Genomic DNA, 65,759 nt, shown 5'->3' with positions numbered 1-65,759 from the left:
TCCCTATCCTTCCAGGGCTTAATTAAGTTAACATGGTAGAGCTGCTCTTTTTTCCGCTTGTTTGGTTGGGACACCTTATAATTAACGTCCCCTACGCGTTCTATAATCTCGTAGGGGCCTTGCCATTTGGCCAGGAACTTACTTTCCACCGTAGGAACCAGGACTAACACCCTGTCCCCAGGATGGAAAGTTCGGACACGAGCCGATCTATTATATATGCGGCTTTGAGCTTGCTGGGCCTGAAGCATATGTTCTCTCACAAGGGGCATTACTTTTGCAAGACGGTCCTGCATGTCTGCAACATGCTCTATGACACTTTTGTGTGGGGTGGCTTCAGACTCCCATGTCTCCTTTGCCACGTCCAACAGCCCTCGTGGGTGGCGGCCATACAACAACTCAAAGGGTGAAAACCCTGTAGAGGCCTGTGGGACTTCTCTAATGGCAAACATGAGATATGGAAGTAAACAATCCCAATTCCTCCCATCTTTATCCACCACTTTTTTTAACATCCCCTTAAGGGTCTTGTTGAACCTTTCCACCAACCCGTCAGTTTGGGGATGATAGACAGATGTGCGTAACTGTTTGATTTGGAGAAACCTGCACAATTCCTTCATCACCCTAGACATGAAGGGAGTCCCCTGATCTGTAAGGATCTCTTTTGGAATTCCTGTGCGGGTGAACATGTGGAACAGCTCTCGAGCTATGGTCTTTGAAGAGGTGTTCCTTAAGGGGACAGCCTCTGGATACCGAGTGGCGTAGTCCATGACTACCAAAATATACTGATGCCCCCTAGCAGATTTTATTAGTGGCCCTACCAAGTCCATGGCAATACGATCAAATGGAATTTCGATTACGGGTAAGGGAACTAATGGGCTGCGAAAATGGGGCATTGGGGCCGATTTCTGACACTCGGGGCATGATTCACAATAGTTCTTTACATCTGCATGTACCCCCGGCCAAAAGAACCTCTGTAGCATTCGGTCTTTGGTTTTCTCATACGCTAGGTGGCCACCTAGTGGATGAGAATGGGCCAGATTGAGAACTGTTCTCCTATATGGCTGTGGGACCACTAGCTGTTCCACAATCTCTCCTCGAACCTTATCCACATGGTAAAGCAAGTCATTTTGTACAGCAAGGTGGGGAAATACACATTCTACCCCAGGATTTTCGGGGTTCCCATTTTTAACCTTGACATTTTCCCAAGCTTTAGTGAGTGTCGGGTCCCTTAGCTGGGCAGTTCCGAAGTTATCCCGGGAGACCTCTAGCTCAGGCATGCTAGGTTCCTCAATGGTCTCCGCAGTTACCTCAGATTCACCAGCTAATACAGCTAAGGGAAACAACTCACTATCTTCCAACCCATCCTCGGTACCACTTACAATAACACCTGACATGGGTGGTTCTGTTTTCTCTCCCCCAGATACTCTATTGTCCTTAACAGTTTCTATAGAAGTATCCAGTTCAATAGGGTGGGGTCTCACCTCACCATGCTCAAAACTTTTCTCAGTCTCTGGAGCTTGCTCCTGGCACAGTTCACGAAATAAGGGAAAGTCTCTGCCCAAAATTACACTGTGCAAGAGTATGGGAGACACTGCCACTTCATGGCACACAGTCCCTGCGGGGGTCACAAAAGTCACTAAGGCTGTGGGGTATTTCTTACAGTCCCCATGTACACACACCACTCCTACTTGACGCTGTGTTAAAGGACAGTCCTTCAGGAGCTGTGTGTTTACCAGTGTGACTAAGCTACCTGTGTCTAATAGTGCATTCACAGTGCGCTTACCAATCTGGACGACACAAGTTGGTACATCAGGATCCGCAACGAGACCTGGTCGAGCGAACAGAGACAACTTCCCCTCCGTTCCACACTCCATGGGTTCTGGATCAGCTGGGCAGTTGGCGGCAATATGTCCCCACTCTCTGCACCTCCAGCACTGGGGAGCTCCTCGGGTCTGGCGGGGGCTGTCTCCACGGGGTCTTCCTCTTGTTGAGTCTAGACCTGGATTACCGGGGTCCTCTGGGCTGAGCCTTTCCACTGTAGCCGACTTCTTGGATCGGTCCACTGCAGGAGTCCTCTTCGAGGTGGGCACCGCCCGCATAGTGAAGTCCTCAGCGGCAAGGTATCGCTCCACCAGTTTCCACCAACTGGTCTGCTGTATTTGGGTCGCCTTGGCTTACCCACCGGCGTAATTCAGGTGGAAGCGCTCTCAGGTATCGGTCCATTGTGACCCTTTCCACTATCTGAGGCGCGGAAAGCAAGTCCGCCTGTAGCCAGCGTTTCACAAGGTTAATGAGATCATACATCTGGGAGCGGGGTGATCCCTTAACCTTAAATTCCCAACTGTGGACCCGCTGTGCCCTCACAGAGGTGGTTACTCCCAGTCTCCGCAGGATTTCAGACTTCAGCTTGTCATAGTCCCTTGCGTCCTCGGAGGACAGGTCATAAAAAGCTTTCTGGGAATCCCCCACTAGTAGTGGTGCAACAATCATCGCCCATTGCTCCCTCGACCAGGCTTGCTGCTCCGCCGTCCTCTCAAAGGTACAGAGGAAGGCCTCCACATCATCCTGCCCAGTCATTCTCCGCAGGAGGTGGCTGCCTGGGATGGAGCGTGGCACTCCGGGGACTAGGGCAGCATCCCCAGAGACCCTGGCTGTCAGTTGTTTTAGCACCTCAACTTGCAGCTGCCGATCTTTCTCTGCAGCCTGCGCCAGTGCAGTGATCTGGGCCTCCAACAGACGATTTGCCTCCTGCTGGGTGGCGTTACACTGCTGCTGTAGCAACTGGCTCTCCTGGTGGGCCTTCTGTAAAGTTGCAGTGCACTGCAGCAAAGCCTTGAGGACATCCTCCATTTCACAACTTTTAAGTGCACTGTCTCTTTAAATCCCACTTATAAGCTATACAGTCCGCACAATACCCACAGGAGACTTACTGTGGTTTGGCAACTTCCGCGTGTGGCAATCGCTGCCCGCATCCTCCACCAATTGTGGGGGTTCACTCGCTGGTAGGCTGCAAAAGAGGCGACTTCACACACCAGGAACGGTTTAAGGGCTTCCTGCCCGCGTTTATTTTCCAGTGGCAGCAGAAGTTTCCCCTCGCAGGGGGAAGGTAACCAAAAAACAGCAGTTTAACAGAAATATCCAGCCTCCTGGCTAACACAAAAGAAATGCTTTGCTTTCTCTCCTGAAGCTGAGCAATACCAGCAGTTTGTCTCACACACATTCAGCACTGCTGCTCAGCATCAGGTGTACTAAATAGGCCTAAGGCCTCTTGAAAACCTGGCCTACGGATTTGGGAATCCGCCCCACCCTACTCTTGCGGGTTCCCAGTAAGACCAGTCCCGGATCAGCAATTACAAAAACCTTGCAGAGAGACATAGTGTTTCTCTGCTAACAGCACTACTGGTCTCACCTCAGCAACAATATCTGAGAATCCGTGGCCCAACATACATTCCATCAATCACTTTTCCCCAGGAAACTGGGGACCTTTTTGTCACCATACCACAATATATATATATATATATATATATATATATATATATATATATATATATATATATATATATATAATGAACTAAAGCCTAGCAAGGAATTAGGCAAATAACGATGTACAGGTTATTTATCAATGGTTGAGTTTTTTTCGACCTCGAGTAAACTCACAACTTGAATGTTTACTTATTTATGAAAAAACCCAAAATTAAAAAACTCGAGGTCTTTTCAACTATGTATTGTGAGCATCTGAGCACAGAAGTGGAAAATACAGGTGGAATGGTGGATGGGAATATCATGTATGGTAGAGAGAACCATAAGTTATATGTACATAATATACCTACTGTTACCAGTATTAAATGTTTACTAATGCAATAAGCTTGAGCTTGAAATGGGAGAGCAGGAGTTAAAGGACATCAAGTGTTATTCACTGGGGGTGCCAATTTGTCAGGCATTTACCATTGAAAATAATGGATAACCTCAGGTCAGTGCTCCTGTTTTCATGGGTTTTTCCAAAGCTCTTAACAGACTTCCCCATAAACATTTGATTTCTAAACAAAGGTATGTTGGTCATAGTAATGTTGTTTGTAAATGAATAGAAAACAGACTGATGAAGGGTGGTTGTCAATGGTGTATTATCATCTCTAAGTAGGGTTCTTTATTGGCTGCTGCAGAGTTCTGTATTGGGTCTACACCTATCCAACTGGGTAATTAATAATGGCAATAGTTAATGCCAGTCAGCAGCAAAAAAGCCAGCATGATATTGTCTTGTTTTAAAAGGGGTGTAGACTCAGGAGGAGAGGGTCAGGCTTCCCCTTTACAAAGCACTGATAAGGACCCATCTACACTATGCTGTGCAGTTTTGGTCTCCAGTGTTTAGACATTATATTAATTAAAACAAAGAAGAGCAACTAAGCTGATAAAGGGTATGGAAGGCCTAATTTATACCAAGCTGATAATTTTTAAGCTGGAGAAGAGGTGCTTAAGGGTAGGTATGACAACTATATAAAAATATATAAGGGCACCATATGATAAACTCTCATATAATTTATTCACCATTAAGTCTTTCCAGCAGACACCAGGGCATTCATTGAGATAAGCTTCAACAATGGACTGCATGCCTTCTTAAAATTGGGGAAAAACAATGTTTCTGAAACAGGGTCAGACTAGGGGGGCCCAAGGCAGCATGGTGGGTGCGGGGCAGAACTATATATGAATAATACTTTCATTGTCTGTGAATCTTACTAATATGGAGATGTAAATTATTATGAGTGTGCTCTGTATCCCTCAATGTGTTCAGTGTACTGTTTTCACAATGATAGAATCTGCAGCATCCTATATAGAAAAGCTGCCCTATCTGTGTCTACACCCCTTAGTGTTCTACACGTTCATCCTTTGTAAAAAAAAAAAAAAAAAAAAAAAAACAACATAATTTATTTGCTAAACAAAATGACTTCAGTCTAAAATATAACTGAAAGGATAACTCCTGCGGATTTCCTGGGTAGCCCTTTATATATACTGTGCAGTATGCAGTGGAAATAACTACCTGTCTAATCTTTTTTTCTATTATTTTATTAAGATTTGCTGTTGATTTGGGAACAGATAGCAGGAATTTGATCTGTCACTGCAACCCTCGATTTGAATATTCCGTGGATAAAAACACCATCGTTTTAAACTCAAAGCAAAACGATGTCTGGGACATTGAAAAAAAGGAAACTGCTTTTCCATTCAAGTCGGGTTCAGAAACCATGGTAAGTTAATTTTCCAGATAAAGTATTAGTTAACTCCCTACTAATGCATTCATTTTGATGGATACAAACAGGAGAAATTGAATTGGTGGAGAGAATACAAATAAAACCATATGTGTAACTATGTAAGTACAATGGCCAATCAAGCATGTCATTCTCAAACCAAGGTTATTAATATGAAGGTTGTCCTCTCTTTGCTGCTATAACAGCCCCTACTCTTCTAGGAAGGTCTGGGAATGCTGTTGGTGGGATATACTTCCATTCAGGAGCAACAGACTAAAAGAGGTTGGGCATTGAGGTCAGGGCACAATGGGGCTCATTTATCAACAATGGGCAAATTTGCCCATGGGCTGTTACCTATAGCAACCTATCAGTGATTAGCTTTTTAAAGCCAGCTGTAAGAAGAACAATGAATGCAGCAATCTGATTGGTTGCTATAGATAACAGCCCATGGGCAAATTTGCCCAGTGTTGATAAATGAGCCCCAGTATCTTCTGCCTTGAGGGCATTAAAGGCATTATTTACCTTTCCCATACTTTTGTTGGAACAAAGTTGGAAAGCATATAGCTTCTGGACAGAATTGTCCAGAATATCATTATATGCTGTAGCTCTCAGAGGAACAAGGGGTTCTAACTCATATCATGGAAAACTCCAGACCATTATTCTTCCCCCACCAAATTTTACTATAAGCATTAAGCATTCAGAAAGGTTGTTTTCTCCTGGCATCTACCAAACCCAGACTTCTCCCAAATCACTGCCAGATGAAATATCATGTATCTCTCTTGAAAACGTGTTTCCACTGTTCCAAAATCTAATGCCGGGGATCTTTGCACCACTCCAGGTGAACTTTTCATTACATGTGGTGATGTCAGGATTGTTTGCCTCATCACCCATTAAAAATCCTACATTCCTTTGTGCTGAGATTGCTTTTGGGGTGGTCCAATTGAGCACATTGACATTTAGGCAGGTAATTTTGGCTAGACCATATATAACATGGTTTGGATGTTTTTTTAAATGCTCTGTCTCTTAACCCTGGTTCTAGAGATGTTGCTGGAATATGACTACCAGCTAGGGATTGGTGAATTTGACCCATTTCGCTTCGCCAAAACTTTGCCGTCAGGGAAATCTCGCCAACACCCATTCAATTTTTTGCAGCTCGGCGAATTTTTTTTTAACGTACGACGCCATACAAGTCTATGGGCGTAATTTCCAAGGCGAAACAAGGCGAAAAAATTCGCCCATCCCACCAGCATTCATCAACATATATTTAAGGATTCATGCATCTTTTTGGGTATCCAACAATGTCTTTGGACCCATAGTTACATTTCAGTAGATGTTCAGGAGGTATGTACGTCATCTGAAGCTTAAAATACTATATAGAACCGGGAAAAATGTAGTAACTTTTATTTCATGTGGGGATAAGTCTCCTATGGTTCAAACAGAAACTTAGAGATTCAGTTATGAAAAATAGCATTTTTGAGGTTTTACTCCAATGTGTGCTTATTCATTAAATACCACTAAACTGAAAAACCTGATTGTGTAGAACCTGAAAAACAATGCAGTGAAATCATATCCTACCAATTATTTTTATAAGTTTTCATAATCTCAAAAATGTCTCTAAAACGCAAATTATATTTTTTTGGAATTTTGAAAACTAGAATTCAAATTTGCTATTTTTACCACAGTGTGACCCTGATTCTACTACTTAAAATAATATTGTAATAGAAATGTATCCCTTTAATTGAACTGTAACTGGTGATGGGGATGGGTTAAGACCTGGGTACACTTTTTGAGAGCGGCGCTGCGCCAGTGGCGGCATTGCAAAATGCAAATTTGGCTCTTCTAGAGCAGAGAGCGCAATTATACTCTCTGTGCTAGTGTTCTGGCCCTTTCTGCTACCCTTGTGGACCCCCTCCAGGGCAAAAAAGGTGATCACATGGGGTAGGGGGGCGGCAGCAACAGCAAGTTGCCTCAGGTGGCGGATAGGGCCAGGATAGCCCCTGCTTTTGGATAATAAATCAACACTTGACCTTGGCTGCATACAGGACAGGACATGAGCAGCATATAGGCAACCTCCGAGATGGAGAACTTTGTGGACTTCTAAGCCAATGTTTTAAGAGGGTTGGGTGGTGTATACTTAGTCAGGACAGCCATCTGTGTGTACAAGGTGTAGAACAACAGGACTTCTATGGACGGGGGTCCATATGTTATACTTTACATATGGAGTCCCGGAAAAAGAAGTTCCCTTATGTAAACCCTGTGGGGCTGCCACCATGGAGGACAGGGGGTTGTCCAGTTAGGGGTACCATAGCAGAGGAGGGGCCATGAGATGGAAAAGGGAACAATTTTTTGTATGTAAATATTCTATATATGATAAGGTACCTGTTTGTATCAGATGTGACCCTATTACTACGTGCTGTATTACTATTGCAGTGCAGCATTACTCCAATTATATTGTGTTGGTTGCCTGTTCAAATTAGTGTCTCCTCTTTTACAGCTGATCTTTGATTTTGAAGACTGCATAACGGTGCATTTACCTGATGGCAAAGAAATCCCATTCACCTGTCGGTTTCCCATAGAAGTGATTAATTACCTGGCTCTCAATAACATCGAGCTCATTTCAATCTCAGTTCATTAACTGATCTGTAAAGATACGGCGGCATCTCGAAAAATACGACTTTGGCCAATGACACAGATACATAATGATCCTGTTATAGATTAACATTATATTTCACAAAGTGTAGAAAGAGTAGCCTGCACCTCTTCATCTGCTGTTATGCTATTGGCTGCTGAAAAGTGTATTACTTCATGATTCTATTCATTGTTCAGCCTCTAAAAAATTTATGTTACCTAATATTTTAGAATTAATGCAGTGTCTGATCACAGTTACTAATGCGTCATTCACAATATATTAAGTGAGGGTTTGCTATGTGTGTATATGCTTTTATTAACACTGGATCCTTTGCTAGCTGAATATTCAACTGCACTCACAATAAAGTCTTATTGCATCACTTGTGTCTCCTGTAGTCAGTAGTTAGGTAGCACAATGGCCCCGGGCCTGATCTATAAAGATGTTTTCTCACTGATTGAGAATTCAGACAATTAACATGTGTTTCTGTGTCTTTGTTTATTCAGCCGTATCAGCATATGCTGATCTGTATAATTTGTACTACATTAACAGGACAGGGGAAGGGAAAAACTGTACAATATATAATGAATATAGTATGCCCTGTTGTAAAAGGTAGGGTAAGTCGCCAAGGAGTTCCATGACTATATAAAAGGTCAATAAAAGGTATATGCAAGTCAAGGAACTATGACTTCTAATAACATAACGATAAATGTGACTTCCTCCAAAAAAATAGGACAGCAAGTAAAAAAACACTAAATATTTATTAGGACATATTCGGCAAGGGCCTAACGCGTTTCATGCCTGTTGGGGCACTTACTCATAGGCTAAATGGCACACCCCTGTACACAGGTTATATAGGGGCTGGGGCCCATCAAAAAGAGCAACACATGTTTCCACCTATCAGTGGAAGCAAATCGCTAGTTTGGATGCTTATTTACATACAGGTTCATTAGACTACAGTATACTTCTACAAGGGTTACAAAAGAGGAGCATGCAGTTATACTTAGAATAGATTCGGTTTTCCATTCAGTTCTAGATTAAAGCTACATACACCCTTCCCTACAGGCGCGCATGCTAGCCTGAACCGGAGCGCTCGGGAGCTGCGCTCCCCAGTGCTTCACAGACAGTGGCTGGACGGCCCTAATTTTTTGCCGCCCTAGGCCCGGCCTATGTGGCCTCCCCACAAATCCGGGCCTGACAACACAGTGACTCGCCACACACGAACAATAGACAATCAGTTGGCTCCCAGCTTAGTTCAAACGCCTATTACCAATTCAGGCTGGCTCAGCACCAAAGGTATGTACAAATATGGGACAGCTAGATGTCTCACTTGTGGACATATCAAGAAAAGAAAAGTGTTCACTTCTAATGTCACTGGACGCGAGTACACCATTAGGTCGTATCATTTTTAACACTGCATTTGTGGTCTATTTATTGGAATGCAGTGCTTGCCACATTCAGTATGTGGGTCAAACTTCCAGTCCATTAAAAAATCGTGTTAGAGAACACATTTTGGACATAAAAAAAGGACATCAGGATTCTCATGTAGCCAAACATTTTCAGGAATGTAATGGGAGGGATGTCACTAGTCACTAGTCGTTCTAGGTATAGACAAAGCAGTTAGTGGAAAATGGGGTGTGGATATCATACCCAGACAACTACGTTTGGAAACCAAGTGGATCTTCCATCTAAAAAGTAGAAGACCACTTGGCCTAAATAGTGACTTTGATGTCACATGTTTCTTTAAATAATCATGTGTATTTGGATATTACATTGTTGTAACAAAGCGTAAAGCACACTATATTGTCAGACTATACTACATTGTTATAACAAAAACCGTAAAGTACACCATTTTGTCTTATTATAATAACTTTTTAGAGCTTCTTTAACCATTAGGATGAGCATTCCAAACTAAAGGTCCATGGTCTGGTATAAGAATACATGTACTAGTATTCTGTGCTCAAATTTAAAGATTTATGTCTATATCATGTTCCTTGACTATTTTCTATTAAGTAAGAAACTGGAGAAACCTTCTATTAAGTAAGAAACTGGAGAAACTTTTCTATGTTACTGTCCTACTAATTTTTATTTATACATTATTTTATACTTATTTTTCAACATATTTTTTCAATTTTTTTTTCACATATTTTTTCACCTACTTTTTCACTTGAGTTTTGTGATTACTAAATATTTTGAGTAGTTCTGTTTTTATCAAGCATGTTCCTCTTTTGTAACCCTTGTAAGAATTATACTGCAGTCTAATGAACCTGTATGTAAAAAGCATCCAAACTAGCAATTTGCTTCCACTGATTGTGATAGGTGGAAACATGTGTTGCTCTTTTTGATTGGTCACAGCTCCTATATAACCTGTGTACAGGGGTGTGCCATTTAGCCTATGAGTAAGTGCCCCAACAGGCATGAAACTCGTTAGGCCCTTGCCAAACATGTCACATGACTGGGGGCAGCTGGGAAATTGACAAAATGTCTAGCCCCATGTCAGATTTCAAAATTGAATATAAAAAAATCTGTTTGCTCTTTTGACAAATGGATTTCAGTGCAGAATTCTGCTGGAGTCGCACTATTAACTGATTCATTTTGAAAAAAAACATGTTTTCCATGACAGTATCTACAACGTTTCAGACCAGCATCGGTCTTTTATCAAGCCACTTCAGCAGCACCTGTGCACAGTATTTCTACATTGTAACACAGTGACCCCTAATGGTGTATTCTCACATTTACAACAAACAATGTATCACATATATAATTCACCACAATTGTATCCAATCAAGTCCAAAATGAATTTATCTACTTTGTCTACCTTGGTGAAAGATCCTGTTTGATCACTTTTTTTATTATTAATAGCGGATTAATGTTCTCTTATGTGCTCTTTAGCGCTCCTTGAGGTTTGTCCAACATAAGCTAGCCCACATTGGCATTTTATGACATATATAACATAAGTTTTTTTACATGTGTTAAAACCATTAATTTAAATCGCTGTCCGTTTCCTTGGGTGATATAACACCTCACCTTTTTGACAGTTTGAACAGCAACTACACCCCAAGCATGGGTATGTCCCGTTTCTTCTTGGCCGTAATAGTCGAACTCTTGGGAATTGGAACCACCCATGTCTTAATAAAGGCATTTTAAGAAAATACATCTGCGAATGGTGCTGTCTGTGATGTACAATTTGATCTAAAAAAATCCATTACACAACAATATGTTTTAGGAAGATCTGTTAGATCGGAAGAAGAGAGAAGGCATAAAGGACTGTCAAGATCTGCCAAGTAAAATTCTCCATTCCCTTTGAAATGATTTCCTTGAAACATATTGGCTAGCTTTGGATGATATTGTTAAGACAACTAGATTTATTCTCCTGAAGCCTAAGAAATCCTCTGAAATAGATGTTTGTGGAGGGACTACATATAATGATAAACTTAGACAAAATAGCCTGTCTTCTATTCCTTTTTGTGTTTATTGAATGTTTTCTATGAGTAGCAATATGTTTTCTTTGTGCCGGTCTGTAAAGCAAAACTGCTTCTTGATACAGAAGTGATACAGCTGTTCTTTTGGCCGTCTGAAAAGTACTCTTGCTGGTTATGGAGAAGTGCAATTGGTTGAATTGCTAATTTGACAGGCAGGATCTATAGTAAATGAATGTGGTATTGTGTCTCTGTTGGAGACCAGCGCCTTATTACTGCTCTGCTGTTGTGAAACATTTAGCAATGGCAAAGTTACACAGTCTAGAATGTTTGTGCAAGGGATGAAATACAGACAACTGTACAATAAATATCTTTAAAGGAAGGGAAAGCTCTTTTTTACTACCTTCAGTACTCTGGGAATTGATGTTATGTTTAACCAACGCACGACCTGATATTGTCTTGGAGAAGATACCTATGAAATGAGAGGACAGTTTGTTGAGTTTAGTAGAAGTAGTAGCCCTGTTTAGCATGAGACACATTCTAGGCTCTTTTGTACATCCATTTTTACTAAAGGGCTTTGTAAAGTGAGGCTTAAAGGAGAAACAAACCCTTTCACACTTGAAAAAGGATCCTTATAGGTCCAAAACATGTTGTGTTAATAAATATTTTGCAGTAAAATCTGCTGAATTGTGTGCTCCATCCTATCCCTCTTTTTACATATTATATTGGTCGGACTGGTGTGGCCTAATCAGGAAAGAGAGCAGCAACAGATGGTGGATTTCGTTAGAACAAACCTGCCTTGTTACCAAAAAAAACCCTACCCCCCACCCCACGTAGACCCCCCTCCCTCTTCCCCCCCATCCTAGCTGCCCTCCCGGGAAATGGCCCTAACTTTTTACTTACCCCTCAGTGCAGAGTCACAGCATCAGAGTTCACCACAGCCATCTTCCAGGTCTTCAGTAAGCTGAGACGGAGAGCGGCGAAGCGGTGCATGTGCAGTTGGAGATATTTACCAGTCTGCAACAACTGCTCATGCGACAAAATGGACGAAAATTGTCGAATCGATGGAAGAAGACATGGAAGATGGCTGCGGTCAAATCCGATGCTGTGACTCTGCACCAAGGGGTAAGTAAAAAGTTAGGATCGGATGGGGGGAAGGAGGGAGGTCATCTACGTGGGGTGGGGGTAGTGTTTTTTGGGTAAAGGGTTTGTTTCTCCTTTAATGATAATGTCTGTAGGAAATGTATTGGCCTTATAAGGTCTTAAAGGGCACCTATAATGAAAAAAAAATGTTAGAGTTAATAGTTGTTTTTTTTGCCCCTGTGAGCACTATGTTGCACTCGCCAGGAGGGAGTTTCTGCCACAGCTACACATGCATGTGTGACAGAACATAAGTTGCCTTAGTTGGCATCCAATTATCCTACTGTTACTTCCCTCCATCCATATAGTCCAAGTTCATCCAGGAAGTTAAAGGCCACCTATAGTCAAAACCTGCACTAGTGGTGCACTCTGGTTAAGAAACTATCTTTTTTATTGCACCCTAACATCTCTATGCCGCCCAAACTGGTTCAGGATTAAGGTGCCCTGTATAAGGGAGTAGACTTATTTGACTGTTGATAATGAATGATGTCAAGGGCCTGAGGACATTTAACAACTAGCATTAAAGCAAGTCAAATAAACAACAAACATCAGATGCATTATAAGATCATCCAACAAAGTTCATCTGTTTGCACAGAAGCTTCTGTGCAGAATGCCAAGGTTTATCTTGCTGTCAGGGGTGCAACATATGCAGTTTACCTGGGAGAAGCAAATAGACGCCAAAGCTGAATATTAAGTGATATCCATTACCTAACTCATTACCCTCTGCAGACTGTCTCAGATTAAAATATTTAAAGGTTGTGTTCACCTTTAAATTATCATTTACTTTGTTATAGATGGATCTGTTCAAATCAATTTTTCAACTGGTCTTCATTATTTGTGTGATTTTTTTTTCCTATTTTACCTAATTCTAGCCTTACAAATGAAAATGCTATCTGATTTCCCTGGAAAAGAAAGAAAAACACTTTCGGGCTTGGGTGCCTCTAGGCCACGGGTCTTTGCATGCACCTGAGACCTGCAGCGCCGGATTTCATTGACGGCCGCCCCTAGGCTGCGCGGTCCAACCAGGCGGCCGCGCGGTCCTAGCGCTCACCTACACCTCCCCTTCCCAGCGCGCCGGCGAAAAAACGCTGGCGCAGCTGCTGTAATTGAATGGGGACGCAGACGTCCCCATAATGCGGCTGGGCGGCATGCCGCCCCTATATTTTTGCTGCCCTAGGCCCGGCCTATGCGGCCTTGCAGCAAATCCGGGCCTGGAGACCTGGGGATTTTGTGTTCCCAGTGCTCCTTGGATTGCGGCTGGGCAGCATGCAGCCCCTAGGCCTAGTCCTTTGTACATTGATTTATAATACTGCTACTAAGTATTAGTAGCAGTACTAAATGTCTATTTTAAAGTGACCTATTCAATAGTTTGCTCACACCTTTGCATGAGACATAATTAGATAGAAGATTTCCAGAATAAACACTGTAGTCCTAAAGTATAAAATAAATCAATTAAATTCACAATTTTTAACATTTTTAGTTTTTTTAACAGAAAAGAATTTCAAGTTATCCAACTCCTTTATAAGGATGGCATGGCTATGGTCCATTGTGGTAAACATCAAGCATACTTCAGTTTCACGTGAGCTAAGTGATGCAGTGTTGAGCACCTATAAGTACAACACATTAAGGGAAACAGTACTCACACCCTGGTCAAAGCAAGTGTATAGTATAAAGCTCCTGCACACTGTACCTTCCTCCTCCAAATGAGGTGTAACTGTAAAATACATGGAGCTAATATAGTTGGGCACAAAAAGGTAGAAGCACATTATGCATAGCATAATATGGGACCAATTCTGCCTCCAGTTCGTGGCTAGGAAAAGAGAATGTATGTGTTTTAATTGTAATTGTATCCAGTTCTTGGTAGCCTACAGAGGGTCTCAATGAGAGATCTTTAATTTCAAGAAAGTTTCTGCCCCAGCAGGAAAGGTGGATGGACAGATGACAACAAGTAAGTCAGGGTCAGAGACAGGATAAATGTATTCCAAATGAATTTGAGCACCTAGGAGAAGGTCAATAGGACAATCATAAATGCGATGAGAAGGTAAACTGTCTGCATCCTTCTTGTTGAACACATCAGTAAATTCGCAATGAACTACAGGTAGATGATTTGATATCTCTGTAGAACACAAGGGAGAGCACAGTCCAGTAGATGGCTTGGAAGACTCAGGGCAGCAGGTAAAAAAGCAGAAAATAGAGAGTTCAACACTCCAGTGACCCGTTAAAGGAACAGTAACGTCAAAAAATGAAAGTGTAATAAAGTAATGAAAATATAATGCAGTGTTGCCCTGCACTGGTAAAACTGATGTGTTTGCTTCAGAAGCACTGCTATTGTTTATATAAATAAGCTGCTGTGTAGCAATGGGGGCAGCCATTCAAAGGAGAAAAGGCTCAGGTTGCACAGCAGATAGCAAATAAGCCTTGTCTGTCTAATGGTGTTATTTTTTATCCATTAGTTAACCTGTGCCATGTAGCCGTTTTTCAATTTCCACCATTGCTACACAGCAGCTTGTTTATATGAACTATAGTAGTGTTTCTGAAGCAAACAGATCAGTTTTACTAGTGCAGGGCAACACTACATGATATTTTCATTACTTTAAAACACTTTCATTTTTTAGTGTTACTGTTCCTTTAACGGGTCACTGGAGTGTTGAACTCTCAGCACAGGATGCTGAGAAGATAACAGATAAGCTCTGTTGTATACAATAGGATTCTACAGAATTTATCTGCTATCTACTGTGTACCCTGTGCTTGAATGACTGCCCCCATGGCTACACAGCAGCTTGTTTATATAAACTATAGTAGTCTTTCTGAAGCAAACACACCAGTTTTACCAGTGCAGAGCAACAGTAAATTATATAGTCGTTCCTTAAAAACACATACATTTTTTGGTGTTACTGTTCATTTAATTGATTACGGAAGAGACTGGTGTATAATTTTCTGTCATAGGGTGGTGCCCCAGCACATAAGTGACTATGGAGAATTGATATACCAGCAATTATCTACTAGTATTAAGAGGTCTTAAGGGCCAACGTGTAAATAAAGCAGTAGAGAGATTATTTGATCATATAACAATCTCTCTAATGCTTTATTTACCAGTAGGTCCTTCCAGCTGACACGTGGGCACCAATTCGTATTAGAAGAAAGGCGTTCGGAAGGGTTTTTTTTAACAGTGAGAGCTGTGAAGATGTGGAATTCTCTCCCTGAATCAGTTGTACAGGCTGATACATTAGATAGCTTTAAGAAGGGGTTGGATGGTGTTTAGCAAGTGAGGGAATACAGGGTTATGGGAGATAGCTCATAGTAAAAGTTGATCCAGGGACTAGTCCGATTGCCATTTTGGAGTCAGGAAGAAATTTTTTTTTCTTCTGAGGTGAATTGGAGAGGCTTCAGATGGGTTTTTTTGCCTTCCTCTGGATCAAATAGCAGTTAGGCAGGTTATATATAGACGGATAAGGTTGAACTTGATGGACATGTGTCTTTTTTCAGCCTAATTTTCTATATTACCATGTCTGCACATTTTTCCATGTGAATGTACAGGCTCCAAAAAAAGCAAAATCAAACTCTGTTAATAAACTGGCTTCATCAACTGATATAAAGACCAAGGACTAAATGAATATACAGTTGTTACATACACTTGGAATTACTAAAGGGCTATTGCTTTTAAGTTTATTGATTTATGTTTTTTGCATATAGTATGTGTAGTGGCCAGCCACATAATCATTTTTAATAATTCCATTAAACTATTAATAGTTTAAAATATACTGTAAAAAAAAAACTTTCAGTCTAAGGTAAATGTTAGACAGAAATGTATTTGCACAAACAAAGAAACTGTTCATGTGAAGAATCACATGGATAACCTCTCGTCCCTGCTATGTTTGGTTTGTAATGGTGGAGCTTAGGTGAGCATACACCTTTTCTATTCGCTTATTGGTCTAATAAGTAAAGGTATTTATTCTGCTTCAAGATACAAGGCCTGAGCCCAGCAACAGAACCAACAAGGCAGAAATCTTCAGCTTGCAAAAATGGACGGGCAACCAGTAAGTAGGGGAAACACAACGATTTGTGACAAGACATGGCAAGGATATTAGAAACAAGGTTGGGAGAACAAAATTTAATGTGATGAAATAAATCACTCACGACCAGTTAATTGTATTCACTATGAAGTAAAACCTATTGATATAGTGCTGAGATGCTTGCTATTAATGTCTTCTCCTTTAGTTTTTGAGACAACTTTTATTATGCCTTTTGAGACACACACACACATATATATATATAACTTCCAGGTGAGTATCCGCACTCCAAAATCAATCTTAATAAAGGCAGGGGTGCACGGTAAATCTTGTATACGCCAATGTTTTTTAGACCAGCACTCCCTTTGATGTAAAACAAATAATCTTTTATTGCATCATTATCCAACGTTTCGGTCCCTGTTGGGACCTTGAAAAATGTATTGAACTCAGTTCGCTATTCTTATACATACTCACTTTTTGCAAGGCATGCAGGTATTTTTTCCAGTATACGGAGTGCACCCTGAGTATCGGATATATATATATATATATATATATATATATATATATATATATACTGTCTATTTTTTACAGATTGTGTTAGCCGTGCTGGCAATACTTAACCTCAACCTTCTTTATAGGAATACCTCAAATGATTCTCATAGTCAACACCAGTTGGCAGCCATTTGATGCATCATCATAACCACAAACATTGTATGTATATATATATATATATATATATATATATATATATACATATATATATATATATATATATAATAAAATGCACTGACCCTGGACCCCGCCACGCCGCTCCTCTTCAGCCGCCATCATTGATTCTCAGGGCGTGTGCGCCCGCGTCTCATTGTAGATATGGACGCGCTGACGTAATGACACAGGTGCACAAATGCGCGCAAGGGCGCAAAATTTGAAAAGTATAAATAGCTCATTCCGATTACTGGACCTTGCCCGTTATAGGTTTTGTTACCTCGTGGTGTTTAGAGCTGGTTTGAATCCTGATCTGTATCCTGTTTTGACCCCTGCCTGGCTATCGACAATTCAGAACTCTTGTATCCTGACCCTTGCCTCAATACTGACTACCTCTTCCGCTAAATCCCTTCTGATCGATCACCCGGTTTGACCCTATGCCTGCCTGACTACGTTTGTACTCCGCCTGCCCCGACCCGGCCTGTTCTGACTATGATTCTGTCTCACGCCTTGTACTGCAACCCTCTGCCCAGAGACTTTTGCTTACAGTTGTGCCCCTTTGTCTGTCCAGAACCCCTCGCCTTGCACCTCTCGTTATTAAGACCTGGCGGCATCTGAGTAGTTGAGAGCTCCTCCCGAAGCCAAAGGCGGCTGCTACAGGCAGAAGCACAAGCCGAGACCAGGGTGCTTGGCATCAGTTCTGGTTTTAGGGTGCCAACCGTTACAATATATATATATATATCTCATTATAGCTATGAAGGCACACTCCACGGAATCTGTAACCTGGGTACCTAGTAATAAGGATATAACTCAGGATTTGTAATTCATGCAAGAACTTTATTTTCCCATGAAGGAACTGGACAACTGGCCCACTAAAGGTCCCCATACATGGAGAGATCCGCTCGTTTGGCGATGTCGCCAAACGAGCGGATCTCCCTCCGATATGCCCACCTTGAGGTGGGCAATATCGGGCTGATCCGATCGTGGGCCCTAGGGCCCAACGATCGGATCCTAGCGTTCGCAAACGGGCGGTCGGATCGCGGGACCGCATCAACGAACAGATGCGGCCGCGATCCGACGGGATTTTTAATCCCATCCGATCGAGATCTGGCCGACTTTCGGGCAGATCTCGATCAGGGAAGCCCGTCGGAGGCCCCCATACACGGGCCAATAAGCTGCCGACTCGGTCTGTCAGCAGCTTTTATCGGCCCGTGTATGGCCACCTTAAGAAAAAGTCTTAAGATCAACCTTTCTTACTCTCTTTTTTTCCTCTTATTTTAAACCTTCATCTGCCTTGTTTTTCTTTCATTTTTTTATTATCCTTTTCACGGTTGTATTTCATTACTGACCTTACTGTCTTACTATGTCCCTTTCCTGTCCTGCTTTTGTGTCTCTTATTACCTCTCCTTACTCCCTTTCTCCTTTCTTCTATTTGTTTTTATTCTTCTTTACAGGTGCTGATATATAATGTTGGTGACTAATGGCAGAGGTGCAAAAAGAAAGAAACACTTTAAAATGAGCAGACTGAAATTCAACATTCATCTGAATTGCTCTTAAATAAGTGTATACTCATAAAAGTATTAGCTTATGTATTCCATGGCCAAACCCATTAATCTTATTCTCCATTTCTAACACAGGATGTTAGGATAACCAACCTCAACCTGCATAAAGGCCACCGTGTGGAAGTGAGAGGACGTATTACAAAAGGCAGTAACGGGTATGTTACAGATTAGAAACATTCAGTTGTGCTAAAAGCTTTCAAAAACTGTTTATGTGACTCTTGCTGTACTGCAAAAAATAAGAAACAAAGAGAGTAACTTTGTGGCTAGAGATATGCAAATACCTCAATGTCCTTTCAGCTAAGAGTTAGTCATGTTAGTTACATGAAGAAGTAAAGCCCAGAAAGGAATTACGTAAGTAATAATGTACATTATATAGTGAGAGAATCTGATTATAGTATTGGAAAAAGGGGGTGGAATGGCGGATGGGGATAACATGTATGGCACAGAAGACCATTAGTTATACATACACAATATAAAAACTGGTACCGGTATTTCATGTACAATATGTTTACTAATGCAATAAGTTTGGCCACTAAAATGGGAGAGCAAGAGTTAATGGGCAAATCAAGTGTTATTCACTGGGGGGATGCCAATTTCTTAGGCACTCCCCAATAAATATAATCACTAACCTTAGATGCTGGGCCCTCCTCTTTGCTTAGGTGTTAACAAAGCTTTTTTTTACAATGCAGCATAAAAATTTCATTTTTAAACTAAAGTATTGTATGTTGTTTATCATATGACTGCTGTTTGTACAGTAATAGAAAACTGGCCAAAGGATCATATACACAGGGTGGATGTCAGTGGTGGATAATATCACTAATATGGATGAGAAAAGAATTCACATACTCATTTATAGCGCGATGCAATGTTTCAGGGAGAACCCCTTTGACAAACATACAGATCAAACGTGCACAAAACATTTAAAAGAGTAGCAATTAACTCAGTGGGAGTGAACGCAAGTACATGTCATAGGTCAAAGTAAGAAAAACCAATAGGAATCCACAGATCTTTTCGAGTCCACATAGTATATGTCCAAAATGTGAAAAAATTCACTGAAGTATCCAGTTTCAAATGCGAAAAGAAATTAAGTGGAAATGTAAGTGTCCAAAATTGTCCAAGTAACCACCTAAAAGTTAAACTACAAGAGTTGCTATCTAACCCTATACAGGGGGAGGGAGGGTATCTGTCCATGAAGCAATTTCAACAAGCAGATTATCTTGAAAAAAGGAAGAATTTACACAGTAAACAGATTATATTATTACAGAAAACATGTCATGTTAAATTCTTCGTTTAACCCTTTTGGGTGTGGTGACTGTAAAAGCCAAATCCAGTAACATTATCTCTGCAATAATGTTTTTTTTAATTCAACACCAGGTTTAAAAGACACCTTTAAAAGGATCTGCCATCTGAGTTGTGATAAATGATGCCCATGGATAAGTGTTCAGCTAATAAAGATTCATCTTTTACTTTGTTACTTTTTTCCACTTTTTGCCTGAGTGGTTGGAAGCAGGGGATGATAATTGCAAAAAATAGACTTAAGGTGGCCATAGACTCAAAGATCCGCTCGTTTGGCGACATCTTTCCCCGATATGCCACTAACCAATTGCAAAAATTGTCTCAGAATATCACTCGCTACATCATACTAAAAGTTAATATAAAGTAAAACAACTTAATGATCTAATAACCAATGCCATTCGGCAGCAAGAAGAGCCGGTATGTAATTGTCTTGTATTTAAAGGGATATAGACTCACAGGAGCAGTCATTCTTTCCTTTTGCAAAACACTACTAAGGCTCAATCTAGAATACGCATTTTTGGTCGGTGCTGAAATGGGATATTAAATAAACCAAAAAAAAAAGAGTGATTATGCTTATGAAGGGCATGAACGATCTCAGTTCTGAAGAAAGATTTGCCAGGTTGGGATTGAGTTCACTAGAGAAAATGTGCTTAAGGAGCATGATAACTATAGAGTACTTCCATGTAGTTGTACTTGGTGCTGCTTAGTCCGTCCCGCTTTCCATTTGAATCGGTTGCTGCTGCACCTATTGATGCAGGGGAAGACCAGAACTACCACCACCTCCTGATTCCCTTCTTGTATGAATAGGCACAGCACACTTGTACCTAAAAAACTGGGAGCAGATGTTACTAACATGCAAAACATAGTAAATAACAGCAAACACCCAAATTGACACCGAGCAGAATATAAATATTTAGCATAACAGTGCCTGATTTTTGACAAAGCAAACTTCCAGTTGCATACATTTTTACAAATCTGACACAACTGTGGTAGTCATAGTGCAGCTGAATCAAGTGAATCACCCTGTTTTGTTTTTTTTAGCAGGACACGATTGACCCCACGATTGGCACCAACCTTACTGATATTGAGATGTCACCGTGTTTTTTGTTCTTGCAAAGTTTACTGTGAACTTCTCAATTTGTTCTGTGCACTGTTTTCACTGTTTGGACACTGATTAATTTGCAGCATCTTGTGTAGAAAATCAGCCTTATCAATGCCGACATAACCAGTGTTCTGTACTTCCATTGTTTGTCATATATTTGAAAAACCAAATGACTCCAATCTAAAATAGAACCGAATAATAACCCCAGCAGGCAATAACTTTGTTAGGTACTCCTTTGTAAATATGCAGTGGGAAAAAATTGTGTTTACACTTTTTTTCAATTATTTTATTAAGGTTTGCTATTAATTTGGGAAAAGATGCCAAGAATTTGATCTGTCACTTAAACCCTCGATTTGAATATTCTGTGGATAAAAACACTATCATTCTTAACTCACGGCAAAATGATGTTTGGGAGACTGAACAGAAGGAAGCAGCATTTCCATTCAAGGCAGGTTCAGAAACCATGGTAAGTAAATTTATACAGCCATTTCGTAACAATGACAACGTACCTACATTGGGCAGAAGGAATCCAGAGTTTCTAACTCTAAGCAATGACATAGAATTTTTGAGGGAAGAGTGGTGTGCCCTTGAATATGTGAAGACCTCCCATTGTTGGTGCGGTGTAACCTTGAGGAGGCAGTCAAAGTGGGCCCTACTCACCTCAGTCCAACACTGGAAATGGAAACAATGACAAAACGTTCTAGTGATGGCATTTGAGTCTCACAGACATGGGTTTTCATAGGTCCCATTGGGCAAGGTTTTCATCTAAGTCAAGTTTTCTGGTTACAGTAAGTAGCTTGGGCACTCCTCGAAGTCAGACACTCCCACACAATCAGGCTCACTTTCGCTGTGTAAAAAATTATTACCAGGGTATAAGGTACAACAAGTCCACCAGTGGGCATAGGATAAGAAGGGGTGGCCACAAATATAAGGGAACCCCTGAAAAAAATTTTTTTTAACCTTTCCTAACACATAAGAGAGAACCCACCAATAAAAAACGTACCCCCACGAAAAATGACAAAGGGTTGTCCCCACTCAGTCACTCATTCAGATTCATTTGAGGGTCTGCAGGATATGCATAAATATGTCCATTTGTTTAAAACTAAGGACTGATTTTATATTCTCCACTGAAATGTCACCCTCTTTGTTTTGACCTACAAACAATTTTATTCCCCCCAACACTTCATATTCGTTTGCTACTTTCTCCAGAATGAGCATGCTGAAAACGATAGCAAATATTGCTAGTGCTACCCTGCAAACATCCTACTGTAATGTTAATATTGAAAAGAGATGCAGCAACTTGCCGGATGACTAATCTCCCTGAATCTGCCTCTGTGCCCTGACCCTAAAAGCTTTATTTATTAGTATATCTTAAAAATGCATAAACATGTGCAGCACCCGCTACTGCCTGACATGTTCTGGCATCCTCACCCTTAATCATAGGCAGCATGCGCAGTTATAAAGAAACAGCCCCAGGTGTACAAACCCCAGTATTTAAAGTATAAATCCAAAAGCACTCATGCATATTTAATGGATGAATAGTATCACCCTTTCTAAGTGGGGTAAAAACTTTTTTATTTACTTTTTTAAATGTATTAATTTATTACCCCCAAATCGTGTACACCTCTACCTGTGCAGACAGCAAAATGTTTACCTTTGGGTAATTTAAGGTCTTAATGTTCAGTAGAATTCACATAAAACAAATAATATGAGAAAGTGTTTGTGTGGCTATAAGTGCAGTTCTTCCCAATGCAGGACATGTTGGGGCATTTTGGTGGGGGCCCTACTGCTCTAGCACTACTTCCAACATGATACGCTATACCGTCTGTTACATAGCTTCTTATTAAAGGCCCAACATTCCTTTTATTGCCCTGTAGCACTGGACTCTAGAAGAAAACTGCCATTTATAGGATGGAGATGGAGTAGACCAATTACATGTGATTAGATTGATCCGCAGATCAATATCTTTGTGATCAAACAAGAATTGAATTTACATCTAAACCTCCTTTTTAGTCAAACCATGCATGGCCATTATTAGCTAAGTTTGCCTCTGCCATGAGGTCAATGTATATGAATACATGAAAATGTGTTTTTTAGGGTAGCAGCTGACTATAGCTACAAATCTTCTTATTCAATTGAACATGACCCCTTTCCTCCTTGGCTTTTCCAGCTTTGTCCCTAAATGCAACCCTGAAGACCTGCATATTTGAAATTATTTAATGCTTTTCTGTTTAAGTGTGCATGCACTGATCTGATTGCAGTTGAATAAGCTTAATGCATCATGTTTGGATTTAATGCCTCTGCTTTGGGGTTCTCTACCCTTAACCTCCTTAAGCTATTTCTTAAACGGATTAAAATTCCCTCTCATCTTGTAACCAAACATCAGAATCTGACATTTCCCAGTCAGACAAGGCAATATCCATTTGTCAACTTAAGCTGTTCAGATGTTGAATATGTGCCCATAAAAAACACAAACTTTCCCCCCTTCCTTTGCATTGTCTTGTATTGCCTCCTGAAATCCTATTAACTTTAGGGGGACAAACGACTGTCCATTGTTCTACTCCTGCAGAAATGACTGAAGCTCCTCCTCTTCCTTCTGTGTAAATTTCCCAATGGGGCTCATTGATTGAGGGACAGCAAGCCGCATTGTACAAAGTCCAAAAAACACACATGCCCACAATACACCCTGTGCCCACATTGGTAACCCTATTGACTCCATTCTAAGAATTGAAGCTCTATAAATGCGGTAGTGCTTGTGCTTGGCTTAGCCATGAGCGGTATATGGGCATCCGCTGCCATGGAGAATTGTGTGGACCCATCAGCCATTTTTTAAGAGATTTTAAGGGTACACTTATTCAGGACAGCCATCAGCATATACAAGGTGTAGAACAACAGAACCCCTATATTGTTCAGTAGGGTATAGGAGCCCCATATGTTATACTTTAAGTACAGGGTCCCGGCAGGGCTGCCACCTTGGGGGGGGGCAGGGGGAAGTTAAGGGAACCATGGGGTCGAGAGATGAAAAGGGCAGATTTGAGGGCAACAAACATAAGGCTTCTATGACTTACTCCACCTTCTTTATCAGTACCTTACACACTAGGATGACCTACTCCTTGTACATCTTTCCCCTATTACAATGTGAAAGACTGCAGGGACACATCAGAAATATTGATGGCTCCATATTGTATTTATCAGGGTTCTCCCACCATGTAATCATACAGTGGCAATATTAGGTCTTTAAAGCAAGTTTTCACAACACAAAGTAGACAGGGGTGCTCCAGCCATGTGGTAAGTTAAGAAATCAGCTGCTCCTGAGCTGAAATTCGGAGCCAGTATTTTTGCTCTATGCACTAACGATGTGCAGCAGGGGGAGTGAAATGCCCTTGTGATGTCCATGTTCCAATTTCTACCATTTTTACATAGCTTCTATGTAACTATGAGATTGTCAGTAGCTTTACTCCAATTCTAATGTGTTGGTTTCCTGTCTAAGCCTTTCAGTGACTCCTCTCCTCTGTTACAGCTGATCTTTGATTTTGAAGACTGCATAACCGTGCATTTACCTGATGGCAAAGAAATCCCGTTCGCCTGTCGGTTCCCCATTGACGTGATTAATTACCTGGCTCTCGTTAACATTGAGCTAATTTCAATCTCAGTTCATTAACAGACCTGTAAGGATAAAGCAAAAAACGAAAATCCGACTTTGGCCGATGACACAGATACCTAATGATCCTGTTATAGATTAACATTATATTTCATAGCCTGCACCTCTTCATCTGCTTTTACGCTATTGGCTGCTGCTTTTCACCGAAACACTGATCTGCTGCAAAGTGTATCACTTCATTATTCTATCCATTAGAAAATGGATGTTACCTTATATTTTAGAATGTATACAATGTCTGATCACAGTTACTAAGGCAATATTTGCTAGCTGAATATTCACCTGCACTCACAATAAAGTCTCATTGCATCACTTGTGTCTCCTGTAGTCAATAGTTAGGTAGCACATTGGAACTAATGATAGTGCTATTCTAACAGGTGCAAATAGGAGGGTAGAACATGCTGATATTCAATATGTTTGAGGCATTGGTTATAAGTGCCAGGACATGACCAGATACTGTGCTGATGCTTCAAGATGTAAGGTGAGTGGTAGAGATGATGGCTTTTCAGAAGAATAGAGGATATGAGCGGAGCATAAGGAGACACAACTGAATAAATGGCATGAGGTACAGCTCATGACTTAGCAGGAAACTATAATAAAACAATGTATCAATGGAAGAGCAAGTTCTCTCTTAGGTTAGAGCAGAAGAGGAGATTGGAGTCTATGATTCTGGTTAGTAGTAGGTTGCAGTGGTCCAGGATATGGGCTGGGATGAGCTTTTTTTAAATTGTCACTTGAGAGAGAAAAGAAAGGATCTTGCCAATATTGCAAAGGAAAAAAGCAACCGGTTTTGGCGGGGGTTTTTAAATGATTTGAGAAGAAAAGGAGCAGTCAAATACCCCTGGCAGAGCACTGAATCAGCATTGATAATGAACCATCCATCAGTATTAAATGCTGGGCAAAGATAGTGTGGATCCATTCAGTTTTAGTTGTGTTGATCCAGGAGGCAATTAGAGATTTGGGTCTGAAATTTTAGTGATTAGTGAAGGGGAGACTAATGAGGAGAGTCTGCTTGCGATGAATATTTAATGACAAATGAATACATGAGGTTTCCCAAAGAGAGTGATCAGGGTGAACAACAGAGGGCCAAAAACAAAAGCCCCTGTGAGTCAAAGGCTTGTTAGAAGCATATTTTCAGGATTCAGCCAGGATTCAGCAGGATTCGGCCGAATCCTTCTGCCCGGCCAAACCGAATCCTAATTTGCATATGCAAATAAGGGGTGGGAGGGGTAAAAAAAATTTCCACTTCCCACCACTAATTTGCACATGCAAATTAGGATTCGGTTCAGCCGGGCAGAAGGATTCGGCCGAATCTGAATCCTGCTGAAAAAGGCCGAATCCTGGCTGAATCCCGAAACGAATCCTGGATTCTGATTTCAGTGATGCGACATTGCCCTTAGAATGAGTCACTCTACTGAAGACAGAGACACCAGAGAGTCATGTGAAGATTTTCACTTGAGCCCGTAGTATGAGTAAATGACCTCTATACTGCAGAGAGACTTAATTCTGGAGAGAGAAATTCTAGAGTGATAGGGAGGAAAGTTATAATGAGGGCAAGTGGAGCCAGCAGCAGTGATTAATTCTGAGTTGGGGGATAGGGAATTGTGAGGAACATGGTCCACAGTACTAGAGTACTACTAGAGTAATGCTAGAGTACAATCTGAATTCCAGCAGAGCCGTGACAAGTAGGGTAAGTGGATCATAAAGGGTCCTGATATCACACAGATGTCATGTGCTATACTATTTATATTTTGCTAATTTATGAATTTTAAAAATAAACATAAAATATAAGTATTAAGGAATATAACCAAATCATACATTGGCTTTATTTTGCCTAATTTTACCAAATATTTTACCACATATATATATATATAATAGCTATACTACATCATGTATGATTTCACCATAAAATGTGCAACAAAATCTGCACCTAAAGGAGTGCCCTGCCAAAAAAGAGAAGGGGAATTAAGTTTTCTAAGCACTGCTCATTGTTAGGTTCTATTTGGAAAGTTCCTAGGTGCCTTGCCTTGAATAATCCTATCTGTTATTACTGGTTTTGACCCTTGCTTTGCCTGTGACTATTCTGATCCTCTTCAAACCTGACCTTTGCCTGCCTGATTACTCCAACCTCTTCAATCCTGATCCTGCCTGCTTCTGACTACTCTGACTTCCAAAATCTGACCTTTGCCTGTCCTCCGACTATTCTAAGCTCTCCAATTCCGATTCTGGCCTGTCTGACGATTCTCTGCTTTTGCTGGCAGGGCCTGCCTGTTCCTGGTGGTGTTCTTCCTTCCAGTATCCTGGTGAGACGATCATGCCCTTTGGTCGTCCAGAACCGTTAGCTTTGCTCCTCTCTCAAATAACCTGGCGGCATCCGATTAGCTGAGGGCTCTTCCCGAGGTGAAAGGCGGCGGTTATAGGCAGAAATGAGAGCCGAGACCAGGGAGCTTAGCTTGGTTTCTGGATACAGGGTGCCGATTCGTGACACCTGGTACCATTGTGATTGGATCACACAGCAGCTTATTTATATGAACTATAGTAGAGTGTATAGTAGTGTCTGTAGCAAACAGAACAGTTTTACCAGCGCAGGGCAACAGTACATGATATTTTCATTTCTTTAAAATACTTTAATTTTTTGGTGTAACTGTTCCTTTAACGGTTTACATCTACCACTCAATTGAAACGAAGGAGCTGCTTGGATGAGTAGTGAATAAAGTCCAGTTGCATTAGACTTATCTCTACTAAATACTGGAATTCCTGGAAAGATTGTTGTATTTTGGGTAAAGCAATACACAGTGATTTACACAACATGGTTTTTTTTTTTGGATGGGGTCTGCTTCTTTAGTTGACATTAAGGATGCCATATGTCAACTAATTTTGTAAGTGTCCCTATCATCAATATACACATTATGGCAATAAGGACTTGTATTAAAAATGGGGGACACCGACACAATTACTTTGATACATTAATGTAGCAATAGGATAAATGCTATGCAAATGAGTTAATTGACAGGACTTGACCATTTGATTGGGTAAGCACTTGCTTTCAAAGGAAAAAATAATTTGGCAGTTTGGTTAGCGCTAAACAGCTGAACAGCTTAGAGCTAAATTCATAAAAGCTGAGCTTCCCCTTCAGAGTTTTCCCAGGCATAGACCGTTTAGATGCAAATATGAATGCAGATCATGTAAGTCCAGCGTCGTTTCTAAAGCAGGAGGCCTGAGACGGCTCTGGCAATCCTGTCCCCCACCCTGCCCACCCAGCACTTACCTTTTCCTGCTCCTGGGGGGCTGCATTGATAATGAAACAGACAAATTTCCGGTTTAAGAACTGGAGCTGCCACCTAGTCAGGAGGTGGGTTCCCCTGTATTAATAGGCACAGCAGCCCTTACATTGAAAAATAATCCTTAATAATTGTAATAATAATTAGTCACCTTCACACATATGAAATAACTTAGAGTAAACATTATTGTGTATCACAGGTACCTGTGTCAGACAAAACAGTTAAATTAGAGGATTAAATTGGCTACATATGGTTGGGGACATCCCCAGAAGCTAAGAAATAACTATAGACACAAGGAAATATTGCCACCTAGTGTCATGGAATAGAGTATAACTATACAAAAAAACGAAATATCAGTCAGAGTACACTCTGAGACTATCAGCATGTATATATACACTTGTGCTGGGGGTAGAGCCAGGTGCTCCTGAGTCTGTAAAGCCAGGATGCGTCTGCATCTGACAGTCGTGTAGCGTCGGATCAAAGCTGTGACACCTTACGACATTCACTTACCTTATGTCCGTTGCATGCGATTTGACGCCTTTGTTTTTGCTCAGCGTGTCGGATCGCACACAAAACGCCCGTGTAGTCCTACCCTTAGAATATTTGCATTTGCACTACTTTTTGCACCAGGCACAGGTAATGACATTTCAGCTTTAGCAACCCTGCATGTAAAGACTCGGCATTGAGCTGCCAATAAGACATTTTTAAAACGTGATACTGAAGGCTGAATAAAGTAATTTTGCAAATTAAATCACTGCTGCATGTTGATGCCAGTTCAGCCTCATTTCTCCTTATTTTGGCATCAATTGACTTACCTTTAGTGGTGCCCAGCTCAGCATTGGTATCAGAGACATATGGCAGGGATGCACTCAATCCACTATTTTGGATTTGCCCAACCCCGAATCCTTCATGAAACATTCAGCCAAATACTAAACCAAATCTGAACCCTAATTTGCATATGCAAATCAGGGAGGGGGAGAGAAAAGAGAGCCAAGTGCAGCTAAAAAATGTTTTACTTCCTTGTTTTGTGAAGAAAAGTCAAATGATTTTATTCGGTTCGTCAGGCACAAGGACTTGGCCGAATCTGAATCCTGCTGAAAGAGGCTGAACTCTGGCCAAATACCAAACCGAATCCTGGATTTGGTGTATCCCTAGTATATGGTCACTGATTGCAGCCTTGCCCAGGAAAACTCTCTTATTTTATTATAAGTACCAACAGGTGCCAATGCAAAATGTATCAATAATGTTATGTTGTTGATGATTCTTAACCATTTACCCCTCTCCTGCTTGTTTGGTGTAGACCAATTCTTGATGTGGCTTCTTGGAATTATCTTGTAGATGAATATGTAATTCTCTCTATGTTTATTATATTTGTCTTTCTGTTGTATGACACTATTCCATAAAACTGAATAGCTGCAGAAAAACAGAACTATTCGATGCCTCGAAGAAGATAGAAAAGGGACCAATGGTATGATGTCTTCAAAGTCACTGCTTATCACTGATTCTTTAAATATTAATATATATGATTAATCACCACGCATTCTATCCTGAAGGTGCCACTGCCCTCCCTCTTCTCTTTTTCTATGTAGTTAATTACCTCTTCTTCATATTCATATTCTGCCTTTCTTTCTCCTCTCCTATTTCTGTACATCTGTGACTCACTCCTCTTTCCGGTGCTCACAGAAATCTGTTGGACAGCCTCTCTGCCGCTCCTGATACAAACCAGATATGAGCACAGATTTCCTTCTACTCTAGTTACAAAGCCACAATAACTGCACTTTTTTGTAAGGCTGCCATTTCCATCCTTTTGAGGGGAAAGTCCTCACAACTCAACAGATGATAAGGCTGCATATACTCCTATGTATAACTTGTGTATCATTATAGGGCACAACACGGAGGTAGCAATCTCAATATATTTTTCCCTTTAAGGGATCGGGCAAACCCATCCAGGGTCATAAAATCCTCCAAAAAAAACCAAGATCTGTTACTTATTATTAATGGACTTCTGGTCTTGACAGTAGCAAAATTAATGCTACATCCTCATCACGATTTCACTCAGTCCAATATCTAAAGTTAACAGGGTGTTCCAAATTTACACACCGTATATTATTGAAATACAGTATGGGATCTGTTATCCAAAATGCTCGGGACCTGGGGTTTTCCGGATTTTTCTGTAATTTGGATCTTCAGACCTGAATTCTACTAGAAAATCATGTAAACATTTAACAAACCCAAGAGGCTGGTTTTGCTTCCAATACAGATTAATTATATTTGTACAAGGTACTGTTTTATTTTACAGAGAAAAACGAAATCATTTTTAAAAATGTGGATTATTTGGACAAAATGGAGTCTATAGGCGACAGTCTTTTTTTGTAATTTGGATCTCTCTGGGTAACGGGTTTCCGGATAACAGATCTCATACCTGTAGTTGTGTGGGGTTTTAATTATCACTCATTTTCACCTTTACTTTACCTCTTATTTCACTATTCAGCATAATCTTTCAGCTGAAGTCTTCAGCTCAGTCTTTTTTTTTTATTAATATTTGCTTTTTCTAAGCATTGTTTTTCTTTGAAGTTCTCTTTCTAGACTTTGTTTCCTACTTCTCTCTGTCACATTTCTGTGTTCCTTTATCACTCATCCCTCTATTTATTGTATTATTCTTTATCTTCCTTCTTTCCATGGAGCAATGTTTCCCCCCTTCCCCTATTCTTATTTATATCAGGTCTCTACACCTTCTCTCCCTCAACTGGTATCTCTCTGTAACCTACTGTACATGCTGTTTTGTTTAACCAGCTCCATCTTCATCTCCTTTCTTCACTTCTCAGTTGTTCTCCTTCTCTAACCTCCTCCCTTTATGTTTTCCTGTGACTCACCATCATCTGTCTTCCCACTCCCACCCACCCGTTTCTGCTGGCCCCTACCCCATAATCCTATGACACAGACTTTGTCAAGTGCCAGCGATGAGCACAAGTTTCCACACCACTTTGGCACAAAAACCACAAGAAGGATTTCTTTTTTTATATCTGCCAAAATCTTGCAAACCGTTTTATATTCAAAAGAAAAAGGATGTGAGCAATCTGTATTTTTACTGTATGCATAAATGCTTTCAGAGGAAAACCCTAAAATAGTTATACAAAGCATTCTGCTTAGATATAGTATAATGAGCCATTGTTGTTATATACCTATTTTGGTGCAATATAGTGAACAAGAGAATTCTTTTCTGTGCTGATTTAGGTTAATCCTTCCACTCTGGCGAGAGGAGGCTCTTAGGCTGGTCCTGTAAGATGTGGCTGGAGGGTTGCAGCTTAGATATCCCCGATTTATATAAAGTTTTCCTCTCATATTGGGACCCCAACCTGCCTGTATCCCCTAGGGCCGGGCCCTTTCTTTTCTTCTTTCTGGCTTTAAGAAGGGTGCCTGCTTTCTTAAAGGGGCAGTTTTCCTCCTTGTTTAAGGCGAGTACAACAAATAGGGCTTGTGCTGAATATACTCTTTGCCTATTGGAAAATCTATGGTTTGTGTCATTTTTTTTTAGCTAAACAGGGCAAACAGGGCAAATGAAGCTACTTCATTGTCATTAAAATACTAGTACTTTGATAATATCCCTGCATAATGGAATCCAGCCAACAAAACAGTCACAACAAGGGATAAAGGGAGGGGGGGCTTACACTGGTAATCTAATTATCGTCTTTCCAAAAACCAGCACAATTTTGCACCCATACAACTACTGGATGTTTAAATAGAACAGTAACAGAATGTGTCCAATGAAACCCAAGTATCACTAGGCACTCCCACCCGAAGGTCTGGGCAGCAGCCAGCCATTTATGAAGGCTAGAAAGGGCTGCAGAGCCAAGAATATGGAGATCTGTACATAGCTTGGATAAATTGAAATTTATATTAAAGATGGTGAGCCAAATCTTACCAACATGTATAAATATACTTATAAATATATGTAGTGTCAATTATAAAATAGTCTAATAAACGTTTCCCTCTTACAGTGTCATCCAATGAGAATGCCAGAGGTTCACCATCCGCATAGAAAGAATACATTGTGTTATTCTCTACTTAGAGAGACAATGGGCGAGATTCATTTTGATGAAAAAAAAACATATATCTCCTGATTTTTCACCTTAAAATCTGGAACTGAACTAGGAGATACGTTTATAACTGAATTGAATCTGGCCCCATACACTTTGCACATTGTGGTTTATTAATGGCTGCATGTCTCGGTGTTCTGTTTCACAGCTCAGGGGCCATTGCTCTGAACTATGTTCAAATTTCTGCAGGTACATAGATTAAGGAGGCCCTACACTGGCCAGCTCTTCGAGGTAAAACCTACAGGCCAGACAGGTCTAGCACAACTGTTTGATTGTTCCATTTGTGTTGGGATGACAGCCCAAATGATTCTCTATAACAAGAGAAGAGGAGCAGTGACTCATCTTCACTTCCTTATCTGCTGAGCTATCAAGTACCCACTACGTTGGACTGATTATCTGAAAATGCAGGATGGACTACCAAAATGGAACCCAAGCTGATATAGATGCCCGAGACGACTGAGCATTATGGTAGACATCAGCAAAACAGTCCAATCAGATCCAATTCTTTTAGAGCAATTTCCCTTCAAATAGCTTTCTCTTTATGGGTTCATTTCTTTTGTATCCTAACCAAATTAATATCCTTATCCTATGTAAATGATAATAATTTTGTAGAGATTTTTCAAGCGTATGTATATTTTTCCTAGTTCTCTTGTGTTGCCTGTGTGTTATTAGTTTTAAAACTCTGTGTAGTTTAGTTGTAAGAAAATTAGGTTCCATGTTCTTTTTTATTATTCAATTTTTTTTATTATTTTAAATACTCATTTTTAATACTCTCATTAGTCTAAAATAATCAAATGGAAAGTATGTCATGCAAACTCTCTCCCTCTGGCCCCTTCCTTTCATTTGGGCTGGACTGATATTGCCACTCCCCTTATTACAGGCTTTTATACTTGGGTAAGGGTGGGGGCTATGCCAAAGATATAAAATCAAAGAACCAGGCTAGAGGTACTGAACAAGAAGCACTGGACTTGGGAAAATGGCAGCTGTAAGTATTGCAGCGATGGTTGTGTGTGAACAATTAGGGTGGGCTCTGGGTGTGTTTTTTTTATGGTTAAAAAAGAAATTACTTGGTGGGATTTTCATTATTAATGCATTCACTCTATTCCTTCTCATAAAGTTATTTGTTGTAAGATATAATGTATCCTTATTTGTATCGGCTATACTGTATGTGTCCTTCAATTCCATCCCAGCTTGACTTGACTATTTCCCAGTTCTGCATTTATCTCAGATTTTTCTTTCTTTTTGCTTGAATTCTTTTCTTCATTTTCCGTTGTTCCCCTCCAACCCCTCCCTCTCCTTTCTGGCTTCTCTAACGGAACATTATTCCTTGGCATGAGACTGAGATGCTGCAGTTTTATTTGGTGCAGCTCATTTATTGTAGAAAAGCATAAAAGCACCATATTTGGAGAAATCAAACTCCGGCAGCTGCCACGCCCAGCACACCAGGAGAAGCACAATGACACGTATGTGCCCACCCAGAAAGTCCAGAGCATCAGTATCTCTAACATCTGCTCTGCAAACTGGAAATGTTTGTAGCTATAGGGTACCCAGAGGAAACCCATGCAGACACGGTGACTCAGTCAGCAATGGGGATTCGAGCCTGAATATTAATTTCTATGTTCTGTCTGTTTGGGCTTCCTCCAGTTCTATTAACTAAATACAAAACAGATTGTCTGGTGTAACTATATGCAAAAATGCAATTAGTAAAACTGCTCTTGCTCCATTTCTTTTAAAATGTGCTCTTTGATATTTCATTAAAGGGAAAATATACCCCCCCCCCCCCGATATGAGCTCACTCACTTGGGTTTATTTATAAAAAGTGAATAAACACTATCTGAACTTCCAGAAATAAATATGAATGTATTTATCTTACACTGACATACCTGATTCCACAGACTGAAAGGAACCTCATTGTTTTTTCTCATACAAATACAAATCATTTCCCAACCTTCCTTACGTTCGCTATATCATACAACACCGCCCTTACTTATTTCCATTGAGCGATTCCAAGTGATGGATTCTGGGGGTTAAATTCCCTCTGCTTTCCAGGGAATATGCAACACACCCTCTATGGAAATCAAAGGGACATCAAGTGGCATCCATCACTTGACAATGGAAGTGCCTATGAGCCTATGGGGGTGGAAATTGGGTTATACTAGACAAGGATAGACTATCATGGCTTCCTTTCAGTCTGTGGAATCATGTATGTCTGTAAAATGTACAGATACAAAATTACAATATTTATAGCTATTTTTTGAAGTTATAGTTAGTCTTTATGCATCTTTTTTACATACTGTAAGCAAAAATAAATAAGCTCATGTCAAAAAGGTGGGGGTATGTTTCCTTTAATGTTGTAACTTAGTCTACATTTGTCTGTATTTTAACTAGTCGTTTCTTGTGTTGGGTTTTACCATCTTGTTCTTATTTGCTCCCAGTTCTATGGTGGTTTTAGATAAAGTAGAACCAATGGATAATGCAGTTTAAACTGAATCCCACTGCAGTTAGTCAAGCCCTGCTAATTCCAAAGTTCTCATGGCAACTCACTTTATAATGTCATGTTTAATTAAAGGATAAGTAAACCTTTAAAATAAGTGAACATAAAATTGATGAGAAAACTTTTGCAATGTACATTCATTTTTTTTTAAATTCCAAGATTCCAAGATAATAAAGGATACATGTACTGTTAACATAAATGAATTTTGTTACAGCAACGACAACTGCTAGTCATTTTCTGACCATTATGACCACCAAGTAGTCAAGGAAGTTGTCAGGAGAAAGAAAGAGGCTGCTCTGATGTTCTTCTGGTTAGCAAAGATTTGAGAAAGGTTTCCCATTTTTTTCCCTAACATCAGACAAACACTTTTTCTTTCTTCTGACAACTTCCCAGTGCCCACAAAACAATTCAGACCAGTATTCATCATATTAAGCTGCCATTTTTTTCTGTAGCAAGTAATTCGTTTTTATGAGTGATGGTTTAATTTTTCTGGGGCAAAACAAGTACAATTGTAGCTTGAAGCTGGGTTTGTTTTTGGCTTTTCTGTGTCTCAGCTGAGCTCTGGGATAAATCAGTCCCTTTTAAAATGCTTTTCATCAACTTTTGATCTAATTAACTCTTTCGCTTCTTCCTTGGACAGGGAATGGTCATGAATAACTTTAGCCTGAAGCAGGGCCACTGCTTGGAACTGAAAGGTTTTATTCCCAAAGATGCTAAAAGGTATTAATTATGAAATCTTGTGAAGAATAACGTAAAGGTTTTACTAGTGAAATATCAATGTATACCAATCATTGGTCTTGTTGTTCTGTACTTAAAGGGGTTGTTCACCTTTTAAATAACTTTTAGTATGATGTAGGGACTGCCCAGAAGAAAGCTTAGTGCACTTTCTCTGTTTAGTGAAGAGCCGAATGACTAAAGCTACTGTAAGAATGTCATGAGACACTAGTTCACAAGTTTAGAAGGAGGAATAGTGTGTTAGCGTTTCAATTGATTCTATTATTGTGAAAGATCATAGGTTAGCTATGATTGCAGTTCTGCAGAGAGGAACATTAGCATCAAAAAATGAAAGTGTTTAAAAGTAATAGAAATTTAGCTTAACACTCCTGCACGTATGCTTAGCCCTTCATATATAATCCAAATAGTAGGGGACTAATACTTTTTTTACAAGATCCTTTTTCATAGACCTTTCAAACGATTACTTCTCTCTTCAGTCTACAAAAGTCCTAAAAAAAGGCCCTCACACAATAACCAAAATAAACACTCCAGGCAACATTCAGGTGTATGTCTCCTCTTTTTATTTATGACCCTAACACTGTCACAGGATGCCCTGACTTCTACAGCAAATATCATAACACGGTGTGAATAATCTTACATGAACTCCTTCTGGACCTTGCAGAGACACCTTATTACTATGCTTGTACTATAGATGTTTCACCAACAGATACTAATAGTCCTTATTGCTTTACAAAGCAAAAATTACAAATGTGGAGTTGCAAAGTGAATTATTCTGCACTACGAGAGACTAGAAGCATATTTATTACACAAACGCACACACACAGTGCTCATGATAACAAACTGTTTCTGCTTAAAAACCATGCTCGCTTTGTACATTGTTTTCAGTTTTGTACTCTCTGGTGTACAGTCGTTTTTAAATTGTGTTGTATTTTCTTTGCTTTTTCAAGCTTTGCAATAAACCTGGGCAAAGATAGTTCAAACTATGTCATTCACTTTAATCCTCGATTCGACCACGAAGGCGACACCAACAAAATAATCTGCAACTCAAAGGAAGAAAACAGCTGGGGGACAGAGCAGAGAGAAAATGTTTTCCCATTCCAGCAGGGAGCAGAGACATCGGTAAGTATTAATAGTGCCCCTTAATAATAAAGGGATGAGGCAAACTGCCAACCTGAGAGCTTTTCTAATGTCGAATGAGCATAGGACAGTCCCACTATGTGTTTAAAACTGCTGTCTGAATGAGGATGAAGGTGCTATTTGAAAGGATGGATCAGGTAAGCTTGTTATAGTATAAATGAGGCAGGGGAAGGTTCCAGTTCTTTTACTTGTATTCCCCCATAGAGGAAGATGGATGTGTAAAGCATCAAAGATCAGTGAGTGGTAAGTAGCTAGCAGCCAGCCCAAGGGCACACTAAGCAGATTGTCCTTTTTCATCTGCCTCTTCTTGATAGAGGCAGAGCATAATGGAACTGCTCCTATGCACACCACAGCGTAGCTCCATTGACAGGCCTGGACTTTGTGGAGCTACACGTAGCTGATATCGGTCCAAAGATCCAAACAAATGCATTTTTGTCATCATGGAAGTAGCCAGAGTAGTGCTGAGCCTGAGTATATAGAACATCACGGCATGGTGGGTCAGTATGAAGATGAGTATGGTAATATTTGATTATGGGTCAGACAAGCTATCACTCACCCTCTTTCTGAACTTGGTCAGTTTATTTATTTTGTTTATTTCAGTGACTTACAGCAGTCTTATCTCTCTCTCTGACAGATTTGTTTTGAGTATCAAGCAGACCATTTAAAGGTGAAGTTATCTGATGGCCAAGAATTCAACTTCCCCATCCGAATGCCCTTGGATACCATTACATTCCTTTCTATGGATGGAATAGAGCTCAAGGCTATCTCTCTTCATTAACAGCTATGTGGCTTCTACAGTCAATAGAAGTCACTAGGCCTCTGTCACATATATAACATGTCATGTAGAAAATGTTCTCCCACAATGAACTCCAGTGGCAAGCTGTAGAGAGAACTATATAGTTCCTAGTTAAAATTTCTGTTTTCTTAAAAGCTACTAAAGTCTTATACTATTTTTTACAATCTGTATTCAGTAGATCCCCCTGTACTTACTATAAACCTTCTTACTAGTGGCAAGTAGTAAATCTTTCATTTCATTTATTGTCAGTCATAGAGTTAATGTTTAGTGGGCTAGATCTTATCAGTCAGTCCAAGGCTGACTATACTCTAAGTTTAACAGAAAATATCTTCCCCCATCGCTTACCTTTCCAGCGAGGGGGGCAAGATAGTTAGAGCAAGAGCACAATTGTGCTAGAAAAGTGTTTTTGCCGCGCCTGGTAATCTGAGTTTTTCAACTCGTCTCATTGGCACAGCACCCCTGGCAACTCGGAGTGGAGAGGAAGGTCCTGTGTCTTACTAATGAATACAACACTGCCTATTAAGAGCAGCTTTCAGGCTCACAAGTTCTTTAATTCTCACTAATACTGGAAAGAAGAAATGACCAGCAGAGGGAGATAAAACACCATTTTTTTGTTATGATAACTTCCATGTGCTTATCCTTTTATTGATAATGGCTAAGACAGAGTCAAATGCTGAGTTAAAGGCATTAACCCTTTTCCATAGTTACACAGGTTAAAAATCTGAATTTTATGTATCACACAGTATCTCTCAAATCCTTACATATTCTCCCCAAAGAACATCGCTAAAATATTGCTACACAGCTTACAGCTCCTCCCCCAGGACCAATACATACATTAATTCTTAGGGCCAATACATATAAGCCTTACTGTCCATTCATCCCTGTTTTGCCTGTACCAACTGGACATCTGTGCAGAACAAAACATAAGATGTAACATGCAGCTTCTCTCTTGTGTTCAGCACTTCACTGTGGTCATATCAGTACAGGCCCTATAGGAAAGAACAGGCTATGTTAACTCATGCATTCCTGTGTGGTGGAACACAGAAATAAGCCACTGTTTAGCCATTGCTACTAAACATCCAGGCCTCACATCCTGAACAATTACATGTAGACAATACTAAATGTCCTAGGTGTTACATAGGACTGTACTAGTCATGTGCGGGTCAACATAAAGTCAACCTGCACCTGACGCTTACCCACCTGTTTGTTACCCACACCTGACCCTAACCTAGGGAGCCTCCCTATTTATAGACCTGCACACAACCCGCCCCACTCTGATATCATGGAAGGGGCAGGGCACACAGGCGCAAAGCTATAAAAAGGAAAGACTGGAGGCAGAAGTGGGGAATAGCAAGGTTGTGGGAGGGGGAAACACAGCCCACACCGCCCACGACCTGTGTGTAAGTTGGCCCGAACCCTACCAACCCATAGGTGAACCCATGGGCCCCCTTGGTTTTGGGCTGACCCGCACATCTCTAGCCTGTATACAAAAAAGAAAGAGCAGGGCAAGCCAAATCTGTATTTGGCTACGGGTAAATGATGCCTCTAGATCAGTGATCCCCCACCCGCAGCTTGTGAAGAACGTGTTGCTCACCAAACCTAAGAAGCAGGAGATCATTTTTAAATTCCTGGCTTTTAGGCAAATGTTGCATCCATTAAAACCAAGTGTACTGACAAACAGAGAATCCTGCAGTCTGGCTAGGGTTGCCACCTGACCGGTATTTTACCAGCCTGGCCGGTAAAATGATGGTTGATCCCAATGTTATTAATAGGGAGAAAAGATAAATATATAGGAAGGCCGGTATTTTTTTCCAGAAAGGTGGCAACCCTAAGTCTGACACTTCACATGAGGCTGCTAAATAGGCAATCAAAGCAGTGGCGTAACTAGTCACCTCAAATCTCCCTCTGCCCTGTCATCAGCAATAAGACATTGTGGTTTCGACAGACCCCAAGGAGATGCAATCGCACCCCAGATGCCTGAATCACAGCCCTTATCTGGCGACCCCACCTCCAGAACTTGTTTCATGCTTATGTGACTTTCTAACACTTTTTATATTATTGAGACTTATGATTAATAATGTTTCTAATTATGACTGCTGCTGAGACAGGCTGAATGGGAAGGGGGTAGTGATGGGACAGGCTGATTCTGCTCCTGAGCCTCTAACAGTAAAGAAACTCAAATCTTTAAAGCTTCCACATGGGCTGGGTGAGATTGCATGACATATTAAATGTATATATGTCAGAGTACAGGCACAGAACCCAATATTCCCTGGAAGGAATCAGTACAATAGTGCATGGGTGTCCACAGAAGGACCAAGAGGGGGCAGTTGCCCCACCCTGACTTCTCCAGCTAGTTGCAAGAAATTGTTTGTTAATTTAATTTCCAACAACACAAAACATTTTTTATACTTCCCCCCTAAGGCAAGCTTTAATTAGGTTATCTTCTGCATTGTCGTGAATAGGTTCATCTTAAGTGGATGCTACCTTATGTGATATTAGATTACTTTTCTACAGACACCCAAACAATAGTGGATAAACTGGATGGTCCGGAAGCAGATAATCACAATTCTCAATAATACTTATATCTGCAGTACAGTGAAGAACTAGAAAGCCAAAAGATACAGGTTTTACCAAATGGGTATAATTTTGGTGAGATCTGGGTATGTTTGTGTATAAGTGGGTATTGGTGGGGGGGTGTTGGGGCATGGCCTAACCTGAGACCCCCAAAGATCTGGGGACAGCATGCTTTTCGCATGTTAACCTGCAAGGACTGGATTTCTACCAATGGCATCGGGAGGCCTGCATCCTCTGTTGCCCAATCTCACTGCCTTCATACAAATTCAAATATCCTTACCTGAATAAAATTAATAGCTGCCTTTTAATTCAGGTTCCAAGCCGACAACCTCTGGGCACATGGCAAAGACATGCTCAAGAATAGACACATTACTCAAATAAAGGTTGTCAAGAGGAAGTCTTTCCTTTTGTTTTGGGTTTATTTAAAAGTTATCTGCCATGTACATTTATGCCTGCCAACAAGGAAATACAGCAAAGGTGCTTTCATTTTCACTGCTATCCTGGCAAGTGACAGAAGGTGCAGTCAAAGTAAAAAATGTTATAATTCCTGTGTTATTCTATCAACATGAACTATTTCATCCTTAATTGGGTTGCATTGCAGAAAAATATTCACAAAGCTTCCTTGTAGCACTATGATTGAATTCTTTCGTTCTACAACCGAAACAACATTGAAATCAGATCCATGTTTTTATAAGAGTCATGCTATGGGTCATGTATCAACAAAAAAATGTGGGCATCACATGTCTACAGAGGTTAGCAGAGTTGCCTTACAGTACTGGGGTATTTGTTTTATTTTTAACCAAAGCAAAGTCTGGAAGGAGACTCGTGTTCTCCCCATGTCACCATAGGATTCATCTGCACTCCAAAAATCTACTTGTAGCTTATCATCACACAGATCTTAATGTTTGTATTAATTTGCACATGAAAGGGTAATGTGACTTTAAAAGAATTGTTCCCTATAAAAATAAAAACTGGACACTTAGGGGTATATTTATCAAAGAGTGAAGTTAATAGTGAAGTTCCGCCACTAGAGTGAAATGCCGCCACTCCCCATTCATTTCTATGGGGTTTTCCAAGGCATATTTATCAAAGGGTGAACTTTCACCCATTGATAAATATGCCTTTCAAAATCCCATAGAAATGAATTGCGAGCTGCGGAATTTCACTCTAGTGGCGGAACTTCACTCTTTGATAAATTTACCCCTTAGATGGGCTGTTCAAAATAGAAGTTGGGTTCTGTTATGTTATGTGAGACATCCAGTCACTCCAGCCCTTATACATTAAATTTTTGGCTACATATATTAGAAAAAAAATGTATTTTGTGCAGGCTATCTATTTACCCAGTTTTTATTTTCTCACTGAACTGTTCCTTTAAGCTCCACGGGGGCAGGGATTATCTTGTCTGATTTACGCACTGTGGAATATGGATATGACAAATACATGTATAGCCACCAATCGCAGCTTGATTTAAAGGTTTGAAGAAGATCAAATATTGTGCTGATGTGCCTCAGCGGATACAAAATCTATTTAAGGGCTGTGTACAAAATTAAACTGGGTTTTTAAAAATGAATTTGAAACTTATTTCATATGACTGTTTGTGTTGTAGCTTATTGGTAAATACAGATAAATGTAGGTTTCAGGCGCTAAGGTTCTGTGCATTGTCCTACTGGTGAGGAGTCTGGCATGGCATTACTGCCCCTACGCAGTTTACACCCAGCTGTGGAATGGTGAGACTTTGCTTCCTATCAGACCCAGTCTTAATGTGAAAAACTATTTATGAAACAGCTATGAAATTCTTCTGCTACCTGTACCATTCGAGTTCAACCGCACTCTTTAAATGCCACAACGTACTGTAGCCAGGATGCCCTATAATTATAATAATACTAACCATGTTGTGTGAAACTTTTTGTTTTAGTAAGAAGTTAAAATCATGTTTATAAATTGTGATTTATAATCCCACAGTTTGAATTTATCCGTGGATATACACATGTATTTAAGGGGTGGTTTACCTTTAAGTTAACTTTTAGAATGTTATAGAAAGGCCAATTCTAAGCAACTTCTCAATTGGTCTTCATTATTTATTTATTTTATAGTTTTTTAATTATTTGCCTTCTGCTTCTGACTCTTTCCAGCTCTTAAATGGGGGTCACTGCCCCCATTTAAAAACAAATGCTCTGTAAGACTACACATTTATTTTTATTGCTACTTTATAATATTCATCTTTCTATGCAGACCCTCTCCTATTCATATTTCAGTCTCTCATTCAAATCAATGCATGGCTGCTAGGGTAATTTGGACCCTAGCAATCAGATAGCTGGAATTGCAAACTGGAAAGCTGCCAAATAAAAAGCTGAATAACTCAAAACTCCCAAACTATAAAAAATGAAAGCCAATTGCAAATTGTCTCAGAATATCACTACATCATACCAAAAGTTAATTTAAAGGTGAGCAACCCCTTTAACTCAAAGGGCTATGTCAGACCAGGGTAATTTGTTGTAATAAGCACACAGGTAGCCTAGAAACCTGCTCTTATATAGATAATTGTTTTTGTTTTTCTGTGCCAGGCTACATCCAAGATATACATTCAATGTAGATACACTAGCCTAAATAATTTGCCTAAATAAGGATTTTCAGACTGACTAGAACTAGTGCAATGTATACAAACAAACCCATACAAAATCAGCATGTCACACATAAACAATATGTTGACCAGTCCCAAGTGCCGCTATCAATGAGTCCATAATGCTCAACATTGGTGCTGAACCATATAACCCAGTAAAGAGGCACATGAACATAACGCTATTATTATCTAAGCAATAGAAAGGCAATGAGATCTGTTCTTCTCCAGGAGACACCGATTTGACCCTGATAATGTTATATTTATACCCAGTACATCTAAGATTGCATATAATAACAATATCATAGCTAAACAGGGCGGTGGCTTGATAAATGAAACAGAATACAATTTATTTTCAATTAGTCGTATCAACAGAATCTGAAAATACACAAGGGTTTAAATTTGCAGATTCATTAATAAAAACATGCAATGACCAGTCTTGTAAAAAATGTAACTAAGAGGGATGTTGATTCTAATTGGCAAGCTCTATTTTTGGATTTGGCCCTGGTAAACGTTGTTCTACAGTAGTAGTGCGGCTACGGGCAGCCAGATATTCCCAGTAGTTGCGTGTCAGCAAGGTATAAAGAAGTGGGTTAACACAACTGTTAGCGTACGTTAAGCACGTGACCCCAAAGTTGAGATATATCTGAGTTGCAGCTGTCAACCTCATAGAATCACATTGGTACAATTTGGCCAACTGCCAAGCCCAAAAAGGCAAAAAGCAAGTCCAGTAGGCTAAAATGATGGTAAAGATGCGGAAACCAACACATTGGTTTAGTTTATGCCTGGGACTGTTGAACTTCTTGGCCAGACATCCAGTACACCCTGGCAAGATGTACATAGAGATATATAAGAATTAGTCCAGGTCCAAGGATGCTGGTGCAGAAAATAACAGTTAAGTAACATTTGAAACCCTTTGGTGTCCAGATGGGAAAACAGATTCTCTTTCCAGATCCATAAGGACCATCCTGAAGCTGCATCATGCACATCATGGGTAAGGTAAGAAGCAAGGATGTAAGCCAGATGATCACACTGGTGAATTTGTGATGATTCTGAGAAACTCGGGATGTCAGAGGATGCACCACGGCTTGATACCGTTCCACGCTCATGGCAGTGAGGTGGTAAATGCTGGCATGCATGGTGAATAAGTCCATACTTAAAAGAAGTCTGCATCCCACATCACCAAAATACCAGTCTTGAGCAAGATATGTACTCACCACAAAGGGAATTGTTGAGAGATACAGTAAATCTGCCAACGCTAGACTGATTACATGGACACACATACAGCCAGCTGGCTTGCCCGAAAGCATGTTGATAAAGAGCACATAGATGTTACCTGACATCCCCAAGAGAAACATGGCTGATAGAACAGCGCTCAGGGTAGAGGTGACCAAGATTTCTTCTTCTCTGGAGCCTGGGAAGTCAAAGTAATCGCCTGAACTGCTGTCTTCTTCATACTCTTCCATTCTGTCTCAAAGAAACATCTGTGTGTAATGAATATGTATCAAATCCGAAGATAAATGTCCGTGACGGTAGGAGTTTATTTAATTTATCATAGCTCACAGCATCTCTCCTGGTGCCATGTTAATCCAAGCTGTGTGAGTTAATGCCCAGAACAGCGTAATGATGACATGTTTGAACACTACAGCTCAGCATTTTGATATGAATTGCCACAGGGGTTTAGATTGCTGAAAGTTAGGAATAAGAAGAAACTCTCTGCTTTTATTGAGCATCAATGTGATTTTGGTTGCTTATCTCCGACTCTGCAAGGCTGATTCACTTCTATCTCCTTCCTTGCTCTCCATCTCTCCTCCTGGCAATCCCCCAAGGCATAATTCACAGTGTGTCAATAAAACTGAAACATAAGGGAGTTCTTGTTGGTTTGCTAGGCAATTGGGTTTTTTTTATTTTCCTTTGCTCCTTGCACTCCTCTTCCTTCTCATTTAAATTTACCATTAAACCACCAGCGAGCAGAGACACAACACAGACCGAAACAAATGTATGAGTGCAAACAATATTTTACTATAACATATAGAGTTAAACTTTTATTGAAATCAATCATTAAGGTTTGCTCATAAGGAAACAAAAATAATATTTCTAGAGGGACAGAGACAAGGAGTAATGAAGCCAAACCTTCGTTGTAGAGAGTTACCATTTACAGAACTTGCAAATAAATGCCCTGTTGCAATAGAGAATGGTTTAGGTGTAACTGGGAGCCATTTTGGTGTTTAAATCAGGGACACACGGCCCTGGGACCCCAAGCAAAAGATCTGATTGGTTACCATGTTACTGCCCTGGTACAAATTTACCCAGCATTGATAAATGAGCCCTGTCATGTCTTGAGGTTTCTCACTCATGAAGGCCATTTAAAGACATAATATAAAATACTAGTGTTTTCGATCACCAAATATTAAAAAATAATTGAACATACATTATGTTTTTACCTGTCTTGCTATAAAAAGTATTTATGTGAAATCTTCTCACTGCAGAAATGGCCTAGCAATTCAGTCTCATGCAGTGCTCTAGCAATGAAATAAAGGGCTAGGACATTAAGGATAATGTGCATGTTTATGAAAATGAACAGTGGGTACCACAAACATAAAGACTTGGAAGAGTGAACATGATAGTGCAGTTCAGCGAAGGCATTGTGTTAGGACCTTGTCTTAAACTGTGCTTCAACTGAAAAGAGAGAGGAACCAATTAGTTACATAGAACATTATGTACAAATACAAAGAGACAGATAAGGAAAGAATAATCATGTAGAGTCAAAAAGGAGAAACCAAATAGAGAAGGTTGGGGAACACAAAAAGAGTCATTTCTGTTTCCCCAAGGCACGTCTCTTAGTGCTTATCTAAGCACGTGCGCCTCAGGGAAAGCTGAACTATTCTCCTAGTTCCAGACTGAAAATCTGTATGACACACAAGTTAGGGATTGAGTAAGTGACAGGAGGAGGGGTGCCTCCCCCTGTCTGTCCCTCTTGGATTGAGTGCTTCCTAACGCAGGCAGCACTGTATTTAAGGAGCTAGCTGTAGGTCTCTGTAATCCAAAATGGAGCACAGAGGCAAGGGCAGATAAAAGAGTGCAAAGTTCAAAAAGTGCTCAATTATGGCCCCTTAAAGAGTCGGCAAAATTAAAATAAATACATGCAAAATCCTGTATACAATTATAGTATAGATAGGCTTATTAAGTAAGGAGCACTTATTCTTATTATGACAATTAAATCCTGAAAAACACAACAAAAATGTTTTTGAATAGTAATACCTTATAAGGATGAGTAGTGACCTACGCATGTCTTTGCTTGTTGGTTTCAGAATTAAGGCATTTAAGAGTGAGAACATGGCACCTAATCCTAGAGTTAAATCCCAATGGGAAATATAAATACTTAGGGATACTGTCATGGGAAAAAATTTCTTTCCAAAACGCATCAGTTAATAGTGCTGCTCCAGCAGAATTCTGCACTGAAATCCGTTTCTCAAAAGAGCAAACAGATATTTTATATATTAAATTTGAAATCTGACATGAGGCTAGACATATTGTCAGTTTCCCAGCTGCCCCAAGTCATGTGACATGTGCTCTGATACACTTCAGTCACTCTTTACTGCTGTACTGCAAGTTGGAGTGATATCATCCCCCTCCCTTTCCCCCGGCAGCCTAACAACAGAACAATGGGAAGGTAACGAGATAGCAGCTCCCTAACACAAGATAACAGCCGCCTGGTAGAACAGCACTCAATAAAAAAAATCCAGGTCCCACTGCGTCACATTAAGTTACATTGAGTAGGAGAAACAACAGCCTGCCAGAAAGCAGTTCCATCCTAAAGTGCTCATTCTGAAAGCACATGACCAGGCAAAATGACCTGAAATGGTGCCTACACACCAATATTACAACTAAACAAAAATACACTTACTGGTTCAGGAATTACATTTTATATTGTAGAGTGAATTATTTACAATGTAAACAGTGTAATTTAGAAATAAAAAATATATAATAAAAATCATTACAGAATCCCTTTAACCTCAGAAATACAAATAACTACAAATAACTGTTTACAAGCCTCAAAATGTCACTGTGTCCTAACAGTAAATGATCTTTGGCAAATAAAAGAGGACGAGAAACAAAATAATAAGTGGAGAGAAATGGAGCAGAAGTGGGGCAGGAAGTGTCTATGAGCATGGAGAAAGACAACACAAAAGAAGGAAATGGAATTAGAAGAAAGAGAAAGAAGGAAATGTGATTAAAAAACTGACTGGGAGTCTAACCTGAAAATTCCCTAACAGTCATGGGTTGACTGATCACCTTCTTGAACATAGTGAGCCAGTTCTCCCGCTCACTCTCACTTTCACAGGTAAGCAGGTAAGTACGCTCTGGGGTAATGACTGAGATGCCGTAATTCCAGGTGCAGTTCCCATGTGTGGAGGGCACTATCAGAGGCTTCACCTCATAACCATTTTCACGGCTTCCCAAAAACAACTCCCCTTTGGCAAAAGCATCCTGATTGAGAGAAGCACCAATTCAATTACATTCACCCAGTAGCCACTGAACAAAGCTTACCAGAAAATCACCTCACTCACCAAAGGGTCCTTGAAATACATCAGTCTTCGATGGTCGAGAGTGAACCATCTTTTTTTAAAGCCATCAGTTTGCTGCAGGGATAGGAGAGGGGAACAAAACCATAATTGAATCTAAAAAAGCACTTCTATTATGTACTGTATTTTCCAAGATTCAGGACCATTGCATTATTATTGGCAACGTATTTAAACAGCATATATATATATATATATATATATATATATATATATATATATATATATATATATATATATATATATATATATATTACTCATTCACTTCTGTCCTTGCCTTAATGGAGATGGCAATCTAATTTCCCTACCATTCATAATTTGGTCACACTCCTTACAGACACTTTTTGATTTGTTCTCTCTCTCTGTCTTCTCTCTCTCTTCCCTTTTATTCTCTGCTTACCCCACCTATTTTTGTCTTATGGTCTCCCCCGCCCCCCCATTTCTCCTATGCATTTCCATTTATTCTTTCCCAACTCTCTTTATCATATATTTTTCTTTCTTCTAAGCCTTCCCTGTTCTGCCCCTCGCCTAATTGATGTGTTGCAGATGCTGTATGTAACTATGGAACAGACCACAGTGCAAAGTTCACAGAACATTGCCTGATCACTTGGAATTTTGAGTGAAATCTCAGAATATTCATTTATGAAGCCAATATATGCCTATGCTAATGCAGACACAAGGCCAGTGCCCCATCAGCGTGTATGGGAAGAGCAAGCAGATTTGAGTTTCTGTCCAGTAAGTCAAACTCCAATTGGCTGGGAAAACTCTGTAAAAACTCTGCACTTACAGGGACCTCTCAACAACTTCCCCTGTTTGGCCAAGACTGAACAATCTGCCCAGCCATAGGGCTGTATTTATCAACATGCAACAACTGGCAATCATATACCTGCTACTATCAGAGTGATCAAAACTGGATTCTCAGGCCATGCCAGGCCATATTAATAAAAACCAATCAGAATGAGAGAGGCTCAAAATGAACAAGAGTTATACACAGTAGTTACATATGAAACAAAGCAAGTAATTAGGGGTTACCATGTTGTGGAAAATGTTACTACCTTCCTCCTCCCAAACATATGTGTGATTGTACCAACACAGCACAGTTGATGTTATCCTGTATTTATACAGCTTCAACAAGCAACATAGAGCTGTGTCCTGGGCTTGTGAAGAATAAAACATAGTTTTACCTTGGGTCCAGTCTTTTCCATATAACCTTCTTTCAAAAAATTTCGGGTCAAACGGCTGATGATCTAGGAAATCAATAGAATATTTTATGGAAATTGCTTACCATCTTTGCCCATCAGTCTGATCATTTTTCATCCGAAATGAAATACAAGGGTTTTATTTGTACTTGCAAGAATATGTAATATAAAGTTAAGTCGTTAAAAGCATTAGTCTAAGTAGACGCATGGCAAGTTCAGTGACTCTTCAGTTAACGCAGCGGTTCCAAAACAGTGGGACTGGCCTTTATGAGGGGGCATGGAGTTACTAGATTAGCCCCCATTTGTTTCAAATGTGGCAGCTATCCAAGTAATTAATTTGTTAATTAAGTTAATTACTTTAATGCTGCTAGGAGAAGGCTTGGTCCATAATTTTACTTTGCCAGTAATAGTTGTGGTCATAGCCTTAAAGGGGTGGTCCATCTTTAAGTTAACTTTTAGTATGATATAGAATGGCTAATTCTAAGCATTTTTGTATTTTTTTAATTGTTTGCCTTCTTCTGACTCATTCCAGCTTTCAAATGGGGGTCACTGACCCCATCTAAAAAAACAAATGCTTTGTAAGGCTGCAAATTTATAGCTTATGCTACTTTTTATTACTCATCTTTATATTCAGGCCCTCTTATTCATATTCCATTCTCTTGTTTAAATCAATGCATGGTTGCTAGGCTAATTTGGACCCTAGCAAACGAATAGCTTAAATTACAATGTTGCTGAATAAAAAGCTAAATAACTCAAAAATCACAAATAAAAAATGAAAACCAAAAGCAAATTGACTTAGAATATCACTCTCTACGTCATACTAAAAGTTAATTTAAAGGTGAAAAGCAACTAATTGTTATAAATGACTGCACTATACCTTGGAGAGGACTTAAAATATTTATACAAAAATGAGAAATGCCTAAGACATTTTAGCTGAAGTGGAAAAAACAAAACCATTGAGCTTTAAATGGGAAGTGCAGAAAACTGTTCTTTCATTTTGAACAATAGTTTGTGCTTGTATTTATTATAAATAAAAAATCTTTTAACCAGTTACCTCGTTGTCAGATGCTTTTGGAAAGGCAATTTGCATGTAGCTAAACTGGGCCAATCGGATGGAATTAAACCAGCTGACAATCTCCTATAACAAATATATGAGGAAGTCAATATCTTTGTTTTGTTAGCATTCACAAAGCACTGTTTTATTTCAGCACCCTTAGTCACATGAAATCTACCTCTAGAACTCGCCTTATCAAAACACTGACCACAAGGCAAGTTCAAAGAAATGTTTAAAGCAATGCAAACCTGGAGCAGACTAGCGAGCAATGTTTCAGCTCAAGTGTGGCCTATATATTCCATATTGTCCCCAAATTTATAAAAAACTCTTCTCAATACATATGGGGGCATGAGCACTAAGTGGTGCAAGAACGTGCCCCTTTGCACTCATGCACAATGCACTTCTGTCTGGCGGACAGGCTGTGCTCTCATTCTCATACCTGACAAAAAATCTGGCACGAGGTGCAGAGTGTAGAATTAGAAGGCAGAAGCCCCCCGTGTCCTTACTACCTTGTGCCTGCATCCTCTGCTGTTCCCTAAATTGAAAGTCTGAATCATGCCTTTGTGTTTCCCCCTTCTGCTGAATACAGTGATGCCGAATGCAAGTAGCACTGTACTCACCAGAGCAGCCTGCAGTTCTCTGTTCTGTGAAACAGGTTGCAAAGAACGGCAGAGGAAGTGCAAAAAAAATGGCTGACTGTAGCTGTTCTTTGCACACTGCCTTCCCTTAAGTAAATGTTCTCCAAAGCTGTTCTCCTGCACTTGCAGCAGAGGTCGAAGTAAATTACCCCTACCAATTTATATTTTTTCACAGTTATTCATCTCTACTTCCACTGAGGTCTCCTTACCTAAAGCTCCTGGCAACCATCCACTCTTCACCATGAGTATCTCTGATACTGATAAGTTCTTGTGAGTATTCTAAATGTTGTTTCTTCTCTTACACATTACTCCTGCACTAGCTATCATACATTGATTAATATTACACACACACACGCCAAGTTCTTATAATGGCTTCTCTGCACATACATAGTTCTAGCAATTAAAAATAAGAGTTTAAAGCAGATAAAGTTCTGCTGATTCTTGTAGCCTCCCTATTGCTTAAGTGCTAAAGTACATATATCATCTACACACACAACCCCAGAATGTTAGTTTACCTGTCCATCGCTGTGATACACAAATATATTTCTCGTCTTGTTGTCCTTGACATATGTGATCTGTAAGCCATTGGCATTTTTCATCTTCTCGGGTTGGAAGCTGGCATTAACAGTGTCGATTTTGATCACTGCTTTTGGTTCCTTGGCCTAGGGCAGATGGGATGGCAGTTCTGAGCATCACAAAAAACAAGCACGTTGGTCCAAAAGTGAAAGAGACCTGATTCCCCAGAAAGTATTTCACATAGTGGCTTAATACTATATTTCCTTTTTAGAAATGCAGCCATAATTGAGGATGCACAAAAATGGATGCAAACGTTGTGTGTATTGACTCTAGTAGAATCGGTTCATAGGCTGTAGAGAAGAAAGCCAACGTTTTGTGACGGGAAGAGATGTAGAGTAACCGGGTACTTGATTAACATACTAACAGTCATCTCCAGAATCAATAAAGGAGACTGTAATTTAACTTTCATTATAGTATTGAGCAGTGATCACCAACCAGTAGCTCGTGAGCAACATGTTGCTCACCATCCCCTTGGATGTTGCTCCCAGTGGCCTCAAAGCGGTGCTTATTTTTTTAATTTTTGGTTTGGAGGAAAGTTTTAGTTGCATAAAAACTATGTTTACTACAAAACAGAGCCTCCTGTATGCTGCTAGTACATATAGGGTCTATCAAATAGTCAATCAGAGCCCTTATTTGGCACCCCCAGTAACTTTGTTCATGCTTGTGTTGCTCTCCAACTCTTTTTACATTTGAATGTGGCTCATGGGTAAATATGGTTGTGGACCCTCAGTATGGAGAGTATCTTTCTTAAATAATTTGTAATTACTCCATTAAGAGCATAATACAAGTAACCTGAAGGTGAAATTCCCTGTTAAGGGCCATTATTAAATTAAGTTTTAAATGTATACACTTACAGGATGGTGCAAAATGGCTCAGTGATCTATGCATAATTACATCAAATTACCCTGGAAATCTTCAAATGTTTTGCCTCCCTTGGAACCCCCAATTCCCTCGACATGTGTGCTCCCCATTTTGAAATGCTTACATCAGGCTTTGTGAAGTATTTTAAGGTGCCATCTATTTCGGACAGGACAAACTTTCTAGGCAGGTACTGTCCATTATCTCTCCCTCGCTTTAAAAGGTTCCCCTCTTTTGTGCCTGCAAATAAAATCTGACTTGAAACACAGTAGAGGCTAGCAGAAAGTATATATGTTAATTATCTACTAATACAAATACATTGATAATTACACTGCATGTCACAAGGGGAGTAAAGCAGTGAACACACTTGCACAGCAAATAGTAATGCAATCAAATCCCAGCACTTTCTACTTATTTATTATTTATTTATCCCCACTAAAAGTTCCCACCTCTGGTTCCTCAATTACAAGGGTCTGCACTTATAAAAAAAGCTGTAAGAAGCTCCTGTATTTTATGTCCACCTGTCATTCTACTAATAGTCTAGATTTGACTTTGACTGTTCTGCATTGGAAGTTAACAACATGTCAGATTCTTGTGTGACCCCTGCATCATTGTTGGACTAACAGCAGTACAGCAAGCCTTCGGCAAGAGAAATAGCTTAAAGGAACAGTAACATGATTTTTTTTTTTATAAAAAATTTGTTTGCCCTTAACGGATAAAAAACACCAGCACACATTTAACTTTACATTCGCAAAGACTGTATTAAGAAATATCTAACCAATACTCTGCTTGCGCTCCACTTCTGAAAAGGCGACATGGTGACGATCCATCTGGCGGCACTCAATTTCTCCTCCCTGGCTATCTCCTATAGAAGGCAGGGAGGAGAAATAGAACGCCGCCAGAAGGATCGTCACCATGTGGTCTTTTCAGAAGAGGTAAGAAGAGTATCGGTAAGATATATCTTAATAAAGTCTTTGCAAATGTAAAGTTAAATGTGTGCTGGTGTTTTTTTTTTTTGTTAAGGGCAAACAAATTTTTTATAAAAAAAAAATGTCATGTCACTGTTCCTTTAAGAGGTTGCCGAAATCACCCTTCTTTGTGGAAATGAAACATTTTTAAAAAGTGTCAGTCTGGGCCTCCTAGAGCCCACTAAAAACCTGATATGCAGGTCCAGGACCCACTCAATTAGAAGGAGACCAGAGATCTGTATTCCTGCAGGTCAGTCCAACCCTGCTTGCCAGCCTGGCCAGTAGTTTACCAGCCTGGTCGGTAAAAATGATGCTTGATGCCAATGTTATTAAAAGAAAACGATACCCCCGAACAATGTAGGTCTCTATGTAAAACCCTGCTTTGTGTAAATAAATCAATTTCATAATAATATAATTTTTTAGTAGTATGTGCCATTGGGTAATCATAAATAGAAAATTGTCATTTTAAGAACTTAGTGCCGCCCCATGGGATCCTATGATTCACAATGCACACAAACAAACCAAACATATAAGGTCACATGAACCTATAAATGGACAAAGTTCTGTCTTTTGCTTCAACCCTTCTTCCTGTTACAGTTAGAGCTGCAGTATTTCTGGTCAGGTGATCTCTGAGGCAACACACAGACCATCACGAAATGGTGGTTCAAGGCAAGAGATGTAAAAGAGCAATATTTATTTAAATATATATACCAGTTTGGTAAGATTCTTTAATATGCCACTTAATATGATATAAACTATGATTAAGTATTCATTTTGGGGGTAAAGTTTTACTTTAATAGGGAAAATTTTATTTAAATGCATAATTTTCACCTTTTGCCCAAGGTCCCTCTGACTCAAGCCCTATCCATCATCCACCGTGCTTAGCTAAAACCTTACCATTAGAAACCTTTCCTTTGGGTTTAGTAAATTCTTTTCGCTCGTACTTTGCTCGAATCCACTGCTCTTTTAAAACACTACAAGACAGCAACATTTGGAACTGTGTTAATGGTGTCTGGTAAGAAAGGTCCAGAAAGCCAGCGCATAACTAAAGAGTGAATCATACAAACACAGACTGGAAAAGAAATGAATTGAGAATCTTTAGTAATAAGAAATAGCTGCAAGTGTGAGTGTGACTCCTTACTGGCAATCCGTATGCTTTGGCTGGTAGTAATACACAGGCACATGAGCCTCATATATTGCTTTGGCTGCATTGTTCCCGTGGCTGGCTAGGAACTGTGAAAGAAGAGAGAGGGGTGAGAGTCAGAATTTGATAACACAAAATACTAGAAAGGGCTGCAGGACTATGCAACAACTGGTGGGAAACAAGTGATTGGAGTAATAAATGGAAAGATAAGATGAGCTCTTGGAAAAAGAAAGGCAAAAAAGACTGGCTGGGAAACCAATAAAGAGTGGAGCAGAGGTTGGCCTGAAAATGCCTGCTTTTCAAGGACCTCCACTCCATGTGCCTGCACACAAGCAGAAACTGCACTTTTCAGTGCAGATTAATGGAGCTGGGGAAGGGAGCAGATTTGCTTCTCAGGCTGAGAGAAGCAGGGCCAAAGCAACATGTGCCCTCAGCTTTAGTTAGTGGCACACAGGGCTGCGTATTGGCTTTTTTATACCTGTGTTTTGTACAAAGGTAGAGAAAAGCAGCTCCACACTAATTCCCTCCATTTTGTATCATCTAAGTAACAGCACTGGCCTGTGTGCAGCCACACCAAGCAAATTTTGGTTGCATACTTACGTGACAAAATATACTCTAAAGCTGGCCATAGATGCTGAGATTTTTAAAAGATCCGATCGTCATCGTGAGAACACGATTATCTCGGAACGATCGTACGATCATACAAATTGTCCATCAACTAAAAAGACCATCAACTAAAATTTCCTGACAGATGTCAGCCGAAAAATCGTAAGATGTTTGATCGTTCGAATCCCACTAACCGCACTATAATTTCGAAGGATTGGTCGGACTTCGCTAAAATCGGTTGTTCGGCAAGAGAAATCTTTGCGTCTATGGGGAGCTTAAGTGTCTGCAAATAGGCTAAAGCCGTGCCTGTCAGTGCAGTTATAGAAAGGAGTGGATAAGAGCCATAAGCACTAGGGTCATAGCACATGGGATGTTTTGTCCCTCACTAAATCTCCTCCAGCACAAGCGTGAGGAAGTTGAAGTAGAGAATGAGAGTCAAAACACCTATATGCCATCACCTTAACCATTACAAATTATAGACCAGTGCATGCCAGCTGCTACTTATCAACGCTCATCTTATCAAACTCCCATGATTCTCAGCCAGTCATCTAGCTGATTGATGATGGTCTGTGCTGCAGTTCTCTGTGTATCATTGAAAAACTGATGCACGGCACATATAACAATACAGTCAGGCTCTAGGGAGCCCTGTACCTGATCGTTCAAAATGCCTGCCATAAGCAGTGTGTAGGGTCAGTGCTCCCTAGAATTTCACATTCCTGTTATATGTAGCTGGGAAAACAGCTCCATGTGACCACAGCTGAACAGAATAGCATTTTTGCAAGATGCAAGTAAGCACAATTGGGATCCATTGGGGTAGTTGGTTTGGCTAATTAGCAATTCATTTTGAAGTGTAAACCAGAATATTCAGGTTTTGGTTCTGCCATGCAGCAGTCATCTAAATTCCTTTCTAATTAGCTAATTAAGGCACTATTTAAGTGAATAGATTAAAGGGGTGAGGTGCAACCCTATAGGCATGTCTTCCCATTGTCCCTATTGAGGCAGGGCAGTGTAGAATTGTAGACCCAAATATTGTGGGGCTTAACAGAAGGTGGAGAGAGTTTGGGTTGATTGGGGGCATGTCTGGATAGTGGTCTTACTGGTATGGATTGGGGGGTGTTGTTTAAATTGGATCATGTACCTTCCATAGCAGCTTTACTTTGCCTAAATGTTTCTGGAAAATAACTACCCACATTCTTTAGCATAGGTCAATAATGATTGGAGCTGTATCCCACACAAAACCTATTTCTCTTTTGATCTTATCTTTTTAAAATTCTACTTTGCTTTTTATGGAGCCATATCTGATGCAGTAATTTTAGTTCCTGTCCTTTCTATGTCTAATGTCCTGGGTGTTTGTTTTGTATATGTCAATCAGTTGTTTCAGTTCAATTAGATCAGAGAGGGTAATATTTATTAACAGCATTTCTTGGTTTCCCATTTGCTCCCTCTTACCCATAAAGAACACAACTGGACAATTTTTAGCTAATCTAGCAGATTTTGGCTCCTTATTGATTTCCTTTTTTTTTAAATCTATGTATGGTGGAATAAAATGATTTTGAATAATTCCTTCATGTTATTGTGTTCTAAGCACTAGTCATCAAGACGTGAGATAGTTCCTACAGCTGACTGCCTTGGGAGATACAGAAGGACTGGAATTATGGTTAAGCAGGCAGAAAAGGTACATGCACAGCGCCATCTCCAAGTGTTATGCCTTAGGCTCATGTCACTTCTGCTTAACCCTAGTTCCAGCTCTGCTCTTGGGGGTTACTTATGTACTAAATGAGGGTTTTTTAGTCTACACAAAAACTGAGACTTATATTTGCACTAACCTCAGCACAGTTACCCTTCATAGGAAAACTATAAAAGTAATACACATTGTCATTTAGTTACGGTGGATACAGATAATTTTGCTTTCCTGACTCATTGAGGGATGGTATAGGTTGGGAGGTGTGACTATAGGGGGTCTTAATGTGGATACAAGCAGATTCAAATAAATTCAATAAATAAGTGACTCATTACCTGAACTTGGGCGTCATCCCAGTTGTCCATAGTCAACGACTTCACTTTACTGATTTCTGGGAGATTTCGGTGAATCCCTGAGCAATCCAAGCAAACAAAGATGCCCAGTGTGTGGGAAGCCCACTGAGGATCTGACAAACAGAGAGCCTATGGTAATTGACCTATTTACTGTTCATACATCTGTCTAACCTTCATAATCTTGGACTGCTCTAGCCTTGCTTTAAGACATGTTAAGTCAAGCAAGATTCCACCCTGTTTAGCAGTGATATATATATTTATATTCCCTGATTATATACCTACAGAAAAATAAGCCCCCACTATTTTCTTCACTCTTCCGCTTAAAACTCACCTGGAGCTTTACAGTCCGCACAGGTTTCATTTCCTTCTCTTGCAGTTAAATTCTTGACAGTTGCTGCATTCCAGTTATGTTCCCCAGACATACTTACTTGGGGTGTTAGGCCAACGTTCTGTACCTGCAGGATGTGAAACACCTAGTGAGTATCAGTGTTGCTGCAGGATGTTACAAGAACAGGCACACTAGGGGATCTTCAAGGTAACAGGGTGTGCCCAAAACACAGGGTGCCACCAATCTATGTCCTCTCAGGGTTTGATAACGAGCAGGAACTAAAAGGCTTTGCTATTTCAATTCTTTTGTGCTCTGGACACAGTTGGGAGGGAATCTTAGTGAGAAAACCAGTATTTCAACATTTCATTCTAACAAAAAGCCAGCCTCCCAGAAAGGTGAGGGAGAATCCGCCAGGACTTGTACACACACATGCACTCACACATTCTCTCCTGTATGGATACAGTGCCAGGCTACTCCTATTAATACAGCTCACAGCCTGTAATAACAGGAACATTGCTATTATATCTAGGGCAGAAAGAATTAATTTGTATAATAGAGGAAAGCTGTTTTGTGACTAGATATTACTGGGCCCCACAGAAAATTATTTTTTAGGGCCCCAAAATTTTTAGAGGTTGGCTTGTTTTACCAATATTTATTGAAATGGTATATGAATTAGGGCCTCATGGAGCCCATATACTTCCTGGGCCCCCCCTGCAGCCGCTGGGTCTGCTTCCTCTATAGTAGGGATGGGTGAATTTTTTCGCCTTGTTTCGCCGTGGAAATGACGGCCATAGACTTGTATGGCGTTGTGCATCAAAAAAAAAAGACGCACGTCAAAACAATTTCGACGCCCAAAGACTTTAATGGGCGTCTGCGACAATTTGCTGGCGGCGAATTTTTGGAGAAACTAAACGGGTCAAATTCGCCCATCCCTACTCTATAGCAGGGGTAGCTATACTTTACTAATGCGAGGTCTACTTTTAGCGAAGTTGTCCCATTATGATCTACATCCATAAAAGCATTGTTAGCATTATATTCCATGGAAAATATTACTTAAATACTGATTCATGTAAAATGTATATTTCTATAATTAACAAACAACTATTTCTTATGTAACCTTAACATAATAATTAACTGAATGAGAAGCAGGAAACAGGAGGGTGATTTAGACAAGCTGTTTCAAAGATGGAGCCCTTAGTAAATGTTTGTTGACAGTGTCTTGAGATCTACTGATCACCAGCTAAAGGTCTACTAGTAGATCCCGATCTACCTCTATAGTTACGCTCCTGGAGGAAAGCAATTGTCATAATTTATTATCTTTATTTTTGGAGTCAATGATTGGACCTTAATCCAAGGGGCAAAATTATATAAATCAGTAATGTCCAACCTTGAGCCTTCCATATGTTGTTGAACTACACCTTGCTGCATTCCCTGAGAGCAGAGAGTTGCAATTAAATAACAGCTGCAGGGTTTCAGGTTGGATATGTCTCTTGCAAGTACAATTTACTGCAGCATTTATTTAGCATATAGTTGGGTACACATTCCCCCAGAGTATCAAATCAGTTCCAAGCAGAGCACATTTTATTCATCATTAGAATTGTCTCTGTTGAAGCAAAAGCAATGTCCCCAAGCACTCTGGGTTCTTTATCAAGATAGCTAGCTGTTCAATGCCTGATGGCAAAGGTGCTGAAAAAACCTAATCTGACATAAGCCTTAGGGCAGAGACATGGGGTATATTTATCAAAGAGTGAAGTTAATAGTGAAGTTCCACCACTAGAGTGAAATTCCGCCACTCTCCATTCATTTCTATGGGATTTTTATAGGCATATTTATCAAAGGGTGAACTTTCACTTCACCCATTGATAAATACGCCTTTCAAAATCCCATAGAAATGAATTGAGAGCTGCGGAATTTCACTCTAGTGGCGGAACTTCACTCTTTGATAAATTTACCCCATGGTAGCCTTAAACAGCATTGCAGAAACTGACACTTAGGGGCAGATTCACTAAGGGTCGAATTTCGAAGTTAAAAATACTTCGAAATTCGACCCTCGAATTGAAATCCTTCGACTTCGAATATCGAAGTCGAAGGATTTAGCGCTAAACGTTCGTTCGATCGATCGAAGGATTTTTCCTTCGAATCGAACGATTCGAAGGATTTTAATCCAACGATCGAAGGAAAATCCTTCGATCAAAAAAAGTTTAGCAAGCCTATGGGGACCTTCCCCATAGGCTAACATTGACTTCGGTAGGTTTTATCTGCAGAAGTAGGGGGTCGAAGTTTTTTTTAAAGGGAAAGTACTTCGACTATCGAATGGTCGAATAGTCGAACGATTTTTCGTTCGAATCGAAGTCGAAGGTCGTAGTCGAAGGTCGAAGTAGCCCATTCGATGGTCGAAGTACCCAAAAAATACTTCGAAATTCGAAGTATTTTTCATTCGAATCCTTCACTCGAGTTTAGTGAATCGGCCCCTAAAGGTGGCCATAGACACAAAGATCCACTCGTTTGGCGACATTGCTAAACGAGCCGATCTTTCCCCCGATATGCCACTTATGGGCATGGCTATATCGGGGGTAATCTGAACGTTCGGTCCTATGGCCGAACGATCGGATTACGATGAGAGCGCAATGGGCTCCGGCTGGACGGTTGCGACAAAATTAAACCTGTCTGATCGACCAAACGCTGTTCTCTGCCGGACGAAAAATGACGGGACTCTCCGCACACGCAGGGGTGCTTCGCCAATGAGGCAAGTTGAGGCTGTCGCCTCAGGCGGCAGCGCCCCACTAGGTAACAGGGGCATCAAAAATGCTGCTCCTGGTACTTTAAGAGCGAATTTCCAGGGGAGGGGGGGCAGCAGCAACTGCTGCTGCCTCAGGTGGCGGAGGGGCCAGGATCACCCCTGCGCACACGGTCCAATTATCGTACGAATCCTCGATTCATACGATAGGATCTTTGCGTCTATGGCCACCTTTAGGCTAATGGCCCACAGGGCTGATCATTGGCTTTGCTCCGACTTTTGTTCTATGCAGGCAGAGAAAAGCCAATCTGCTCCTTCATACACTGTGCACTGACAGAAACAATGTCAGCTTGTTTACCTGTCCAGTCCATGGAAGTTGATCATCAGTCCTATGTGCCACTAGTGTACTGGTGCAAAGCAATTCAGCTTATAGCATTCACCACCACCACAAAAAAAATTGAAAACCAATTGCAAATTGTCTCAGAATATCACTCTCTTCATCATGCTAAAAGTTAATTTAAAGGTAACACAAACCCTAAAACCCCCAAAAATGTGTTCAGACTTTCCATAACCTGGCAAATTTTGTAAAATGGACATGGTATTTAGGGGGTGTGGCCATAAAATGGGTGTGGTAAAACCTTTCACAGTAGATATTTTTTGTCCCTCTTTCTGTTTTTGAAATGTTGGGAGGTATGCTTATCTCAGCACACCAAAGGGTTTTTTATTCCTCATTGTAACAAGTCCCTAAAATAGATACACTAGCACAATCCTAAATGCTCCTGATAAAAGCTGTGTAAAAATGTGTGTACCCTTTTATGATCAAATGTACCTCTCAAAGAAGCAGCCAAGTTTCAACTATTATTACTTACTGAAATGACTCCATACAGTATGTTTGCCTCACTTCAATCCAGGAGAAGTCCAGGGGGTGACATCACTCCTTGCAGTACAGCAGTAGAGAGTGACTGAAGTTCATCAGAGCACAAGTCCCGTGACTGGGGGCACCTGGGAAACTGACAATATGTCTGGCCCCATGCAGATTTCAAAATTAAATACAAAAAAAATCATGTTTTTCCATGACAGAATCCCTTTAAACAAAATACAAAATTGCTCAGGGTGCTTTTCGATGCACTTTTTTTCAGTTTCAGAACTATTTAACTTTTTATTAACTGACAATATAATTTGAAGAAAACCAGAGAACTGTTGTGACGTTGCTCCATCCAGATCTGCGTTAGGGAATGGAAATACAGAACTTATAATCAAAAACAATCTATACCATTTCTCAAATAATCAAATAACCCTTGTGTGATGTTATTTGGTATCATTATCCTGGGCATTTCTTAAAATTCTTCAGTAAGATTATGTAGCAACAAAGTTGTTATTTTCAACAACAACCACAATCAACCAAGACCATTAACCCTTGGCCTACCAGTGGCAAATTTAACACATTCAGAACCTTCACAGAATCGGAGGATTGAAACTTTGTGCTGGCATATATTTTGCTCCTGGCATATTGCATGGTCCCCCAGGCATAAACAGAATCTTCCCTAATACAGAATAGGCCATAATGCTTATAAATGTTATTCCTCCAAAAAAAGCTGCAAAAAAATCTTGTTGAACGAGAAGATGAAGTTACTCTAATGCAACTGATTCACACCAGGAAACCACTTGTGACAAAGACATTAATCTGCTGGCAGTGAAACCATAATTCTCCGGAATTACTACTATTTATATCTGTAGAAATAAGTCAAATCAACTGGACCTGCTGTGTTTTTTTTTGTCCTTGAATATGTTTCACCAGTCATCCAACTGGCTTTCTCAATTCAGAATAGCTATACTATTTATCCATTAATCACCCTCCTTTTAGAATGCTGCAACCTCACCCTTAGTGACCCATCATTCTCTTATCCTATTTACAGCATTCCAAAATGCTACTCGATTATGCAATCACCTGTCAAACCTCCTCTCATGCAGCTCTCTACATATCCCTACATCCCATACAGTCTCATATAAAAGGGGTAGTTCAGCTTCAAGTTAACTTTTAGTATGTTATAGAGTGGCCAATTCTAAGCAACTTTTAATTTGGTCTTCATTTTTTTTAAAGTTTTTTAATTGTTTGCCTCCTTCTTCAGGTATTCAGGCCCTCTCCTATTCATATTCCAATCTATTATTCAAATCAGTGCATGTTTGCTAGGTTTATTTGGTCCCTAGCCACCAGATTGCTGAAACTGCAAATTGGGGAGCTGCTGAATAAAAAGCTAAATAACTCAAAAACCACAAATAATAAAAAATGAAAACCAATTGCAAATTTTCTTAGAATACCACTCTCTACATCATACTAAAAGTTAATTTAAAGTTGAATAACCCCTTTATATACCTGTATTTTATTGAATTAATTGACTTTTCCAACTTTAACTTGTAATGTGTTTGGTACCAGATAAGGTATTAGTATCTAATTAGACTGACGGTGATTTCAGGGTTGCTTAGCACCCATGTATGCAATTGCATTTAATTCCTGGGCGGAGGTTGAATGGGTGCACTGGCCCATGCAACTAGTTTATAGTAGCATGTATGTAAGTGCAAAAGCCATTTTGGCTGGTGTTAATGCAAACTCAATTTTGCATCCATCCTATGTTTTTGTGATGTAAGAGCAGGTGTTTAATATGTTAGTATGTAGGACTGGCAGAAGAGGTGAAACTCAGAAGGACAGGAAGTGGCAATACATTCTACAGGTAAGGAGGTCCCATAGGCAATGCATGTGAAAGGATTTATGCTAGGAGCTGGGAGAAACAAAGCAGTTGATTTAGAGAGTACCAGAAGAAATGAAAACAATGGGGCATTGTTAAAGAGAGCTTTGTAAACTAAGGTCAGGAGTTTAAATATGATATGAGAATGTTTAGTGAGTCTTGCACACGGTTGGACTAACCTTCCAGGGGAACCAGGAATATTCCAGGTTGGGCCCTGCTAGGAAATACATTACCATCCCCATGTTTGGAAGATTGTTCAAACTTTAATGCTAAGCAAGCACTGTTTTTTTTTTTTTTTTAAAACAATCACACATCCCGCCGGCTATTTAGATTATAGCCGGCCGGAAGGCAGTTCAGGGAGATTAGTCGCCCATAGAAGAGGTGATTTGACGACTAATCTCCCTGAATCTACACGTATGTCTCTGCCCTTATACTCACTAAATCTAATCCCGATCTGTTTCAACGTTTAATCTACATAAATCATTCTACAGGCACATTTAAATAGATTGAAACACATTTTTTGGTTCTTGGGTTGTATAGTGATTTTATTTGCTCTTACTGCCATCTAGTGAATGTGAGATGTTTACAATGAGAACAGCTATAACAGTAGTTTGCAATTTCCAGGGATGCACCAAACCCTCCAAATGAGGGTTTGGCTGAATCCACCTCTCTGAATTCGGTCAAATAAAAATCGTAGCCCTACCTGTGGGTGGAAATTTGTGGCGCATGCTGTAAATTGTTCGTTTTTGGTAGAGTTGGGATTCCGTTTGACCAAGCTCTAGGATTTGACCAAATCCTATGAAAATTACTCAAAATCAGCCGAATCCCAATCTTTTTTCCTTACCTGTATCATAAATCACTATCCATGTCTTAAGCTCCCCATAGACGCAACGATTCTTCTTGCCGAACGACCGATTTTAGGGAAGTCCGACCAATCCTTCGAAATTTCCGTGCGGTTAGTGGGATTCGAACGATCATACATCTTACGATTTTTCGGCCAACATCTGTCAGGAAATTGATCGGCCAGGTCAAAAAATCTTTGTCGGTCCCAGTGCAATCTATCTATGTTTGCAGGGCCAAGCAGGCAGCTCCCCTTTGTTTTCCTGGCAAATTGGTCTTTTTAGTTGATGGTAAATTCGTACGTACGATCGTTCCGAGAAAATCGTGGTCTCATGATGAGGATCTGATCTTTTAAAAATCTCAACATCTATGGCCAGCTTTACCCCTATGAGAACTAAAAGGGGAAGCAGAAAGTACTATGTACTTCTGTATTATGTTTCAACACTTTATAATAATGTTTTTCTAGCTCTCCCATCAAAAGCATTAACAGAAGTTATTTGTTTATTTTTTATACCATCCGGTCTTTTTCCTTTTGTACAATAGTCACAATGCTTTTAATATGCTTCCTTTGGGACATGCTCATTTGTGGGCTCAAAACTGTTAGTTAACCTGACCAAAGTGTGTTTCATGGTTAGAAATGGCCTCATTGGCCAGTGAACCAGTTATAGCCATTTGCACATTGCCTCCTCATGAGGCAACTTCGGGCGACTTCGGAACACGAATTGCGCCGAGTGCCATCCCGCCGGCGATTTGCATTTTAGCCAGCCGGAGGGCATGGGAGGCAGTTTGGGGAGATTAGTCGCCCCGTAGATGAGGAGATTTGTCGCCGGGCGACTGATGTGCCCTGACCCTTAAAGGTACAGTATACTCCTAAACATACCTTTTCTACAAAAATCGCACATTAAAGGGGACTATTGTTGAAATTACAATATGCCTATCGTTTTAATTTTTTAAAATTCCATATTTTCCTATTTTTTGCCATAATAAAGCACTCATTTCAAAGTTGGGCTATGTCCACTGAACTAATTTCCCCCTTCCTTTAAAAATAGGATTTTTTTCAGAGTTCCCTATCTACTGTTAAACAAACAAACCTCTCCCCTATCTAATCAGCAGCCTTTGAGCAGCTCATCATTAGAAGCTTCACAGTGGACTGAGCTCCTTTAAAGTTCTTTGGGATCAGGAAATTACAGGAAGTACTAAAGTGAAACTGGCTTCACAGCTTTGTTTTGTACCAAATATAACAAAAATCAGACAAACAATAGGCAAAAAGTATGTTCAGCACAAGGCCTATTCATTGAGCGAACGTTGAAATTGGCATACCTCCCAACATTTGATAAATGAAAAGAGGGACAAAAAGTTGGGCCACGCATAGCACCCATTTTAAATTTAGGTTTATGAAAGTTTGAACATATTTCTGTGAGTTTTAGCGCAAAGTTGTATGTGTTATAACAGTTTTGCTAAGGAAAGTGAATTGTCCTTTAAGCTGAGTCTCAATTCTCCCAAGAGACTTGCCTATCTTAAATAGAGACAATTGTTTTTTTTTTGCTTGTCTTGAATTTTTACAAAAGTATCTTTAGGTGGTCATACACAGGGAGATCTGCTTGTTTTTGGCGATGTCGCCAAATGAGCGGATCTCTCCCCAATATGGAAATTTTTAAATGAGCACGCACTCCTGCGGCACGACCAGTTTCGGGTAAAAATTTGATCTTTATTTCATGAATTAAAAACAAGAGTCCTAACGCGTTTCGTATCTAGAGATACGTAATCATGAATTAAAAACAATAGTTGAGATACAAATTGAAAGAGCTCATCGAATCCAGAAACCTATGTCGGTACCTCCAAATGCTCCAAGGGATATTCTTTGTCGCTTGATCTCGAGCTATGTCATAAAGGAGGAAATACTACAAAAGGCAAAGGAAGTGGATTGTATAACATATGAGGAGAACACGATCCTATCCTATCTAAAACAACGCTATGTAAAAGAAAAGCCTTGAAACCCCTTACAGATACGCTTAGAGAGAGGAAAATATTATACAGATGGGGATTCCCATTATCATTGATAAGAAACTATGAGAAATCGAAAACTTCTCAAAAAAGCTACAACTGCCTGAGATCGTGATAACGGACTGGCCTGGGGAATATCTGCAAAAAATGGACCTGAAAAGGGATCAACAGAAGGACTGGACAGAGAAACCTTTCTCAAAGAAATAAGAAAAATAAGAAATAAGGAAAAGAACCTGGACTTTAATCTGGACTGTACTTTGATTCAGCAACAATTGAAAAGTGAACTGAAAGAGGGGTAATTTATGGAATGCTAATCTTGTGAGACTATATATTTAACTTTACTTTAATTTAGCATCCGTGCCAAGTGATTTAAAAAAAGGGTATTGTATAAGATGCCAATTTGGTTTTATTATGCAAGGGATGCGATAACCTGTCAAACAATATAATGGGTTATGAATAGACTATATATTTTTACTTTACTCTAACTTAGCATATTTCCCAAGGGAATCAAAAAAGGGTATTGTATAAGATGCCAATTTGGTTTGATTATGTAAGGGATGCGATAACTTGTCAAAAATTATAATGGGTTACGATCAAGGCATAGGATAATAGGAAATAGATATGATATACAAAAAAAAAGGATTAAAGGGAAAGGTAACCCCAAAAAAAATATCTAATAGGAGAAATGTAATGGCTGATATATAAGTTAAAAATAAAAAGAGCTGAAACAATAGGGTGGGGAAGGTGCTTTGGCTTGTAATCGTCAGATGTCCGGGCTGCCAAATTCCCCCCAAAATAGTGGAAAATCCACTTCAGATGCAACTACCAACAGCCAGCTCCAGGGAGGGACCCCGAGGAAGCTGGGGCAGCTAAAATATTTTTTTTTCTTCCCCTTTTTTAATTTTTAATTTTTTTCTTCCCCTTTTATTTTCTGGAAAAAAATAATTATTTTCCCTTTTCTTG

General features: G+C 40.0%; 4 protein-coding genes and 1 pseudogene across 4 annotated transcripts in view; 3 read left to right on the top strand and 2 right to left on the bottom strand.

The window, feature by feature from the left end:
• The window catches only part of lgals1.3.L (lectin, galactoside-binding, soluble, 1, gene 3 L homeolog), a 12,846-nt gene extending 4,605 nt beyond the window's left edge, over nucleotides 1-8,241 (top strand). The window contains 2 exon segments of the mRNA NM_001085776.2: nucleotides 5,063-5,234; nucleotides 7,729-8,241. Of these exon segments, the coding sequence (NP_001079245.1) occupies nucleotides 5,063-5,234; nucleotides 7,729-7,869 (313 nt within the window). The 3' untranslated portion in view covers nucleotides 7,870-8,241.
• An 8,106-nt stretch (nucleotides 8,242-16,347) lies between these two features.
• Nucleotides 16,348-25,064, top strand: lgals1.2.L (lectin, galactoside-binding, soluble, 1, gene 2 L homeolog). Its single transcript, XM_018257190.2, has 4 exons — nucleotides 16,348-16,456; nucleotides 18,772-18,851; nucleotides 21,389-21,560; nucleotides 24,615-25,064. The coding sequence occupies exons 1-4, from the start codon at nucleotides 16,442-16,444 to the stop codon at nucleotides 24,753-24,755; spliced, it is 408 nt and encodes a 135-aa protein (XP_018112679.1). The 5' UTR covers nucleotides 16,348-16,441; the 3' UTR covers nucleotides 24,756-25,064.
• Nucleotides 25,065-33,080: 8,016 nt separating this feature from the next.
• lgals1.1.L (lectin, galactoside-binding, soluble, 1, gene 1 L homeolog) lies at nucleotides 33,081-37,504 on the top strand. The gene is made up of 4 exons (NM_001086275.2): nucleotides 33,081-33,115; nucleotides 35,265-35,344; nucleotides 36,307-36,478; nucleotides 37,131-37,504. Exons 1-4 carry the CDS (start codon nucleotides 33,107-33,109, stop codon nucleotides 37,272-37,274), a joined length of 405 nt encoding a protein of 134 aa, NP_001079744.1. The 5' UTR covers nucleotides 33,081-33,106; the 3' UTR covers nucleotides 37,275-37,504.
• Nucleotides 37,505-42,812: 5,308 nt separating this feature from the next.
• LOC108714552 lies at nucleotides 42,813-44,360 on the bottom strand (annotated as a pseudogene).
• Nucleotides 44,361-44,500: 140 nt separating this feature from the next.
• On the bottom strand, nucleotides 44,501-56,727 carry adap1l.L (ArfGAP with dual PH domains 1-like L homeolog). Its single transcript, NM_001094747.1, is given in 11 exon segments — nucleotides 44,501-45,162; nucleotides 46,743-46,974; nucleotides 47,055-47,126; nucleotides 48,251-48,313; nucleotides 49,320-49,403; nucleotides 50,473-50,619; nucleotides 51,519-51,631; nucleotides 53,257-53,333; nucleotides 53,501-53,592; nucleotides 56,126-56,256; nucleotides 56,475-56,727. Coding segments are annotated over 11 exon segments (1,131 nt in total). The 5' UTR covers nucleotides 56,566-56,727; the 3' UTR covers nucleotides 44,501-45,133.
• Nucleotides 56,728-65,759: the final 9,032 nt, after the last annotated feature.

Source organism: Xenopus laevis, chromosome 4L, assembly GCF_017654675.1.
Source record: "Xenopus laevis strain J_2021 chromosome 4L, Xenopus_laevis_v10.1, whole genome shotgun sequence".
Classification (NCBI taxonomy): domain Eukaryota; kingdom Metazoa; phylum Chordata; class Amphibia; order Anura; family Pipidae; genus Xenopus; species Xenopus laevis.
Note: the sequence above shows the minus strand (reverse complement) of the source record. Positions and strands in the feature narration are given on the sequence as shown.

Excerpts from the sequence above, each read along its gene's own strand:
- lgals1.2.L (XM_018257190.2), top strand. Across the intron at positions 18,852-21,388 it reads ATTACAAAAGGCAGTAACGG|GTTTGCTATTAATTTGGGAA; the intron begins GTATGTTACAGA and ends TATTTTATTAAG. Across the intron at positions 21,561-24,614 it reads AGGCAGGTTCAGAAACCATG|CTGATCTTTGATTTTGAAGA; the intron begins GTAAGTAAATTT and ends CCTCTGTTACAG.
- lgals1.1.L (NM_001086275.2), top strand. Across the intron at positions 35,345-36,306 it reads ATTCCCAAAGATGCTAAAAG|CTTTGCAATAAACCTGGGCA; the intron begins GTATTAATTATG and ends TGCTTTTTCAAG. Across the intron at positions 36,479-37,130 it reads AGCAGGGAGCAGAGACATCG|ATTTGTTTTGAGTATCAAGC; the intron begins GTAAGTATTAAT and ends TCTCTCTGACAG.